The sequence below is a fragment of the Erpetoichthys calabaricus genome, chromosome 13 (assembly GCF_900747795.2).
Source record: "Erpetoichthys calabaricus chromosome 13, fErpCal1.3, whole genome shotgun sequence".
In the NCBI taxonomy this organism is placed as follows: domain Eukaryota; kingdom Metazoa; phylum Chordata; class Cladistia; order Polypteriformes; family Polypteridae; genus Erpetoichthys; species Erpetoichthys calabaricus.
This window is the reverse complement of record NC_041406.2, coordinates 115387978-115460066: the sequence shown is the minus strand read 5'-3', so window position 1 is coordinate 115460066 and position 72089 is coordinate 115387978.

The window sequence follows — 72089 nt, the reverse complement described above, 5'->3', positions numbered from 1 at the left end:
GGCACAGTGAAAACTCACGAGACTCGAGACTCTTAAAAGACATTGGTTGTGAATTACACCTTAGCAGACTCCGGAAAATAACAAAATTTTACAGAATGGTTTAGAATATGTACAATGCGATACACATGTTCACCAACCTGTCATACACATGACGAGCTTGCAAAAGCATTAAACTATAACATGTGATAATCCAATGTCACACACGTGCGAGTAGGAGGCAGCTAAAGGGCTTGAGTAATTGTAATTCTACACCAGACCAGGGGCGGTGGAGTGCACTAACTGTCTCTCTCAGTTCCTTGAAGACCTATCTCGGGAAATCCCGCTGGGTTCAGGAGCATCTGATGATGTTCACTTCCAGTTCCAGCGCCTCTGATGACGTCACTTCCGGCCCCAGCACATGTGATGATGTCATTTCCGGTCTCAAAGATGTTACTTCTGGTTCCGGCATCAATTACATCACTTCCTCCCCCAGCCTTTAAAGCCGCCATCTTACCTCCACATATTCAATTCTGTTTTGGACTCAGTATTGTGAACAAATCTGTTAAATTTCAACCTTTTGCAGCCAGGGCATATTATATGGGTGGCTGCCCCAAACCTTTACGATGTCTGTTGGTCGTTTTTCTGACACCAGCAATTATAACTCAAATAGTACTCCTCAAACTGGTGCACAATAGGAGACACCAACACGGCAAAGTCAAATTAAACAGAACTACAACTGTAGACTTTCACTGCTAAAGACGGGTTTAATTCAAAGTATAAACATCTCTCAACTTGGTTTACATTAAAACTTGCACTACAACTCCAGAAATCTAATCCTCTGTTTTTCTGCCCCATCAATGACTTGATTACTGTACTCTGCCATGATAAAAAAAGACTCTCCACTATCTAGATTAACTTACGCCATGCATTCATTGGATAATAACATTGCATTTTTTTACATTTATTAACCACAATAGAGTAAAGAGGAATCATGGGTAAATGTAAGAAAAAATCATTATACTTCAGTTTCATTGAATATTTGATGATATTGATCATATTAGGGTGGTCAGTTTAGTTCAAGAGCCTAAACATAATTGACATAGTTACAGATTATGGGTTTGCAAAGTTAAAAAAAACAAAAAGATGTATAATAGTGTCATCACAATTATTCTAAGCCGCCTTGCTCTTTTTGGTGGTTAAATACCTGGCAAGTTCAGTCTTTGAACATATTGCCATTTCAGTCTTCCTTAGAACGATTTAAAAAAAAAAAAAGTTTGTCATCCAAATATAGTACATTTTAAAGAAAAATAAGAAACATTTTCTATGTATTTTACACTGTGTCACACCTAAAATATTTAATTTTCACCAGTGATGATTCCATTAAAAGCATGTTTAAGCCCTGAGCATCGTGTTCTGACCAGTCCGCAGATGTCCTGTACTGTAAAGAATTTGAAGCCAGTATGTAGCTGCTGTTCATGTTTATAAGACTGCATCTGTCTGCATTGTGAACTCAATCTCAAATAAGATCGACGAACTGGCTGCGCTGGTGAAAAATGTCAGAACCTACAGAGAATGCAGTTTGTTGTGTTTCTGCGAAACGTGGCTAACTAACACCATCCCAGAGGCTAATGTGGAGCTACCCGGGTTTAGCACAGTTAGAGCGGACAGAGACGCAAGTACCTGTGGGAAGCACAAAGGAGGAGGACTCGCTCTCTATGTTAATACACGGTGGTGTAACTCTGGACATGTTAAAGTCAAAATCTCCACTTGCTGCAGGGACATCGAACTGTTGGCCGTAAGTCTGCGTCCCTATTACTTGCCCAGAGAGTTTGGACATGTCATTGTTGTCATCGTGTATATTCCTCCTCGGGCGGACGTGGAGATAGCGAGTGACATCATCCATTCTGCTGTTGCTAAGTTACAAACGCAGCACCCCGAGGCACTTGTGCTAATCGCTGGAGACTTTAACCATGTGACGCTGGACAAAACATTACCTGCATTCTCCCAGTATGTGGACTGCAACACCCGGGGAAATAAAACTATTGATTTACTGTATGCAAACGTTAAAGACGCATACAGCGCCACCCCGCTGCCTGCGCTTGGGAAAGGAGATCATAACCTGGTTCTGCTTCAGCCTCACTACAAACCAAAAGTGAGAGTCCTACCTGTAACCACACGATCATTCAGGAAGTGGACCCCGGAGGCTGAGAATGCTCTGAGACAATGTTTTGGAACTACAGACTGGGATATCCTGCAGGGATCACATAGTGAGAACATTGAGGAGGTTGTTGACTGCACTACTGACTACATCAACTTCTGTATGGACACTGTAGTTCCAGTAAGAACTGTACGCTGCTATGCTAAGAACAAGCCATGGATTACAAGTGACATCAAGGGCCTTTTGAACCAGAAGAAAAGGGCCTTTAAAGACGGTGATCAGCATGAGCTCAAGCGCGTGCAGAAGGAACTCCGAGTCCAGCTCAGGGCGGCGAAGGAGCAGTACAGGAGAAAGCTGGAGCAGAAGTTGCAGAACAACAGCATGAAGGAAGTGTGGGATGGGATGAAGATCATCACTGGCTGCAGCTCGAAGCGGGGTACCACCATCGAGAGAGACGTGAAGAGAGCAAACCAAATGAACATCTTCTTTAACAGGTTTGACCATCCTAACCCACTCTCACCTCGGAGTACTGCACTCTCTACACATCCTTCTGCTGATACCAACATAGGGAGAGACATCCCCACCCACAATTAAAGCAGCGCAAGTGAGCAGAGAGCTGAGGAAACTTTGTGCCAGCAAAGCAGCAGGTCCAGATGGAGTATCGCCACGACTGCTGAAGGTCTGTGCATCAGAGCTGGGGGGTCCTCTACAGCGCATCTTCATCCTGAGCCTGGAACAGGGGAAAGTCCCGAGGCTTTGGAAAACATCTTGCATCACCCCAGTCCCAACGGTATCACGTCCTGGTGAGCTGAATGACTTCCGGCCTGTCGCTCTAACATCACATGTGATGAAGACCATGGAGCGGCTGCTGCTTCACCACCTGAGGCCACAGGTCCAACACGCCCTCGACCCTCTGCAGTTCGCATACCAGGGGAAGGTGGGAGCGGAAGATGCCATCATCTATATGCTACATCGATCCCTCTCCCACTTGGACAGAGGCAGTGGCGCTGTAAGAATTATGTTTCTAGACTTCTCTAGCGCCTTCAACACCATCCAACCTCTGCTCCTTAGGGACAAGCTGACAGAGATGGGAGTAGATTCATACCTGGTGGCATGGATCGTGGACTATCTTACAAACAGACCTCAGTATGTGCGTCTCGGGAATTGCAGATCTGACATTGTGGTCAGCAACACAGGAGCGCCGCAGGGGACTGTACTTTCTCCGGTCCTGTTCAGCCTATATACATCGGACTTCCAATATAACTCGGAGTCCTGCCACGTGCAAAAGTTTGCTGACGACACTGCTATCGTGGACTGCATCAGGAGTGGGCAGGAGGAGGAGTATAGAAACCTCATCAAGGACTTTGTTAAATGGTGCGACTTAAACCACCTACAACTCAACACCAGCAAAACCAAGGAACTGGTGGTGGATTTTAGGAGACCCAGGCCCCTCATGGACCCCGTGATCATCAGAGGTGACTGTGTGCAGAGGGTGCAGACCTATAAATACCTGGGAGTGCAGCTGGACGATAAATTGGACTGGACTGCCAATACTGATTCTCTGTGCAAGAAAGGACAGAGCCGCCTGTACTTCCTTAGAAGACTGGCATCCTTCAACATCTGCAGTAAGATGCTGCAGATGTTCTATCAGATGGTTGTGGCGAGTGCCCTCTTCTACGCAGTGGTGTGCTGGGGAGGCAGCATTAAGAAGAAGGATGCCTCACGCCTGGACAAACTGGTGAGGAAGGCAGGCTCTATTGTTGGCATAGAGCTGGATGGTTTGACATCCGTAGCAGAGCAACGGGCACTCAGCAGGCTCCTATCAATTATGGAGAATCCACTACATCCATTAAACAGTATCATCTCCAGACAGAGGAGCAGTTTCAGCGACAGACTGCTGTCACTGTCCTGCTCCACTGACAGACTGAGAAGATCATTCCTCCCCCAAACTATGCGACTCTTCAATTCTACCAGAGGGGGTAAATGTTGAACATTATTCAAGTTATTGTCTGTTTTTTTTACCTGCATTTTTTTATTACTCTTTAATTTAATATTTTTTGATGCTGGAGTATGTGAATTTCCCCCTGGGATTAATAAAGTATCTATCTATCTATCTATCTATCTATCTATCTATCTATCTATCTATCTATCTATCTATCTATCTATCTATCTATCTATCTATCTATCTATCTATCTATCTATCTATCTATCTGTCTGTCTGTCTGTCTGTCTGTCTGTCTGTCTGTCTGGTGATATTTTTTTTGTATAATTATTATTATCATGGACTGGCATGTGACTTCAAAATGCATGCATCGTTTTGATTCCAGAACGCTCACGATGTGTTATGGTGCTGCAGACAACTTAATGCTAAATTTGAAACTTTTACAATTAAATATTTTTCACCATTTGTAAGTGGAGTGTATAAAGAAGGAACTGGATGTGTGTGTTTTCTTTAGGCTCATACCTAACATTCAGAAGCTTTTCTATCATTTTATTTTCTTCCTTTTAGTCATTCTGATGTGTGTTCAGACTATAGTGTGTATTTATTTATTTATTTATATAAAGAACTTCTGTAAAAAGCCATATTTCACCCTTGTAACTCTATCTATCTATCTATCTATCTATCTATCTATCTATCTATCTATCTATCTATCTATCTATCTATCTATCTATCTATCTATCTATCTATCTATCTATCTATCTATCTATCTATCTATCTATCTAAAATTTTTGTATTGTTATTTCGTAATATATAAATGGTTACATGAAAATGCCACCTGACTAAAGTGGTGTCTGAGGTAATTGCCTTGTTGCCTAACCATCTACTGTATGCCTTTTGATTATTGTCACTTTATTCTGAACATTGGATATTGTCATTTTATTGTGGGGTTGGGCTTGCAACCCATTACCTCCTATTTAAAGTTAATGTTGAGAACATGCTGTAGGTCTTTGTATTTTTGGATTTTAATTTATGAACTTTTTTGTCTTGTCATTTTGTTATCCACTTAGTTAGTTATCCTTAAACCTGCTTAATCCAATGTGCAGGGTTGTGGTATTGTAGCCTATCCCAGAATAACTTGGTACAGGTTAGGAAACACCACTAGAAAGGTGCCTATTCATCACAGAGCAAAGTTACCCACACTGTGAGTAATTTGGAATTGCAAATCAACCTAACCTTCATGTCATTGGGGATGTGGGAGTTAAACTGGCACACAAAGAGGAAAATTCAGATACATATGGCAAAAAGTGTACAAACTCCACGTGGACAACACCCAGGCATGGAAATCAAACCCAGGATGCTAGAACCACAAAGCAGCAGCACCAGAAACTACTGTGCTACCATTCTGTCCAACATTTCCTGATTAATTTTTATTATTCATGCATGGCCATTTTGGGTTCAGGCTTTTCTTATGCGTGACAACAAAACATGGTGGCTATTTAAAATGGCAGCGCACAATGACGTGGATCCATATCTTTGGATTCAATTTTAAAATATCTATATCTTCATTAGTAAACAGGAAATGACTTTGGACAAGGTTTCGGGCTTTTGCTCCACTTTGCTTATTCAACTACATTCTTTACCTCTCATTTTGTACTTTTTTCACTAGGTTGTCTCATTAGTATTTTAAAATTTACATCTACACCTGGCTTTACTGATTATGGAAAGCACTAAGAAAGACTCTACAATTTGTGTAATCATTTTCATTTTAAACCCTTGAGACTTGTTAATTCTAGCATATGTAACAAATAAAGTACTTAAAACTTGCTGATAATAAAGATTTTTATGTAGCAGACTCATGTCTCAAGGTCCTCACCTTTTGGTTTTAAGAGGATCTTGGGGACATTGAGTATCGAGGGGTAGTGGAACAATAACAGAGGCAGACACAGCAGGTGGAGCAAGCAAAAAGTTGTATTTATTGTGCCAAAGTCAATTACAAACCAGTAATGAAGTATTTATTTAAAAAACACAATATGATGCAGAAAAAAAAACAACTCAATACCTTTTTAAAGGGCTCTCTATATTCCACCAGTTCTAAAGACTGGGGGTGTTGGTTAGCTAAACATTAAAGCAGTGCTGTTCTCATCAGTAAAGTAAAACATGCCTCCTGAAACACTAATATTATATTTGGTTTGTCTTGCTTACAAAGACATACAAAATATTTATCATTTTATATGCTAGCTATAACTCCACCACACCTTTCACCAACACCACTTTTCAAAAACCAAATGGCTGTAGCAGAAAGAACAATGGGATAAAGTCAATAGGTGACAGAGTGGCCACACTGTCCACTCCAACCTTGACAAATTTCCACCCAGAGATCAAGCAGATAAAAGGACATTGTATATTTTACTAATTTAACTGTGCCTTCAATCACACTTTATAAAAAATATAATAAAGTTCTTTCAAATTTTAACTGGTAAGATGTTTCCTCACAAGCAGATAGATGCAAATTCTAGCAGCAAATCTAAATTCTCAGAGCTCAATGTGCACAGCCCAGCTTTCAGAATATTTTTAATGTGATGTAGTTTTTTTAGTGATGTTAGTTGATTTTTCTTGATGAATCCCTGACCAGAGCTTGCTGAACTTGTGAAGTGACATTTGCTGATGTGGAATGTAGGATGTCTACCTCATGGATCTGTCTCCTTGGGTTGAAATCGTGGATCTGCTCAATGCTAGGTGAAGTTTGCACAATGTGCCATTGCCTACATAGGCATTCCTCCTATATCCAAAAATTGAATTTGTGATTCTAAATCAGGCTTTTGTAACTGTTGTTGTGTACTCGAGTGGACCCTATGATGGACTGGTGCTGCTGGCATAGTGTCACCCTGAATTGCATCAAGCTGGTTTAAGAATACTATTTTGTTTTGCTTACCCAGGCAGCAAGCAAAATGGGGTTTTTTTTTGGCCAATTTGTTTACTTTATCAGTATGTAAGAAAAGTGAGAAAGAAATTTAACCAGGCAGCGGGTCCCAATGGCCACATTGCTTCTGTAGTTCGAGCAGCTACTGAATTTGCTTATGTTCTAATAGCTTCTTAAAATAAAGATTAATTTCAAAGTTTAGTACCTAGAGCTTTCTGAAATTGTAAAGTTATGAGGTTCAAAGAATGCAGAAGCATTTTAAATACCACAATAAAAAATGGAAGTAAATGGGACAATGGTGACAATCGGTGTAAGGCAGTGAACAGAACTGCAGCCAAAAGAGAAACAAGAGTTTAAATCAAATCCAGTCAGGGTCTCCAGAATACATGTCCCAGAAAGCATCACTCCAGGGAAAAAGGAATAGAGTAACATTAATGGGTGGCAAGGGATGTTAGAATTTAACAGAAGCCCACAAGCTCTTTGAAAGGCAGGAGGGAGGTTCATAAAAGTATATTCTGGCACTACTAGAATATGTTTTATGACATCCAGGCTACTTAATATGTGTGCTGAGTCTCAAACCTGTAATGACACCTGATTCCACTTGAAGGAGTTATCTCTCTTCTTGGGCAAATCCCAGGTTTTCCTAAACCAGTCGAGAGATATAATCCCTCCAGCTTGTCCTAGATTTATTTAGGGATTCCCCCCAGTGGGTCATGCCCAGAACATCATCAGTAGAGACAACCAGGGGGCATTCCTACAACATGCCCACTCCACATCAATTGGCTCCCCTCAATCTGGACGCACAGTGATTTTACTCTGAGGCTTAGCTCTCTAATATTTTGTCTTTTTCCATATTTTGATGATTTTCTTGGTTCTCTCAGTAGGAAACAGTATCACCACATGTAGGGATTTTCAAAAATAATACTTGATGTTATTTTAGAAGAGATGAGAGGATAGGACTGGCAGTCTTTGTTGGGATGAATGGCCTGTTCTCTTCTAGATTGTTCTAATGTCCTGAAAAGTAAAAAATGTTATACCTTGACCCCACCATAAGGTGTATTATACTTCAGGATTCAGAGTGAAGGGGGTTATGACCTATGGGTGAAGGGCCCCACTTTCAAACACTTGCCATTACGTAGTTTATTAACTGAAGACCATCAGAATTGATCATTTTCTGGCAGGTCATTCAAAATTACACCCTTGCCTCCTGTATTGATTCATAGAGAATACTTTATAATGAAGGAGCCACCAAGGAATGGCCTTACATTTCTTTGAGAATGACATCATTATGTATATCCAATAACATCATCAAGCACCACTACATGGATTATAATTAGCAATCCATATCTTATAGTACAGACAGCCTTGCACAGCATTCATTAGGAAGAGAGCCCAGATATCCAAGTAGTGAAACTGTAGGCCTTTCCATTTAATACTTTGAGATGGATAAGGCCTTGCATCAAGTTGGTGATACCAGTGAGAAACCTGTGATAGCCTACTAAAATGGCAGATGGGATGCCTTAAGTGGGTTACTTTCTATTATCTGAACATATTTTTCTGTATCCTCTTAAAGTCAATGGGACTTTTGGAAGATGACCATAGATTGATTATTGTATTATAGAGATGCTTGAGCTGAAAGCAGGAATTTCAGGAAGACAAAGCTGTGTAGACTCAAAGAAAGATGTGTTCTGAGGTCCATAGTTGTGAAGGTAAAACAGAAATAATGATAAGTCAATATAAATGGAAAAGCAACTCAAAGGATGCATACAATGACCAGGGAGTCAAGCAGCTGGGACATTTTGGTCTTAATTCATTGGTATTTATTTTTTTGTCTTATAAACTTTCCTCTTGCTTGGCATCACTTGTCCAGGATCCTAGTTGGAGTTGAGAGGTGCTCATGTCACAAACAGTTACATCCAATTTGTAATCAATTATTGACCGCAGTACTGCTTAGATAGCTTAATGAAAACTTGTTGGCTCCAGGCTCCTCGTTTCATGTCCCTCAAATCAAATGTCAGTGACTCTCACAAATTCATTCCTCCTTGACTTAAAGAAGAGTGGAACTGCCCTGACACTGGCAATGGACTGAATCATCAGGAAGCAGAAGCTAACAGCTGACAGGAGCAGCATGAGCTCTCAATCAGAGTGAAATTAGCATACTTAATGAACGCAAAGAAAATTTGACACATTTTCTCAGGCTGAAATTAAATAAAACCACTTTGACATTCCTAGTAATGGCTCTTAAGATGTATATGCTTTTTCAGTGATTCTGAAATGATTTCTTTATACCAGATTTATAGTGGTTCTGTTGTAGTAGGATAGAACTGCCAATTAGACAATCAAATAGCAACATGGTGAGAAAGAATATTGGAAGAAAAACATGGAGAATGTCTACTGTGCAGTGTAGATACATTTTGTGGGTACTAACTTTCATAAGTAAAAGACTGAATGGATTTAATTTGCTAATGCAACTACCACTATGGTCAAACATGCAATGTGAAATTTGTGCTCACACACGATTTAGCTGCTTTTGGAGGTCCAGCCTCTTTGAAGAGAACTGGATGGTACCAAACATTCTGTTTAATTTCATGTATTTCACATGAGAATGAAAATCAGTCGGCCTCTGAAACATTTGTACTGTTTATGCCTAAAATTAAATCAATCAATCAACATAGGTTGATATTTAGATTGGGACACAGGTCTGCTTTTTTCTGAAAATGATCCGATGCTTTCACAGAACAAAGTAGCTCCCACATAAATGACCCAGACTGCCAACCATGAGTGTGAAAAGTTGGTCCATTCTTCTTGAATTTGTCTTTTCTCAGCCAAATCAGAAAGGCAAAAGGAAAGATTTGAAACTTTTGATCTTCGTCCATCCACTACATTCATGTTCACATCTGCTTAGCCAGTTTGAGGTATGAGGCAAATTACTTCTTATCTCACTAGCACGAGGCTCTCTGCTATTCATATGAGGAGGAAATTCACCCCGGGCAGACATTTGTTTATTTTTTCTAAATGTAGATGTCTACATTGAAGCCTCCCACAGACCTCTACAGTATGTTTGTTTGACTGTAGTTACCCCATTATTCCCATTAAGATCCCTTCAATACAGTGGACATGTCATCATCACCTCCTCAAATTTCCTGTGTTGTGTCAATATAAGGCTTCAAGTGGGGCATTCCACAGAGATGGCTCAACTGACTTGTTGAAATGCTATGACGGACTAGGACTTCCCCAATGTTACCGTTCCTCATTGTCAGTGATCTTTCCTTTGCCTTTGACACAATTAACCACCAGATTCTCCTTGTCACCCTCTCTGGCCTAGGCATCACTGGGGCTGCTCTCAAATGGTTTGAACCCTAAGTCTCAGGCATACTCTACCATTTTGGAGAGATGTCTAACTTTCATTAGGCAGGCAGAAGGGTGCCCCAAGGACTGGTGCTGGGTCCTCGTCTTCTCCCCTCTTATACCACCTCACCTCGGATTGTCCTATGGTTTCTCATATCAGTGCTATGCCAATGTGGCTCAGGTGTAGCTGTCATTCCCTTCTGAGCCCTATGTTTTCATACTGTACCTTTGTCCTTGGTAGCTAGTGGCTGACCAGTTCCTAATATAAATCCACAATAACATTGATGATAGAATGAGTTACATCATTCACAATGTCAGCAGTCTCAGTGTATTATTGATATCTTTTAACTCAGACTTTTGCTGCATCACCGTCCACTCTTAGGAATTAGAATTAAAAGCAATAAAATAATATCAAAATGACTTGTTACATTCTGTAGATGAAGTCCATCCAACCATTCCATGATCTTAACTCACATTTTCCACTTCAGAGTCATTGAGTTTAACCAGTTCTGTCATACTTCAATAAAGATGCAATCAATGCACTAGACCACTAAAGACATTTAGAAACAGCTGAGATGTTTTATGTAACTTTTTAGGAGTCTAAAGGGTATTCTAATTAATTACATGTCAGTCCCAACTCTTAAAGTGAAATGATAGGTGTTAGAGGTCATTTAATGATGTTGAGGTGGTGTACATTAAGCTAATTCAAGCATTCAAGGTATGGAGGCCATCACAGTGCAGTATGCACCTCAGCATGAAAGGAAATTTGGAAATTAAATGTGACAAACATATCCGCCTCCAGTCACTTAACAGATTAAAAAAACATGTCAGAGAGAGCTAAAAATAACGGTGCTTTAAGACCAGCATTATGGCCATCTGGATTCCAAATAAAAGTGTAAAGAACACCATGCGAAGTTATAGAAATGAACACTCATGGAACACAACATCTGCTATTCACAAAAAAATATTAATCCTTCATGCAACACAGTGTTTTCTAGACATTTAGCTCTCATGTCATCCCTGGTGGTGTTAGACTCCATAAACAGAGAGTCTTCACTTTCCATCCCCTATCAGGGTCGTGGAAGTCTAACTTCTCATCACTTGATGCAAAACAGGAATTAACCATTGGGCAGGTTGTCAGTCTAGCCCAAGACACATTGTTCCATGCATCCATACTCAGCCACTAGAGACCACTTTAGTCAAGTCAAGTCAACTTTATTTATAAAGCACTTTACATACAACAGCCACTGACCAAAGTGCTGAACATAGGCTAAAATAAATTTTAAACAAAAACAAAATAATAAATAAGTAAAATAAAATACAATAAATGAAACTAATTAAAACATAGTAAACACAACTAAACAGAGTTAATACAGAGTAAAATCTACTGCTCACACAGGATCAAACGCCAAACCAAAGAGGCAAGTCTTAAGAGCAGAAAGTGTCTCAAGTTAACCTTTTAGATATAGGAGGAGTAGCAGAGTGAACGGAGAAAAGTGCATGAAGGTACAGGAAGAATTTGCAAATTCCACACAGACAATGAACAGGGGATTTGAACCCATTCTCGTGGGCATATGAGGAATCTGCAATAATGCTTCATTGCCATCCAGTCTGATTCTGATTTTATGGCTTCAAGTTTCTGCATTGCATTGCAAATGTATTCACATTTGAAAAGTTTTTGAAAGTTGCTCAATTTCAATACTTACCTATTCAGTACTAACCGGCAGTACTTACCTACTCTTTTAATCTTCACTCATCACTCATGTCTCAAACACCACAGTAGCCATGAGCCTGTCTTGCCCCTGCTGGGTTACAGATCAAATACAGAATGAGAATACCTTAACAGAGGCCAAGGTTCCAATTGCTGCCCCTGCTGAGATACAGATATGGCAATTCTGTACCCAGGTCAGAAGTTTTTTGTGATTCAAAATACTGTAGCAATAGCCAAGAACTGAACTCCGGCTGGGAGTCATGGATGTGGTGCTTTCAACCGAGACAGCTACTTTTGAAATGGCTGTACAAATACTCTGCTTGTTATATTAACACTCATCAGTCATTCTTAAATGTTAGTACAGCAACAAGGCAACCTTATCAAGGTAATACCTTATATTTAATGCAATCATTACTTATGTTTATTTGCAGAAAAACATAAATGTTAGATATGAAAATCATACAACCTAAACAATTCAAATCAGGGTTATGCAACAAGAGTCATTATCAGGTTACTAGCGCTTTAGTGGTTGCAGTCTTTGGGTTTTTAAGCCAGGTGTGATGCTAGGGAGCGGAGGGACAGTAGATGGCCAATCTGACAGAGTCTTTGACAGTCTCAAAATACATTTTAAAATCCCGCCCTTTACAGGGTGCCTTTGAAAGCTTATGTGAGGTGTTGTATCAGCTAAAGCTGAACAACTCATGGTCAGGGTGCTTGTTAGTTAGCTAACCATGTAACACGTTAATCTGAAAGTCCCAGGCTGCCATTTCACATCTTCTTACAAGTACATACACACTGGTTAGGTTATCCAAGCTTAAACAGATGCATTCTAATGGTAATAATACCTCTTCTTATATTTTCTTTTACATTTGCTCGCAGAAAACAACACTTTAAAAAAAAAAACGTTTTTGTCATTCAACTATCTCGTTTTTCTTGAAAAACATATCAATCACTGGTAATGTGGCTCCTTATGATAAAATGCTCATTTGCACCTTCTTGTTGTTTTAGTTACACACAATGCAGACAACATCTGCTTTCCCTTATGAGCTCTGGGCACACAGTTTACTCACTTAAAAACACATCTAAATAATCCTAAAATTAAACACCCAAACTAAACATTATGAGTTGTATTTAGCAAACTGTATTTTTTTTCATTTTTATTACAATTAATATAAATGATGGATGAGAAACTTGCATTTCAGCCAGACGATAACAAAATACACATATTTTGTTTTGTTTCCTTAACCCATTCATTTTATTGTGGAAGGGTTTTGGGGTGATCTTTTCCAAAAACATTTTATACTTTAATTCCTAGAAGCTGTGACAACAGCTCCAAACTAAACCCAGGACTAATTGCTACTCTACTTCATTTCTTCTATTAGAGGATGTTGTCTCAATTGGAATACCTAGTACATCAAGTGGACCTGTTGGAAAAAATATTAAGGGTTCTGCCATATAATATTAAGGAAAAGAAATATAAAGACTTCAAGAATTGAACTGAATTGAATTCCTTTATTGTCATTGTACCCTGTACAATGAGATTCAATGTGCAACTCCTCCATAAAGTAATTTTCCTATAAAATGTTAAAAATAATAAGATAAAACAATAAAAATATACAATATGAAAATAAGTACAATATACATATACATATTGTGCAAATAGTGCAAAAGGTTCATAGTGGCTCAGACTATGCAATGTTACAGTTGCATTGCAGGTTTGCAGTGAAGTAATTAAAACTGTAAATACAAACAGTTCTACCGGGAGCACTTGATGCACTGATTGAGTGCATTTATAGCTCGTGGGATAAAACTGTCTCTGAGTCTTGAGGTCCATGTATGAAAGGCTCTGAAGCGTTTGCTCTATGGGTGAAGGTCAAATAGACTATAGTATGGGGGGTGTGTGGGATACATGCAGATGCTGGTGGCTTTCCTGAGGCAGCATGTGCTATAAATGTCCTCCAGGACTGGAAGCTGTACCCCGACAATCCTCTGCAATAAACATTTTACTGTAATATCACAAAAATTAACTAGAAAATCTATGTTAGTCATATCCTCGCGTTATTGTTCACAAATGAACACTTGAATATCACAACCAAAACTAGAAAGCTGTTCTCATAAATGCTAGTCATATAGGAAAACCAATTATACAATTACATTAGATAACTTTTTTTTGAAGAATTCTTTTTGGAAAGTTGTTTGATGAAGCTTCTTATATTTATTTCTGGCTCTTTCATTTCAATAGAGAGAATTGCCAAGCTCGATAGTCTCACTTGTGACATAGTTGATCTCAAATAGTTTTTTTTTTTTTTATCTATCTCAATTTCTTGAAAGATGTTAAATTTGTTGCTACTATTACAGGAATTGTATAAAAAAATAATAATGCAGTATAAATTTCATGCAAGCTTAAAGCTGGTGCAAATACACAAAAAGAATGTACTGTATGTACCTTGCGTATACAGTTTCAATTACTAGAAAAAGAATGTACAGTACATGTGAACTTACAGACAGATGCAATCGAAAAGATGTTGGTTGCTGTTCTGCTTCACATAATTTCAGTGCAGGACATGTGCATATTCATCAGTTCATGATGGCAAGGAAGATAATCAAGAAACAAAAGATCAGAGATACAGTAATCCCTCACCTATCGCGGGGGTTACGTTCCAGAGCCCCCCGCGATAGGTGAAAATCGCGAAGTAGCGACCTATATTTATTTTATTATTTATACATATTTTAAGGCTTTATGAACCCTTCCCACACTCTTATAAACCTTTCTCACTCTCTTGTTAACCTTTCCCACACTCTTATAAACACTTCCTATGCTCTTAAACACTTTCTACATTCTTAAACACCGCAGACCAACACTGCACACTGCACGCAGCGTTCAGACGTCAATGTGTCTGCACTCGCTTTGTGAAGGGGGGCAGCTGAACTCACGCTGAGCAGAAATGGACTTTGTGCTGCTTCTGCCAAAATGCCTGCTTGTAGCTCTGCGCGTTCGGAAGGAAGAGGAGTGTGTGTGTGGGGAGGGGGGTGGTGGGGGTTAGGGGGGGTGGGTGTGCGGGCTGAACGCACGTTCGCTCAAACACCCCTCCCCTGAGGCGCAGTTCGCATTTTCAAGGGGGTGGGGAGCTGAATGAACGCTAAGGAGAAGTGGACTTTGTGCTGGCTTTGTGCTGCTTGTCGCTCTGCCTGTCAATAATTTAAAAGCCTGTACATCACCAATTTTCCTGTCTCAGTGTCATGACTTGCGTGAAGTTAAAATGTTTTATAATAGTGAGATGTTACTCATATCCTTAGCCCGACATCCACATATCATATGTGTTAACAAAGTGTGTTTTATAAGTTTACAAGTGTTTAAAGCATATGGGATGGGTATTTTAAGGCTTAAACTATAAAAATGTTTATTTATATGGTCTTTCTATATCGCGGATTTTCTCCTGTTGCTAATGGGTCTGGAACATAACTTCCGCGATAGGCAGGCAATCGCTTGTATTTAAAAACCCGCGAAGTCGTGAATCCGCGAAAAGTGAACCGCGAAGTAGCGAGGGATTACTGTATTGGCTTGAGCACATATATGCCAGCAGATGTTTTGTACACAGAAACAAGTGGCCCAAAGGACAAGAGACAGGACTGGTGAGAGAGATATTGATGGTTTGAATGCAGTCATTACAAGAGTAGTGAAAATACTTTCTGAAAAGTTTTGATTCCATGAAGTTTTTGCTAACGATACTTTTCTAAAAATTCAGATTGACTATTTTTTCCTACATAAACACTACATGGTGGTCTCCTGTGTTTCAAATTCCTTTGCCTTACCACTAAAGTCAGAAACTATTCAAACAAATGTTTAAAGTCTAAATTAAACCTGCACTGTGCCTGACCAATTTACTGGAATTTGGAGGAAACCTGCTGTGGTTTTATCATATATTACTAAGACATTTTAAGATGGGTGGCAAGGTACAATAGCACAGTGGTAGCACTGCTGCTTCACAGTAAGGAGACCAGGTTTCACAGCATGTGTCCTCCTTGCGTGGAATTTGTATGTTCTCCGTGTGTCTATGTGGATTTCCTCCCACAGTCCAAAGACATGCAGGTTAGGTGAATTGGCACCACTAAATTGGCTCTAGTGTGTGTTTGGTGTGTGTGTTTTCCCTGTGATGGACTGGCCCCCTGTTCAAGTTTTGTTCCTGCCTGTGCTAGCTGGGATAGGCTTCTGCAACTCTGATATGGATTAAGCAGGTTAGAAAGTCACATGACATTTTGAGACCCCAATGTTATTTTTTACTTATTTCTGATCAAATAGCTGTAACGTTGGTCTGCACATCTTTATAAATAAGCTTGTAGTCTCCTCTGCAATGGAAAGAGAAAGGCAAGGAGGACAAGCAGAAGAAGCCTTTTCTGTTTCATATGCCATGGTGCTCGATTTGCCTGATGCACAGTAATCTGCTCGGTTTATGACATGGGCAGCATTAAGCTTTAAGCATGGATGTTATCTTCGGTAGTTTGGTTAATGGTCTGCTGTGCCAGTTGCTTGATTTGGGCAGCACTTATTTTCATTTCTTATCATGGATCTCTTTGTTGTCTTACTAGGTAACTTGTGCACATTATCTCATGTTTGCCTCTCTGTTGCTTGTAACATAATGTGATGCGACAGACCAGTTTTTCACTATTTCATTTTGCTTAGAAATGCAAAAAATATTTATTTTTTTCTTTTTACAAAAATTTGATTTATTTTTTGTAGTGAAACTGTGGATGGGTCATACACGCCAGTGCAAAGTGTATTACTGCTCAGCTCACTGCCCATTCACTCTGGCTGCTATGGTTTTAAATCATATGACCAATGAGCAGTGCTGTTAGAACTTGAAACAGGAGCAAAGCAAAGCAAACTTGTTTATATGCACATTCTGTACCATTAGGCCATTCAAAGTGCTTTACATAATAAGAATAAAATACAATAACAAAGATACAACCAAATGATATTCAGAAAAACAGTAAAATGATAGAAAGTTGAAACAATACATACAATTAAGAAAATAAAATAATGACACAGCAGCATTACCATTCAGTAATATAATCAATCAAAGACACAGAAAAATAAAAATATTTTTAATTTTTATTTGAAAGTTTCTACTTTTGGGGCATCTCTAACATGTTTTGACAGATTATTCCATTTTTGTGTTGCATGATGGCTAAAAGCCATTTCACCCTGTTGTTCCCACTCCTGGTATAACCAGTTGATGAAAGACGTCTATTGGCTTTGTAAACGGTTAGCATCTCTGTGATGTATTCTGGGCTTAAGCTGTTTAGTGACTTCTATACTAAAACCAGTATCTTAAAATCAATCCTGTAGCTAACTAGAAGCCAATGTAATGTTCTTAGTACTGGAGTAATGTACAGTATTCTCTTTTCTTAATTTTGTAAGCATTCTGGCAGCAGCATTCTGAACATATTGTAGTTTTTTAAGTCTTTTTTGGGTACACCTGAGAAAAGGGTGTTACATTAATCTAATATGCTGAAAATAAAGGCCTGGATAAGTTTCTCCAAATCTGTTTTCGACATCTAACCTCTAATTTTAGAAATGTTTTTCAGATGATAGAATGCACATTTATTTACTGCTTTAATATATTTGCTGAAACTAATATCTGCATCCAGAAGTACCCCAAGATTTTTGACTTGGTTTTTAGCCTTTAGTGCCTTAGACTATAATAGTATACTGCTCAAAAAAATTAAAAGAACACTTTTTAATCCGAGTACAGCATCACGTCAATGACACGTCTGGGCTATTGATCAGGTCAGTTAAGTAGTACAGGGGGTTGTTAATCAGTTTCAGCTGCTTTGGTGTTAATGAAATTAACAGGTGTGCTAGAGGGACAACAATGAGACAAACCCCAAAACAGGAATGGTTTAACAGGTGGAGGCCACTGACATTTTTCCCTCCTCATCTGTTTTATCACTAGTTTTGCATTTGGCTACGATCAGTGTCACTACTTGTAGCACGAGTCGATACCTGAACCCTACAGAGGTTGCACAGGTAGTCCAACTTCTCCAGGATGGCACATCAATACATGGCATTGCTAGAAGGTTTGCTGTGTCTCCCAGCACATTCTCAAGGGCATGGAGGACATTCCAGGAGACAGGCAGTTACTCTAGGAGATCTGGACAGGGCTGTAGAAGGTCCTTCACCCATCAGCAGGACCGGTATCTGCTCCTTTGGACAAGGAGGAACAGGATGAGCACTACCAGAGCCCTACAAAATGACATCTAGCAGGCCACTGGTGTGAATGTCTCTGACCAAACAATCAGAAACAGAATCAGAAACTGACATCCTCTAGTGGGCCCTGTGCTCACTGCCCGGCACCATGGAGCTCAATCTGGGAGGAGATCCCCCAGGACATCATCCGTCGTCTAATTAGGAGCATGCCCCCCCCCCCCCCCCCCGACGTTGTCAGGCATGCATACAAGCATGTTGGGGGCCATACAAACTATGGAGTTGCTGCAATGAAATTTTGGCAAAATGGACATTCTGTCGCATCATTCTTTCACTTTGATTTTTGGGGTGTCTTTGAATTCAGCCCTAAAATGGGTTGATAATTTTCATTTCCATCAAACAATGTGGCATCCTTTCATTCCTAACACATTACCCAGTCCATATCAGTATAGATATCCAGCAAAATTTTTTTTCCCATTGAGATCTGATGTGTTTTTAAAGTGTTTCTTTAATTTTTTGAGCAGTTTATGACTTAATTTTTATCTTTTTTTAGTTGAAGGAAATTTTGCTGAATCCACATGATAATCAGCTGTAGGCAATCACAAAGTGAATCAACAGAACTGAAATCATTTGGAGAAACAGGCAAATAAATCTGGGTATCGTCAGCATAGCTGTGGTAATTAGGCTTACAGTCTTGTAACAATCTACCAAATGGGAGCATGTAAAGATTAATTCGAAGAGGACACAAAATAGATCGTTCTGGTATTCCACATGTTATTTTTGCCTGCTCAGACTGATAATTACCAATTTTAACAATTATCCCCCATCTTTTAAGTATGACCTAAACCAGCTACTCCCTATAATCCTACCCAGTTTTCAAGTCTTTCTAAAAGTTGTGAAGACAGAAAAACATAAGGTTTGGGACGCCGTCCCATATACTGTAGGTCATTTGAATAGTCTTACTGCACCGTAACCCAAGTACATAAACAGAATTTTTGTGAGACATGGATGAGTGGAACAAGGGGGGACTTTTATATCAGACGGACAGGAAATGACATTGGCAGTGGGAGAAATAGACCGGAGATGATGATACAGAGGCAAGGCGGACGTGAGGTCATCAGAAGTAGACCAGAAGTGAAGTCATCTAGTGGCATCAGATCTTTGGAACCGGTGCCCGAATTCCAAAAGGTAAACTGTTTATTCATTTTCTTTTTTCCTGGAGGATAAGAGAAAGAGGCATAAGCATTCTGTATCAGTTCCCCTTGGTTGTTATTTTCACGCTGCGTTGTGCCTTTTGGCTGCTCCCTATTCGCGCATGTGCGACAAAGTATTCCATGGTCGACAGTATCAAAGGCAGGACTGAGGTCTAGCAATACCAGAACTGTCATTTTTCCAGAGTCTGTGTGTTAACGAATATCATTTAGAACTTTAATAAGGGCTGGCTCAGTGCAATGATGTTGGCGGAAGGCAGACTGTAAATCATCAAGGCAGCTGTTGAAGTTTAAAAATTTGTTGAGTTGTAAGAAGACAGCTTTTTCAATAATCTTACCTATAAAAGGAAGATTTGAAATGGGCCTATAGTTATTAAGTACTGTAACATCCAGGCTGCTCCAATCAATCAATAAATGCTTGGCTAATTAATCAATAAATGAATGCTGTATCATACTGCCTAGGAAAGGACATTGTACAGTAAGCCAACAGTCACCTTGAGAGACCTATTGCATTCGGTGGCTGAGGGGGGAGTAAAGCTGCATTTGTCCACCATATTAAAAGCCCTATGTATTAATGGCCTCTATGGTAGAGTGGATAGAATGGACTCATTACTTGAAACAAATCACCCTAAAAACTGTCTGGATTTGATCTGAAAGTAAAAGAGCTAAACATTTCTCCCAGTATGATTATAGACCTCAAACATATATCTTTTCTTAGCAGGAATTTTTTTTCTGGACTTAGAACACTCTCTTTGCATATTTGCTCCAATGCAAATGTGAAGATACTCTCATCCCAACCTAGTTAGATTAATGAAACTTTCTCCCAGATAGACTTCCTGCATGAAGTCTCATCAGACTTTAACTAGTTCAAAACTCCTATTCTGACTAAGCACAAAGGGCTACATTACACCATCAATTATTTAAATTATGAAAAGTCCATTATCGATTCCAGTACCACCACAAGAAAATCTGTCATTGGTGTTTGCATGGCATAAATGTGTACAGATATCTGAGATCTCCACCCCATCGCCTCTTACTTTTCAAAAACACCAAGTCATTCTCAGACACTTACCACTTGGAATGTCTTCAGAAAGACCGAACATTTGTGCTTTTCCTAAACATGAATACCTAAAAACTTTAGAAAGTTGTTTCTGATGACCTTAATTTTAGGGACAACGTAACCTTCATAAGCAGTACATATTCTCTCAAATGTGGGGTTTGAGTGCTTAGAGTAGGTCTACTAAGCTGCTCTGCTGGACATCTGTGTTATTTTTTCTTCTCTAGTTAATGATTTAGTAAAATTTCCTTACTTAAACCACTCTTAATGATTTAATGTTTCCTATAAATCAAGCAATTAGCCTTGTGTTGTAACAGATGACAAGGCTGAATGAACACCCATTTCTCTTCAGCTTCTTTTTGATATTCTTCTTGCTATTCTTTCAGAGAGCTTCAGTGCAAGATTCTGTTGTCAGAAGACCTTATAGACTCAGAATATGTGACTCAGTCCTTGAGCATCAGGTCGAATTCCTTAGTGCAGCATGGTATCCACCACTGCATTTGTACTATGCACTAGCAAAGTCCTTCGGCCACTTGAAAGTTCCAGCCAACTGAGAATTGGTTTCAGTGAAAAGGAAATGATCACTGAGTTTGGTGCCTGTGGAGGCTCCACTAATCCATGTCCATGCAGCATATGGCAGACAGTGGGGTTTCCCATAAATTCTGGTCTCATTGGCACAGTTCTCAGAATTCACTGTAGGGTGCTGTTGCCCTGCCTCCTGGCAAACCAGAACCCAAGAAGCGTTTCACATTTCCGTAACTATTAATGGCCTCATTTTACATGATCCAAAAAAGAAGAAATTACACAAGAGTTCCAATGCATGCAGATGTGAACAACTTTACACTGAGTTTCAAAATGTCTTTTTTTTCCTATTTAAAATGATGGGTTGATTCTTCTTTTTTTTTTTTTTTTTTTTTTTTTAATCTTAATATCTTAACTTAAAAGCGCTGAAGATTATTTCAAGCTTAAATACTGTCAATGATAATATTTTCGGCAGATAGTATTAAGAATTTAGCTGCAAAAGATATCTCTGTTTTAATTCTCTAACGCCGCTGGAGGGTGGGGTTTGTTCTGTTTTGGACGTGCTCTGTCTCTTCGTATGTCAGAGGACTGGGACATCGCGAAGTGGGATCTACCCTCATGTGGGGAGGCAAAATGGGGGGGTGGGGGGATAAAGGGGGGAGAGAAGGAGAGCAGGTTATATCTAATCTATTCTTGTAATCCTTATAATTATAAATATCAATGCAACAATAGGCTAAAATGCAATAACTCATGGGGAATCTTGAAACTAAGATTAAAACTGCCATATTACCAATTAAAACTATAAAATGACATTAAAAACTCAGAATCAATGTCTCCATGATGGGACAGTTAACTTTGTCAGCTAGAATGTTAAAGGCCTGAATCACGAATTAACACTAGAATTACCAGAGCCTACGAAAAAACTCGTAAATCCGTCCCACCTTAAATCGCGTCTTAAAGCCGTTTGCACATCTCCGCCAGAGTCTTTTGTCATCTAAATGTGATGATAAACAAAAGCTACTAGCAGCCAGCTATTCCATCCCCCCACCGACTTAGAATGAACTCCTAGCTCATGCCTTGCCTTGATTTGATTATTTGGGATTGAAGTGGAGTTTTACAGTGGAAATAATTCGAGCGTTATTTGGAATACACGCATTTCATGTGTGTTCCGTATCTACAGTATAGTAGGCTGTGCAAACACATTTTTAAAACAGAAACGTTTTTCATATTCTAATAGTAAATGACAAAATGTAGGCATAAACTATATAACGTATGAAACCTGAAGTCCATATATCAAAGAAACACTTTCACAAAAGGTACAAATAAGAGAACACGTGCGCTTTTCTTCAAAAATATAACTGCACAAAAAAAAAAAGCCGCGTTAGCATGCCATATTGACACTCTTACTACAACCGCCGCGGTGATGTAATGGTATCAGCTCCTGACTGGGAATCAGAGGGTGGTGAGTTCGATCCCGCACGGCTCCACTTCGAGAAGTAACCTGCTCTTATTCTTACAATTTTAGAATAACAACATAAATTTCATTTCAGTCTGTAACAGCCGGTGTAACTTATGATACTGGTAAAGGTTAGCTTTTTTTTTTTTTTTTTTAATTCACTTTTCATTCTCGCAGTCGATGCATACTAACTACTATTCTCATACATAGAACAGTTCCATTTGTAGCATCAGATGTAGTATCGGACCCTGAAGGGAGATATGTGATGGTCATGGGCAACTTATATAACAGTAAAATGATTTTGATAAATGTTTATGCACCCAATGTTGATGATAAGGAATTCATGCAAAATCTATTTGCATCCATTCCCAATGTGAACACTCATAAAATTATAATGGCTGGGGACTTTAATTGTGTTTTAAATCCACTCTTAGATAGGACTCCTGTGACAGGGGGGACGACATCTAATACTGCAAAGATAATTACACAGTTTTTAAATGATCACAACTTATCAGACCCCTGGAGGTTTCTTAACCCAAACTCAAGAACATATTCGTTCTACTCACCAGTACATTATAGCTACTCAAGAATTGATTATTTTTTTATAGATAATAATTTCCTGCCTACAATTAAATCATGCAAATACGACACAATTGTTATCTCTGACCATGCCCCTCTAGTCTTGGAGCTAAAATCATTAAGCCCCTCACACTCACCTCGCAGATGGCGTCTTAACCCTCTTTTATTGGCAGACGAGAACTGCACAGAATTTATATCCAAACAAATCAGCTTCTTCCTAGAGACAAACACGTCCACAGAGGTTTCTGCAGGAACACTCTGGGAAACTCTAAAGGCCTTCTTAAGAGGACAGATTATTTCATATCTTTCCCACAGAAATAAATTAGAAACCAAGAAAGTGTCAGAGCTAAGAAGTGAAATTACTAGAATAGATGAAGAACAAGCCAGGCATCAAAATGAAGTTCTCCACAGGAAAAGGCAGGCTCTGCATACAGAACTTAACATCTTAACAACTAAAGAAACTGAACAACTTATTTATAAGTCTAGACAGCATTACTATGAACACGGAGAAAAAGCTAATAAGCTTTTAGCTCAACAAATTCACAAACAAGAAGTTCACAATGCAATACCAGTAATCACCAACAAGAATGGAGAAGAAATCATTGACCATAATAAAATAATGCACACATTTAGAGATTATTATAAGTCTTTATATTCTGCTGAGCCCAAAGAAGACAACACACAATCTAATGCATTTCTGGATACATCACAGATACCACAAATAGATGCTTTAAGTGCTGAGGAACTGGATAAACCTCTAACGCTAACAGAATTACTAGACGCTATAAAGTCACTACAAAGTGGGAAATCATCAGGCCCTGATGGTTACCTCATAGAATTTTATAAGAAATTCTCCACTCAGCTAGCTCCCCTCTTATTGGCAACATTTACAGAAGCTAGAGACAACCAAATACTACCTCAAACATTTCGACAAGCATTAATCACCGTCTTTCCTAAACAAAATAAGGACTTGTTACAATGTGCATCATACAGACCAATTTCACTCCTGAATAATGATGTTAAGATACTCTCAAAAATCCTAGCTAGAAGGATGGAGAAAGTGCTGCCCTCGGTAATATTACAAGATCAAACTGGATTTATTAACACTAGAATTACCAGAGCCTACGAAAAAACTCGTAAATCCGTCCCACCTTAAATCGCGTCTTAAATCCGTTTGCACCTCTCCGCCAGAGTCCTTTGTCATCTAAATGTGCTGATAAACAAAAGCTACTAGCAGCCAGCTATTCCATCCCCCCACCAACTTAGAATGAACTTCTCCTAGCTCAAGCCTTGCCTTGATTTGATTACCTGGGATTGAAGTGGAGTTTTAGAGTGGAAATAATTCTAGCGTTATTTGGAATACACGCATTTCATGTGTGTTCTGTTCCGTTCAGTAGTCTGTGCAAACACATTTTTAAAACAGAAACGTTTTTCATATTCTAATAGTAAATGACAAAATGTAGGCATAAACTATATAACGTATGAAGCCTGAAGTCCATATATCAAAGAAACACTTTCACAAAAGGTACAAATAAGAGAACACGTGCGCTTTCATTCAAAAATATTAAAAAAAAAAAAGCCGCGTTAGCATGCCGCATTGACAGTCTTACTACAACTGCTGCGGTGGTGTAATGGTATCAGCTCCGGACTGGGGATCAGAGGGTGGTGAGTTTGATCCCGCACGGCTCCACTTCGAGAAGTGAACTGCTCTTATTCTTCCAATTTTAGAATAACAACATAAATTTGATTTCAGTCTGTAACAGCCGGTGTAACTTATGATACTGGTAAAGGTTAGCTTTTTTTTTTTTTTTTTTAATTCACTTTTCATTCTCGCAGTCGCATTCAGAATCAATCCATACAACCCCATCTGACACAGCTGGTTTCACATAAATAAAAGTGCACTTTTATTCAAGACTATAACCGAAGAATAAAGAAAGCAAGTTACAGTTGGTGGTTGATACGACAGCTTGCGTGGTGCAATGTTAAGAACTGCTGATTTCCGATCCGTGCTATATAAAATCATCACATTCAAATATTAACAGTTCCCACACACCCAAGGTCCGCCATTCCTACATTTATGACATGTGTACTTGTTGCAGTGTACACACCTCTCTGTGCTATGGTTCCTATTACAGTGAATGAGCACCTGACACTGTACTTTCTTCCCTGGGGGAAGCTGAGGTCTTAGAATGGAAGTTTGTTGATGCTGTATCATCTTTTCTTTTTCCATCGCCTTTTCCTGTAAGAAGCGACGACGAAGTTCCTCTGCAAGGTGAGCCATGAACACTCTTCTTTTCTCAGTGGACCCCGTGCATGCCTTATACAGTACGTGTGCGTTCATCGCTGCTAGGTCAAGGATGTTGTAGAACACAGCAACCGGCCACCTGCGTGTTCCTGTTCGCACTGAATAAGCACGCGCCTTCTGGTCCATGATGTCAACGCCACGCTGGGGAAAAAAGAAAGACAAATATATATAACATTTTGAAGAAATCATTTTATCACCAGAATAGCACCAGATTACTTCGTCACACTAATATTTTTTTCATTAGCATACCTTCATGTGGTTGTAGTCTGTGACCGTGTTTGGTTGTTTTTTTTTTTATCTTGCCCAATCTCCACATCATGGTGCATTGTGCTGAGAATGCAGACAGACTTCATCTTTTTGGGCACATACACTGTCAGCATGGCACTGGGAGATCTAAACACCAGCGTGGAGAATTGTTCGTGTACTGAACTGACTTTAGCTGCAGGTGGAAGTTCCCGTCGCACTTTATTCATGGTGCCAAGCAGAGTTGTATTGCGGTGCAGCAGTCTATTAGCCAGCGAAAGTGACGTGAAGAAGTTGTCTGTTGTTACGGTTCTGCCTTTGTCCAGAAATGGCTCCATAAGCTTTATGACCACAGACTCGGAAAGTCTTTCTCCTGTGGGACGACTGGGATCTTTTCCTAAATAAGGAGTGGTATTGCACATGTACTTTGTCTCCAAATCTGCCGCAATCCAAAAAGGCAGAACCATAACAACAGACAACTTCTTCACGTCACTTTCGCTGGCTAATAGACTGCTGCACCGCAATACAACTCTGCTTGGCACCATGAATAAAGTGCGACGGGAACTTCCACCTGCAGCTAAAGTCAGTTCAGTACACGAACAATTCTCCACGCTGGTGTTTAGATCTCCCAGTGCCATGCTGACAGTGTATGTGCCCAAAAAGATGAAGTCTGTCTGCATTCTCAGCACAATGCACCATGATGTGGAGATTGGGCAAGATAAAAAAAAAAACAACCAACACGGTCACAGACTACAACCACATGAAGGTATGCTAATGAAAAAAATATTAGTGTGACGAAGTATTCTGGTGCTATTCTGGTGATAAAATGATTTCTTCAAAATGTCACATATATTTGTCTTTCTTTTTTCCCCAGCGTGGCGTTGACATCATGGACCAGAAGGCGCATGCTTATTCAGTGCGAACAGGAACACGCAGGTGGCCGGTTGCTGTGTTCTACAACATCCTTGACCTAGCAGCGATGAATGCACATGTACTGTATAAGGCATGCACGGGGTCCACTGAGAAAAGAAGAGTGTTCATGGCTCACCTTGTAGAGGAACTTCGTCGTCGCTTCTTACAGGAAAAGGTGATGGAAAAAGAAAAGATGATACAGCATCAACAAACTTCCGTTCTAAGACCTCAGCTTCCCCCAGGGAAGAAAGTACAGTGTTAGGTGCTCATTCACTGTAATAGGAACCATAGCACAGAGAGGTGTGTACACTGCAACAAGTACACATGTCGTAAATGTAGGAATGGCAGACCTTGGGTGTGTGGGAACTGTTAATATTTGAATGTGATGATTTTATATAGCACGGATCAGAAATCAGCAGTTCTTAACATTGCACCACGCAAGCTGTCGTATCAACCACCAACTGTAACTTGCTTTCTTTATTCTTCGGTTATAGTCTTGAATAAAAGTGCACTTTTATTTATGTGAAACCAGCTGTGTCAGATGGGGTTGTATGGATTGATTCTGAATGCGACTGCGAGAATGAAAAGTGAATTAAAAAAAAAAAAAAAAAGCTAACCTTTACCAGTATCATAAGTTACACCGGCTGTTACAGACTGAAATCAAATTTATGTTGTTATTCTAAAATTGTAAGAACAAGAGCAGTTCACTTCTCGAAGTGGAGCCATGCGGGATCGAACTCGCCACTCTCTGATCCCCAGTCAGGAGCTGATACCATTACGCCACCGCGGCGGTTGTAGTAAGAATGTCAATGTGGCATGCTAACGCGGCTTTTTTTTTTTAATATTTTTGAATGAAAGCGCACGTGTTCTCTTATTTGTACCTTTTGTGAAAGTGTTTCTTTGATATATGGACTTCAGGCTTCATACGTTATATAGTTTATGCCTACATTTTGTCATTTACTATTAGAATATGAAAAACGTTTCTGTTTTAAAAATGTGTTTGCACAGCCTACTATAGAAATGGAACACACATGAAATGCGTGTATTCCAAATAACGCTAGAATTATTTCCACTCTAAAACTCCACTTCAATCCCAGGTAATCAAATCAAGGCAAGGCTTAAGCTAGGAGAAGTTCATTCTAAGTCGGTGGGGGGATGGAATAGCTGGCTGCTAGTAGCTTTTGTTTATCAGCACATTTAGATGACAAAGGACTCTGGCGGAGAGGTGCAAACGGATTTAAGACGCGATTTAAGGTGGGACGGATTTACAAGTTTTTTCGTAGGCTCTGGTAATTCCAGTGTTAAAGGCAGACACCTATCTTCAAATCTCCGACGCTTGTTTAATGTTATATATTCACCAGCAAAATCAAACACCCCAGAGAAATTACTATCATTAGACGCAGAAAAAGCTTTTGATATGATTGAATGGAATTACCTTTTCACTGCATTGGAGAAATTTGGGTTTGGCCCGAATATTTGTGCATGGATCAAACTACTGTATACCAATCCAGAAGCTTCAGTTTGAATTAATAACATTTGCTCAGACTACTTTAAACTAGAACGTGGTACCAGACAAGGATGTCCCTTGTCACCACTGCTGTTTGCAATCGCTATTGAACCACTGGCGGTTCACTGCCGAAATTCTTATCAGATAAAGGGGATTGTCAGAGAAGGACTGGAACAGAAAATTTCTCTATATGCAGATGATATGGTCTTATATATATCGGACCCAGAAAACACTGTCCCTGCTGTTTTAACAGCACTAACAGAATTTCAAAAGATATCTGGTCTTAGAATTAATCTGAATAAAAGTATACTCTTTCCAGTGAATTCACAAGCATATAATATTAGATTAGACACCCTACCTTTTACCATAGCAGATCAGTTTAAATACCTAGGGGTAAATATCACAAGTAAACATAAAGCTCTTTATCAACAAAATTTTGGCGTCTGTATGGAAAAAATTAAGCAAGACTTGCATAGATGGTAAACCCTTCATCTCACTCTAGCCAGAAGAATTAACATTGTTAAGATGAATATCCTCCCTAAACTTCTCTTTTTATTTCAAAACATTCCAATATATATATCAATAAATCGTTTTTTAAACAGTTAGATTCAACAATAACCTCATTCATTTGGAACTCAAAACACCCACGTATCTGAAGAGCGACCCTACAAAGACCTCAGGCAGAAGGTGGCATGGCTTTACCTAATTTTCAGTTTTATTACTGGGCAGCAAACATACAAGCCATAAAAACCTGGACACAAATAAATGAACATACACAGGCTTGGTCCGCAATAGAAGTAAAATCCTGTAGTACTTCTTTATATTCCCTGCTCTGCTCTCCAATAAATGAAAGTTATCGCAAATATACTAATAACTCAATTGTGCTTTACTCACTCAGAATATGGAACCAAATTAGAAAGCATTTTAAGATGGAAAATCTTTTATCAGTGGCACCTCTGCAAGAGAACCACCTCTTTCAACCTTCGCAAGTATATCCAGTTTTTAATACCTGGAAAAGTTTTGGGATTAAAATGCTCAGAGATCTTTATATAGACAACATATTTACATCGTTTGAACAATTACGTTCAAAATTCAACCTCCCAGCTACACATTTCTTTAACTATCTTCAAATTAGAAATTTTGTTAAACAGAAATTGCCCGATTTCCCCCACCTTGCACCCTCCACATTGCTGGAAAAAATACTGCTCAATTTCGAGGAAATAAACACTATTTCCGCAATATATAAAATCTTATTAGAGTCCCTACCTTTCAAAGACCCAAGAGGACATTGGGAAGAAGATCTCTTAATCAATATATCAGAAAAGGAGTGGAAGGTAGCAAAGCAGAGAATTCACTCGAGTTCTATATGAGCAAAGCATAGAATTATTCAACTAAAAATTATATATCGAGCTCATCTGTCTCGCTTAAAACTGTCCAAAATGTTTCCAGGGCAGGATCCAACCTGCGAACGCTGCAACCAAGCTGCTGCCTCACTGGGTCACATGTTCTGGGCCTGCACCAAACTAACATCATTTTGGACAAAAATTTTTAAGTGCCTTTCAGACAGCCTTGGTATCACAATCCCTCCTAACCCACTAACAGCTGTGTTTGGTGTCCTTCCAGATGGACTTGAATTGGAGAAGGACAAGCAAACGGTGATTGCATTCACTACACTTTTGGCACGCAGACTTATTTTGTTAAATTGGAAGAATCCTAATTCTCCTCTTATAAGTCAGTGGGAAACCGATGTTTTATATTATTTGAAATTGGAAAAAATCAAATTCTCAGTTAGAGGATCTGTACAAAATTTTTTCAAAACCTGGCAGGATTTAATCAATACTATTTTAGAATAAGAGAAATAACTATTATTGCATTTAACTCCCTTCTCCATCTCTTATTTACATATATATTTACTTGTCCCTTTCTTTTGTTTAATGTTGCCTTATTAAAAAGCCTTAAGCAATTTTCCTTTAGCTAAGCTCTCCTTCTCAGGGGTGGGGTTTGATTTGTCTTCAATTTTTTTATAAATTGATCTGTTTGTATGGAATGATTACAATGAAAATTAATAAAATAAAAATATTAAAAAAAAAAAAAAAAAAAATGATGTATGAGAAAAAATAAACTGTAAAAACTTTGGTAGTTTTATTTTTTTGTTTTTCAACTTCTCATGGGAGCTGCTGTTTTGTTGGTATGATATTGCATGTTACTCTAGATCAGTGACTCCCAACCTTTACTATGCCCTGCTCCCCTAGAAAATGTTGGACTTATGTTCACACCGCATACAAAAGTAATATCATATGTGAAGATGAAGAAGTCCAATTTCTCATTTTTGAACCACAAGTTAAACCACATGCAGTACTGTAAGTGAACAAATTGTACTAAAAAAATCTTTTAACTCACTACAAAATATTTAAATAAGAAACTGAGCAATTTACTTTTTTTAAATCTCAATAAAGTTGTAAACGTGTCCCCTGTGAAGTTTAGATGCTTGATTGATGGTCCTAGGGTTGGGGTATCCCACAAAGCATCATGCACCATGAGGGAATGACACACAATCAACAACCAAGGGTTTTGGGGGATTGACGACCCCCGTGAAACAATGGGTGCTGGTGCGCCACCAAGCAGTGAAACACAGTTGATGAGCTTTGTGCCTTGATAACACCTGCACTGAACACTTTGATTCACCAATCTCTTGTTATTGCCCAGTCCATCCTAAGTACATGACTATCAATGTCCTGGGTTCAAGGGAGTAATGACAGCTTTGGGCAACATGGGCATCAAAACACCATCCCAGCTGTTAAGCATGGTGGTGAGAGCATCATGCTGTGAGGATGTTAGTCTGCAGCAAAGAAGGATAAAATGTGAGGGTAACATGAATGCATCAAAATGCAAGGAAATCCTAGAGGAAAAACCTGGTGCAGTCTGCAAGAAACCTGCACATTGGGAGAAAATGTGTTTTCCAGCAAATCAATGACCCCAAGCATAAAGCCAAAGTTACACAGGAAAGGCTTACAAACAACAATGTTAATGTGCCCTGGAGAGTTAGAGTCCAGATCTTAATCCAAATGAGAATTTGTGGTTAGACTTGAAAAGGCTGCTACCCATGCAACCTAGCAGAGCATATGCAGTTTTTTAAAGAAGAATGGGAGAAAAAGTGCAGTGTCCAGACAAGCAAAGCTGATAGAGATCTGTGCACAGCCTCAGTGCTCTCATGACTGCCTGAAGTGCATTTAATAAATACTGATTTAAAGATGGCTGAATACTTAGGCAAATGCAATTAGTTTAGATCACATTCTATTTTAAATTTGACATTGTCACACACGTGCAGCTAAAGGGTCTAAATGAGAGTAATTCCACGCCAGACCAGGGGGTGGCGGAGGGTGCTGACCTTTTTTCTTGCATTCCTGCAGACCATTCATGGGAAAATCTGCTTGGCCCCGATGACATCACTTCCGGTCCCGGCCCTTCTGATGACATCACTTCCAGTGTAGAACCTATGAACGAAGAGCCTTCCGGTTCTGGCCCTTTTGACGGCTCACGTCCGAGTCTGAGCCTATGCAAGAGGACCCTTCCACTTCTGTCCTGGATGTCCTCACTTCCCTTGCTGGCCTTTAAAGCCGCCATATTTACCCCAACTGATCAGTTCTGTTTTGAACACAATTCTGAGCACATCAGTATGAACAATTTATTTTACAGCCAGGGAATATTATACAGGTGGCTGCCCTAAACCTTTTTATGACTCTTGCATCTGTTTTTTGTGACAAAATGTGAAAACTTCCACGTGAGTAAATACTTTTTATGGAGCCTATATGTTTTGGTTGACTGGTCTATTGTGTACTACAGGTTAAGGTATCACAACTTACTAGTGATATAAAATAGGATATCACTTGCTAGAATCCAATATATAGTGGAACCTCGGTTCACGAACGTCTCTGAACACGTACAAATCAGGTTACGACCAAAAAGTTTGCCAAACTTTTGCATCTGTTAATGACCACACACTCAGTATACGAACAAGCCAGTTTCACTTTCGGTTTGTGTGCGCCAATGATTTCCGCATGTGTTCAGTCTCTCCCTGTGCATTCCCTGTGCAGCAAGCGAGAGAGAGAGAGAAACACATGCGTGAGAGAGACACACACACGAGAGAGACACACACACACACACGCAAGAGAGAGGCACACACAACATCCCGGTTCCTCCCTGTGTGGATAGCGCTTTGAGTACTGAGGAAAGCGCTATATAAATGTAATGAATTATTATTATTATTATTAACACACACACACACACACACACACACACACACAGAGAGAGAGAGAGGGAGGCACATGCGTGAGAGAGACACACACACACACACACACACACACAGAGAGAGAGAGAGGGAGGCACATGCGGGAGAGAGAGACACACACACACACGCAAGAGAGAGGCACACACAACACACACACACACAGAGAGAGAGAGAGAGAGAGCTGGCCTCATAAGGCTGAGAAGACAGTTAAAGAATGCACTGGGCTTATTTATAAAGAGACTGATTCCAGCATTGTTTTAACCTCGTTGTATTTAATGAAGACTTTTTTCTATTGGATTTTAACCTCCACTTCACTTCTGTTTACAGCGATCGGTTCGTAGCATGCATTGTTGCAATGTTACTTTTCTTGGTTGTTTATTAAATTACGGAGTTTTCAAATGTTCACTTTTATTCCCTGTGCTTAAAACTCATAAAAAAAATGTTTTTAGTGAGTGGTTCATAACGCTATAGCGTGAACTCTTGCAATGTTAGTTTTCTGTGTTGTTCAAGGTTTTCTCAGTGTTATTCAATGTTTTTACATTTAGTTTACCATTACGCTGTGCATTCTATGGTATACTTAACTATATTTGTGCTTAAAAATCTCTAAAAAAAATATATCGACATACAGTTCGTACGGTCTGGAATGGGTTAATTGTATTTACATACAATCCGATGGGGGAAATTACTTTGGGTACTACCCGAGGTTCCACTGTATATGAATTTTCCAAGTGTGCAGTACATATATGTATCTAAGGATTTCTGTACAGTATGTACTTACTAAATTCGAAAATCACCAAAGTGGTTTTCACAGTGAATATGTTGTGTTTACCAGAGATCTTGTTCATCAGATATTTTCCTGAAAATTCATTGTGTAGCCAGCTTTGGTGGACATTTTTTCTCCAAGTATTACATGATGCTTTGTGAGACCGGCATGATCTCACAGAACTGTAGAAACCATGCGCACAACTTTACACATGCCTACTGTAAGAACATTGATGACGTGGCTAATTGCAAGCGCACAAGGAAAAAACAAAATACTGTTTAAGCTACAGATGTTCTGAATTTGACAGTGCTCTGCAATATTGTTCCCTGTCTCTAACCCCACTTGTTTCTTGATCTCACAGTCGCTTCAAACCACAGGGCTCTTTGATTGCTGTATGTGAGTTGTCAGTGAACTTAAAAAGGTAAAAATGTGTCCCAAAGCCACAAAGGTTGAGAAACCTGCTAGATTTCCATCCTGCATGTGATTAAATAAATAAAAAATTTGCATTATTACAAGTATTACCGCTGAATATATAATACTGATCGTTGTTCACTGACAGTACAGCACCACATAGTTAATTATACAGGCAAATTAGCCTTGTGCCCAGTAAAGATTTCAAAATCAGCCTTAAATTTGCCTGCCCCCCATCAGAGAACACATGACAAACTGTGAAATAATAAAAACAAAAAATTTATTACTATTTATTAGGGGTGTCTTTCTACTTGATGCAAGAAGAAAGTGCAAAGCATCTGAACAGATACATAGGAAACAAAAAAAGACATTCCCACTGTACCCAGAGCTACGACTTGAAACACTGAAACGAGGCAGTCCCACGCAACTCCTTCATTGCAATGTATGCACCAAGTTTGAAACTCGGTGAACATAATCATCTATATATCATTTACTTATTGTGAGGTTCTGGCTGTTTGTTGCATTTTGTTTGTGGTATTCATTCTGTCTGTATCTTTGTTGTTTGAGGCACATAAGCGAAGTGCTTAGTTAGCATTGCTGCCTCACAGCTCATATGACATATTTGGCAACAATAATCTGTCCAGCATAGATGGTAGGCTTTTCCCTAACCCCCAGAGACACTTAAAAGACAATTGCACCATTACAGTCCACGCAAAGCTAGTTCAGTTCCTCCTTCCCTTATGAATTCAATGCATTTTGGGGAGTTCAGCGAATTCTGAAAACATTTTCAGTATTTTCACTGAACTTGAGGTGAAGCGAATTCAGCAGGGTTCACTCATCATTGTTCGCTAACTTCCTTAAACACTCTAGGGTAAGTATTATCAGATTCCAGAGATTTGATTTCAGCCTGTGTAATCTAAGTAGCACTTCTTCCTCTACTATTCCCAAATCTCTGAGCACCTCCTTAATAGTTTATGTAAATACTAGGAGGTTGCTGACCTGTTTTTATGTGAAAACTTCAGAAAAAATGTGAATTTAGGGAATTTGTTATCTCGTTATTTGTACATTTCTGTTCACCCTTAACATTTCCAGTACAGTTGACCATTCTTTTAGTCCAAAAATACTGAAAGAATGAAACTACTAAAAGAGCATTCAGTTTATTTTGGTTCAAGAGAGAATGTGAGTTGCATGTCATGCTTGTTGTTTTTGTGATGTACTTTCTGTTTCTGTGCCAGATGCAATACATAAAACACTGGGAGAAAATGTTGTATAGCATGGATGAAAATATCTTCTCTGTCATAACAGGACACTCCTTTGACATCTTTCTAATTGTGGGGCAAAAAATACCTTACCCGCACTATTGTATGTCTGCTCATGGTCAGAGTTTACAGATGCCATGGATGTCCTGTGCAGGGAACATTGGGCAATAGCAAGAACTCATTTGAAGGGGATACACATTTGCAGTTCTTGGAGGTGAGGACGGAGGCCCCATTTTCAATCTCTTTGGTCTGTGCAAATAATCAGACCTTGGCGCTCAAATTATATCCACCAATCTAAGATAGAAAGGGGCTTCCCTTTTCAATGCATTTAAAATGAGAGCCAGGGAGGCTGCTCCGACTTCCAATGAGAGTGCAGCCATTTAAAAGTCATCAGTCACACTCAACTAGGCTTGAACTCCTATCACAGTGGCGTTCATTACATCCCCCTGACTTAAACATGAAACAGAAAGCTAATTAGTAGAGCCTCTGAGGTGAAGAGACAGCATCTCATGCAAGGGGGAGTTTGGAGGCGTTGAAGTGCCACTCAAGGTGAAGGTTAATTTGGTCAGTAAGAAAGTCTGAGTGGAAAACATGAAAGAAATGAGGGAATGACTGTAGAAAACTATGTTAAACTTATTAAAGGGGCTTAAGGGACTTGTTAGATAGTTATTTAAATGAAAGATGATGTGCAGATGGAAGCCAGAATGCCAATCTGGCACTTTGGATCCTTATGACTCCAGCCATATTGGCGTACAGAGTAAAAGGTTAGGGTTTCATTATAAGTGAAAAAACTGAACTAAAGCTGTTCACTGTTTAATGTGCTTCCCACTGAACAAATGAAATCATTGTCTCATAATCAATCTAACAAAACTCTTTATTGACACTCACAGTAAAGACAATGTCATCTAATCCTGGAAAAATGTGCTCTTAGATTCATCAGCTTTTCAAGGTGGACAATATTGCATTTAAAAAAAGCCCATCCTTAAATTTTCTGGAATAATCACTAATGGTTAGTGTACTTCAAGATCAAGTTTTTCTCCAAAGTCTGAACACCATACTCTTATTCCTCATATTCCTGTCCACAGCTGACATGTTGTCCATCAGGTTTCGCTACTGAGTGTAATGAAATGACACGATGACTCTCTGAATCAGACCCTAGTAACAATAATCCTTTTGAGAAATCCTAAAAGGAAAGAGTTATATCTCTCTGCCACTTTCATAATCAAAACCCTTTTTGGTTTAACTGCCATTCTGTCCAATCCCGAGTGCATTTTAAAGTTCCCGAGTGGTTCTGTCTTTTCTGTTGTTATTTAAATGCATTAAGTTGTTAAAAAAAAAACAATAAAATACTGTAAAGTAGCACCTAGCAAACCGATAGCACTGTCAGGGTAAAGTCTGTACTATAAAGTTTAGGGTTTAAGTTTAAATGCACTGAACCAATGTTTTAAAAGATTTTCCCTCCCACTGCCACCTTCTTCCAATGACCAGTCTCCCCACACCATTTCTACTGAATCTACCATGTCATCTGGAATGACCAGTGATGAGTCCAGCTCTAATCATCAGTGTGGGCTTTACATAACTGAAGACCAAGTAAGGAGACAATTGAGGAAGTGAAAAACAGGTAAAGCTGTGGGACCAGATGGAGTCAGTCCTTGAGTTCTTAAGGCAGACCCAGAAGCAGACAATGGCCGACAGTGAGATGAATCGCGTTGCCGTTGTCGTAGAAGAACTTCAGGCACTCAACAAACAGATTCAGAAACACCTGTCCAGATGAAGGTACCTTAGGGATTTGAAGGCTAGGCTGCTGGATAAACCGTCCTCACCATCTGAAATCGACGTAACATCAACCCCGCATTATGCTGCTCAAGTAAGCTTCACCCCCGTGCCTCGTAGGAGCGACAACAAAACTGACGAAGACCTCGGCGTGTTTCAGCTATGCAGACGGGGGTTCAAGGCTAGAACACCTACATCGGCATAGGCGAGTATCTTGACCCAGAACCGGTTCGACCCTCTCCGCATCCCCAGTTTGCCTTCAACCCTGGGTGATGTAATCGTGGTAGGTGATTCAATTGTTAGAAACCTCAATATCGCATTCCCTAATCGGAAATCTTTTGTTTCTTGTTTTCCCAGTGCTCGTGTCCAAGATGTGATGAGACGTGCGCCGACAATCTACGAGAAGCACAAGAAGAGGGCAGTTGGATCCGTTGTATTACACACCGGCATGAACAACGTAAGGCACCGACAGTCGGAAATTCTCAAGGCTGACTTTGCAGCACTAATTAAAGACACGAAGGAGAGGACCCCATCGGCAAAGATCTTCATTTCGGGTCCAATACTTCTCGTCAGATGATCAAATGAATACTACAGTCGTCTGCTAGGATTAAACAACTGGCTGAAAGGCTTCTGCGAGGACCAAGACATCGGGTTCATCGACAACTGGGACCTCTTTTGGGAAAGGCCGGGTTTCTTCAAGTGGGATGGCCTGCATCCGAATAGATTTGGCGCCCGGGTCCTCTCCGAAAACATCGCTAAGGTAATTCGTTTATCTTGACTATCTATTTCTATGCTTAACCCCTTCCGTAATGCTAGTTCTGTGCTAGGACATGATAATTGCTTAACAAAGTCTTCTGTAAAAGTGCACAACATTAATACTCTAGTAACCAATCTCAATGCATGTAGAAAATCTAGGCATTACGGCATAAACACCAATAATTTCATTACAATTACTACTTTAGATGAACAATGTATTAAAACTATAAAAACAGACTATAGATTAAATAGAAAATACACACAGAGCGGTGCTAACAAAAATAACTTAGTTCCTGTTCCAAATATCGCACATAGTATTCATCTCTACCCCTCCGAAACATTAAATATGGCACTATTAAATGTTAGAGCTTTAACTAACAAGACGTTTTTTATCAACGATCTTATTAGTGATAGAAAAATTTATGTTATTGCACTAAGTGAAACGTGGCTTAGCTCAGATGGCGCGGCTGTTCTAATCGAATCTGCGCCTCCGAATTACAGTTTTACTCATGCGGATCGCCAAGGAAAGAGAGGTGGCTGACTAGCAAACATTTACTCAAGCCGGTTAAAGTGTAAAGATGTCAGTTTTGGTAAATTCAAGTCCTTTGAGTATCTCGCCGTTGTTATTCATGGAGATTCTCACGTTCTAGTATTATCCATGTATAGACCTCCTAAATTTTACGCGTCTTTCTTTGAGGAATTCTCTGACTTAATGTCAATTTTAATTATGAACTATGACACACTCTTAATAGTCGGCGACTTTAACTTTCATATAGATAATCAGTGTGACAAAAAGTAAAAGAATTCATGAACCTCCTGGACTCTTTTGATTTGAGACAGCTCATTAATCTGTCTACACATAAAGCAGGTCATACGTTAGACTTAGTAATTACTAAAGGACTAAAAGTTGATGTAAGGCAGGTCATTGATATTGGTCTATCAGACCATTTTCTTCTACTATTTAATGTGGAAATATTAATAGAAAACATTCATGAGAAGCATATTGTTAAAAAACGCTTCTTTGACTCATCAGCAGGTTTAAAACTTACAAACATTCTAAGCAATCAGTCCGTTTATAGTGCCAACTATAAGAGCGAGGATAATGTAAATAGTAAGGTGGAAAGATTTAATACTAAAGTGAAAGCTGTTGTTGACATAGTTGCACCTGAAAAGACAGTTAAAAAATCTTCTAGCATTGTTATACCATGGAAGATCCAAAGAGTGTCTGATCTAAAGAGAACATGCCGTAGAGCTGAGCGTAAATGGAGGAAAACTAAACTAACTATCCACTATGAAATATTAAAAGTTAAAATAACAGAATACAATAACACAGTCCGTCTTGAGAGGCGCTGCTATTTCTCTAAGATTATAAATAACAATGCTAGTAATCCCAGAGTCTTATTTTCAACAATTGATCATCTGTTAAACCCAGGTAACTCAAAGGAATGCCTCCAAAGTACTTCCAGTAAAACCTGTGAGGCTATTGCTGTATTTTTCAATCAAAAAATTAATGATGTTAGAAATAACATAGTATATCTCCCCAACACTGAGGATCCTCCTAAACCCCAGTGCTCCGTTACAAACAAATTAAATTCTTTCACCAGGATAGATTTACCTGACTTACATAAAATAATTTCTCAACTGAAACCCTCCACCTGCGTCCTTGACCCAATACCAACAAGTTTTTGCAAAGAAGTATCGGGCGTGCTAATTGATAATATTCTTGACATAGTAAATACGTCATTAGATACGGGGGTCTTCCCATACTGTCTTAAGACTGCTGTAGTTAAACCCCTACTTAAGAAAAATAATCTTGACCCCTCTGCTCTTGAAAATGTGATGTTCCAACATTGATGGATTAAAAGCAAGAAGTCTGCATGACCATCATAATCAAGTCCTTCCGTGAAAACCTTAAATACAAAGAGGACTATTTCATTTATGTTAGGCAGAATGCCCAGAGGGGACTGGGCGATCTCGTGGCCTGAAACCCCTGCAGATTTTATTTTTTTCTCCAGCCATCTGGAGTTTTTTTTTTGTTTTTTTCTGTCCTCCCTGGCCATCGGACCTTACTCTTATTCTATGTTAAATAATGTCTTATTTTAATTTCTTGCTTTGTCTTTTATTTTTCTTTTCTTCATTATGTAAAGTACTTTGAGCTACTTTTTTTGTATGAAAATGTGCTATATAAATAAATGTTGTTGTTGTTGATGCTGACCAACTATGTGGTGTCCTCTGTCACCTCTTCAGTCTGTCCCTAAGGCTTCAGAAAGTGCTACTTTGAAAAACATCCTGCATAGTTCCTGTTCCAAAGAAGGCAGACACCTCTTCATCTAATATCTACAAACGAGTGGCACTTACAACTCAAATCATGAAGATCTTTGAGAGCCTGGTCCTGGACTGTATGAACCCTCTGGTAGTAGACCACCTGGACCCACTGCAGTTTGCCTATCGGACAAAGATTGAAGTGGATGATACAATTATCTATAGAATCAACAAAGCTTATTCTCACCTGGACAAAGCTGGCAGCACTATGAGGGCCTTCAGTACCATCCAGCCATCCCTATTAAGGGGTAAGCTCAGAGATATGCAGTTGGATGAGCCTATGGTGTCATGGATATTGGACTATCTGTCAGGCAGATCGTAGTTTGTGAGACTCAAGGACTGTGTTTCTGATGCGGATGTGAGCAAAAATAGAGCACCACAAGGAACAGGTCTCTCTTCTTTTCTCTTTACTCTGTAAACTATAAATATAACACCAGGGCATGTCACTTGCAGAAATTCTCGGATTATTCTGTACTTAGGGGGTATATTAATAAAAGGAATGAGAGAACATATTGAAGTTAGTTGAAGAACTTTATTTCTTGGTGTAAAGTGAACTGTCTGCATCGTAACCTTAGTAACATCAAGGAACTGGATATTGACTGTCACCACACAAAACAGCCTCTGTGTCAATGTGTTAAAGGTTAATTTCACAGAACTGTGAGGAAATTCCTAATTACTTGATCTACACGTTGTGTTGTATAACCTAAAATTCTGTTTGCCTTTTTAATGGCTTCTGAACACTGTCTTGAGGTTGATAGTGACAAATCCACTTCAACTCCTAAGTCTTTCTCATAAGGTGAAATTTCTAGTTTCAGACTCCCATTGCGTATTTAAACGAATGTTTTTACTTCCTACGTGTAATACCTTATGTTTACTTACAATAAAATTATGTCTTAACAGATCTGCTCAAGTCTTTGGTATTATACTGTATCCAAGTCCCTCTGTAATGATTCAACAAAGTCTGGATTATTGCAGTCCAGCTAGCTTGATATCTTCTGCAAACTTACACAGCTTGTTGTTTGTATTCCTGTCCAGATCATTTAATATCTAATATATAAAGCTCAAAGTCTCTGCATGTGTGTGTGAAAAAATATATTTATACACATATATATGTGTATGTCCAATATTCAAATCCACACCGTTGGACCAATCTGTCAAAATTTGCACACCTCTCTCATTTGACCAGTGGAAAACCACAGATTATGTCTGAACCTATAGCTACTGTTTAGTAAAACACATGCTCTTGCCACATGCTGCTTAATCTTCTCCTTAATAACTCCTTCTACTAATGTATCCGTGATGCACATTCAGCTTACTGTTCTATAGTTACATGGATCTTCCCAATCACCCTTTTTACGTAACATAATCTTATATGCTATTTTCCAGTCCTTAGGAATTTTCCCAGTGTGCAGTGACTTTCAAAAAATATGTGTCAAGGGTTTAAATATGCACTTGCTAACCTCCTTTAGCACTCAGTATTATCTAGTCCTGGTGATTTGTTAAATTTTGCTCTACTTAATCTAAGGTGTACTTCTCCCTATACAATCAGTATCTGCTAAATATTTTTTGTTACTGCTGGGAGGTTCTCCACTTCCTCACATGTGAAAACATCAGGGAAATGCAAATTTTGAGCATCTGCCATTTTGCTCTTTGTATATTTTAACTCCCCCTTTATGTTCTTGATACACTTCACCTCCTCCTTGGCTATTTGTTTTTAATGGCTAAAATACTGAAAGAATCTCTTTGGGTCACCTTTCATTTTTTCTGCAGTATTTCTCTCTAACTGTCTTTTAGCTTTCCTAATACCCTTCTGAATGGCCACACTCATACACTGATATGCTCTACGATTAGCATTATAGTCATTAGCCATAGGCACCTTATACAGCTGTTTTTTCATTTTGCAGTTTCTCCTCACCTACTCATAGGAGAGTTTATTTTTTAATTTCCTACTAATTCCATATCTTGGGATCTAGATGTCAAGCATTATATGTACAATGTTTTAAACATGTTCTACTGCTCCTCAACTGTTTCGACAATTAAAAGCTTATTCTACAGTAGTTTATCCCTTTTAGACTTTAGCACATCTGTCCAATATTTGCCTTTCCAAAGTTAAACTTTATCATTTTAGGGTTTGCATTTATGCTCTTCCAAAAAACAGAGAATACTATTATATTATATTATCCATCCATCCATCCATTTTCCAACCCGCTGAATCCGAACACAGAGTCACGGGGGTCTGCTGGAGCCAATCCCAGCCAACACAGGGCACAAGGCAGGAAACAATCCTGGGCAGGGTGCCAACCCACCACAGGACACACACAAACACACCCACACACCAAGCACACAATAGGGCCAATTTAGAATCACCAAACCACCTAACCTGCATGTCTTTGGACAGTGGGAGGAAACCCACGCAGACACGGGGAGAACATGCAAACTCCACGCAGGGTGGACCCGGGAAGCGAACCCAGGTCTCTTAACTGCGAGGCAGCAGCGCTACCACTGCGCCACCGTGCCGCCCTATATTATATTATATTATATTATATTATATTATATTATATTATATTATATTATATTATATTATATTATATTATATTATATTATATTATATTAATGCAGGGGTCCTCAATCAAAGTTCTGGAGGGCCGCAATGGCTGCAGGTTTTTGCTCTAGCCCTGTTGCTTAAATAAAAAGCAATTCTTGCCAATAATTTAATTTCATGGCTTGTTAGTGCTTTAACTCTGCTATGTCAGGTCATTCTCATATCCTAGTTTTTCTTCTTTTCTAAGGATATCATCCAAATGATTTGAAGGCTAAAATGGATGAGTAATTCTCAGTCCTTCACTTTTTTCTCTTCACTTTCCTTCCAATTATGTAATTAAACTCAACAGTGCATGATAAATACACACATGTGTAAATGGTAAAAAGCTAAATGGAGAAATGCTGGGGGGTATTTTTCGTACATCGCTTAAATCATCCGAGATCAGGTACCTCATCTTGGATAAGTTAATGCCGGTGACACTCATCCGGGATAGGTCGGTTTTTCAAACGCAGCCGTGTATTAGATTAGTCGAGCTGGATCTAATCACACAAGATGAATGTGCGCGCCCGCGCTGAGTGAAAAGCCCATACATATTGAAAACATGATCAGCAAGTCTTTGATAGGCTGTAACAAAATGACGAAAGAACAGGCGCATTTTTTTTTTCACATACGCGGCGCAAGACCTTTTATATTCGAAGGACATGAAGAATTTCAAGATTTAATATGCACAAGGGGTAACACTGCAAAAGCAGCCCAGACCAGAAAAGCCAGCTGGCAAAAAGTGGCCGACAAATTAAACGCTAAGTAGTGTGCATTGTACTTACTGAATGCAGCATTTCATTTCCTATGTGTCAGATTAATTATTATTTAATATGTCATAATTCCAGATCAAACGTGAGCACAAGGAGAACATGGGAACAGGTTAAAGTGAAGTACAAGAATATACTTCAAACTGGTAAATATTGGTATATAACTATTTAAAGAATTGTTGACATAAATAATCATATATAATATAAAAAACGTTAATTTTAAAGCTAATAAGAAGGCAGACAAGCAAAAAATACGTGGAGGTCCATGCGGTCCAGACCTAACCCCTGCAGAAGAGTTGGCTCTCCAGCAAAATGCCCATCGCCCTGTTTCTGAGGGCATTCCAGGGGGAAGCTCCTCCTCAGAACCAGTGGCAGGATGCAGTGGTCACTTCATTTCAGGTAAAGGATGGTCACTGCATATATTTGTCATCAATGTGTGCCCATAGGTATGTTCCATATAGCCCTCTTTTTTTGTTGGGTCAGTTGCAGGGAATGTCATATCCCTAGAACCTGTGTCTGACCAACGAGATATTGACAAAGGTCAAATATTTGATGAAGACACTGTGTCTGATTATTCATCAGGAGGAGAGGTACATTTTCCAAATAATGTTTGATCAAACTCCACTGTGATCAGTCCCATGTGCCCCAATCACATTTGGAATTCCTGGTAATGAGAATGTTAGGCTGATTGAGATTCTTTATGGAACTGTGGGTGTTTTTGCCTGTGTATTACCTACCTGCAATGGCGTGAAACGCCTCTTTTATTGTCTGCACACGCAGGTGTCCAGGAAACACTATGAAAACCCGAAGGAAATATTTCAGAGCCAAACAGACTTTATGAATTGCCTGGCAAACTGCACTTTTAGTTAGATTTTCCGCATCGCCTACAGTATATAAAAAATTGCCACTTGTAAAAAACCTCAAAGCAATGCATGCTGTCTGTGTGGTTGTGAGAGCCCGACTTCACCGAGTTTGACTTCGAATATAAGGTGCTAATAAATCTTTGAGGTACAATATTCCCCCTCGGCTAAAGCGGTATCTTTCAAAAAGAATTTCCTCCAGGAGCAATAAAGGATCTTGCCGATCGCGCAAAACCCTCTCTATATGAAATTCTCCTCGTATAATTTGCGCACCAATATCAATTGGTCGCTCATTCATGAACGGCGAAGCCATGACTGGATGAATTCCATGCACCGTCACTGATTACGTGTGTAAACTAATCCTTGTTTTTGTAGAACAAACCTGCTCCAAGCAGGTTTGAGGATTAGGATGTGTTGCTATGACAACACTTCCAGCAAGAGTTTCGAAAAACCGGCAGATCCAGGATCAGGCCAAATCGTCAACAATTACAGCCGGCTAAAAAACTAATCCACGTACGAAAAATACCCCCCTGGTCTCTTTTGTTGTTATTCCATGTTATTGCTAATTAGGGGCAATTAAAAACTAAGAATATAGCTGTTTAAGACTAAAATAACCAAGAAGGGTTCAAAATCTTAACCAGCGAGGCACCTAAATTGAAGCAGTAGTGTTACTTGAGAATTAAGAGCTTCTTATTAAGCAATTGGGTTGGAGCAAAAATCTGCAGCCACTCCGGCCCTCCAGGACCGTGATTGAAGACCCCTGCCTTAATGGTTCAATTACCGCTAAACCCTCAATTCTATCCTGGTTATTAAAAAATATTAAATCTAGACAGGCTTCCCCCCATGTTGGAGCTTTAACATAACTATGTTATAATTAAAAACTCTGTTTCCAAGGTTAGCCAAGTTAATATTTGGGTATTTAAAGTCTGTCATGAATATAATATACCCCTCTAAACTTGACTTTTTAATATTATTAAATTGCTGCCTGCATTGGGCCTGTTTTAGCCTATTCTTTTTGCTATGATTCTAAAAAGTTCAGGTTCGAGTAAGTCTGCACCTTCTAATCTCCTGGGATTTTCACACACAAATTTCTCTAGGATTTACCCAGAATGGTGGAAAAAACAAAAAATGGCCGATAAGCGGCCATTCCGCTGACAGAAATGCCTTATTAATGAGAGAGTTCAGAGGGAAATGGCCAGACTGGTTTGAGATGACAGACAGGCTACGGTAACTCAGATAACCAATTTGTGCAACTGTGGTCAGCAGAAAACACTTCAAACTCTGAGGCAGATGGGCTACCACTTTAGAAGACCAAACCAGGTTCCTCTCTTTCTTATCAGCCAAGAACAGAAAGCTGAGGATGCACTACATACAGGCTCACAAAAATTGGACTGCAAAAGACTGGAAAAACAGCCTAGTCTGATAAATATCAATTTCTGCTGAGGCACACATATGGTATGCTCAAAATTTGGCACCAACAGCATGAACTAATGTACCCAACCCACCTTGTACCAAAAGAAAAGGCTGCTGATTGTAGTGTAATGAAGTGGGGAATGTTTTCTTTGTACCTTGGGTCTATTAATACTAATCAATTACCACTTTAGTGCCACAGTTTGTTGAGTATTGTTGCTGACCTTGTGCATTCCTTGATGGCCACAAATTCACCCATCTTCTAATAGCTACTTTCAGCATGATAAGGCATCACATCACACAGCAAAATTAGTCTCAAACTGGTTTCATGAACATGACAATGAGTTTGGTGTTCTTTAGCAGCCTTCCCAGTCACTGGATGTGAATCCAATAAATCACCTTTGGGATGTGGTAGAACGTGAGATTCACAGCATGAATGTGCTGCTGACAAATCTGTAGAAACTGTGTGATGCAGTCATGTCAACTTGGTCCAATATCTTGAGGAATTCATGCCACAGAGAACTAAGGATGTTTTAACAGTAAAAGTATTAGTATTTAGTATTTTCTTAAAAAGGCGTATAAACAGTTCAATTAGCTAACACTTGATTCTAAACATAAAATAATAATTAATTGTTCATCCATTTTCAAATGTGCTGAATTAGATACAGGGTATGCTTCAGAATATCAGACACAGAGCATAAAGCAAACTTAGAGGTGGTGCTAATCCATAACAGGGCACACTCAAACACAACCCCACACCCATTGTTACAGGCTTAATTTACATTTGACAGTTAACCTAAAAGACACATCCTTGCGACGTGGGAGAAATTCCAATGCCTTCATAGGGAAACGTGCAAACTCATCAAATGCAATGACCAGGCTGGGTCTACAGACACTTAACATCTCTGACTACTCTCATTATTTATTCTTGGTTAGAAATGCATTCTCACTCTCTGACACTGGCAGAACATTATCTTTTGGCATGTGTTTAGACTCCTTTGTGCATTAGTTGTGTAATATTTCGTTACTTTGTATGTGCTAGAGAGGATGGACAGGCATCCTGCTGGGATAAATGATGGATTCATGCCTGCCCAGTAGGCCGTAATGGAAGAAGCAGGCGAATGGGCTCAATGGGAGCAGATCATTCTCCCACATGACAAGTGGCAGTATCCATTGGAGCTAAATACAATTAGGACACCCGCAGGGTGGCATGGGACTTGAACTATGGAAATGCAGCCCTGTCGGGATCTTTGGGCACCATCAGAGGGAGCTGCCACGTGAGGACTACCAATGTTTCCAAACAACCTGGAAATGCTCTGGATGACTTAGACAGAAAACCAGAAGCAGTAACCAGGACTGGTTTAAAAGGAAACCCACTGATTCACTTTGAACTGAGTCAGAGTCAGGAGGCAGCGGGCAGCACTCAGTGAGAAGTGGAGAGTAGGGAGAATTCAATTGTGTAGTATAATTGTGGCTTATTTTGGAGAGGTGATTAATGGAAAGGTGCTCGGTGTAAATAAATACCTGTTTTTTTGTTCATTTCATTCCTCGTGTTATAACTGTGTCTTGGGTTTTGGGGCTCTCTGGCACTCCCTGGTGACCACAACTTATAAGACACCTTTACTTCCAATGGTACTTGGGGTAAAGTTTTCATTTCATGTTAATGGCACAAATTCTTGTTACGCTTTTTGCAGATCACTAAATCCCCAGCATTTATATATATATATATATATAGTTTTTTTTATTATTTTGTAAGTGACTTGTGTGAAGCATGCAACTACCTTGTCTCTGTTGCTCATGCATTGTAGTTTTTTTGGCCAGGTACTCACAGAGCTCTAAATGTTTCCACCTCAGTTTTTTTGTGAATTAGTAGGTGGTCTGGTCTCGTTGTGGGGTACAGCTTTTCTTATTAAACAAGATGAATTTCCATACATAATAATTCCTTGCAGTATAAGTTGCTCTCCGTCTTTGCTCCACAAGCCTAGTGTGGCCTGTTTTCTTTTATATTCCTGGAAAACATTTTTTTTACAATGCACTCAATTCATCTGCCACTTTCCCAAGGAATGCCATGAAGGATTTTCAAGTCACTCTGCAAAACATGCAAGTCAAATCAATCACTTCAGGCATTGTGAACAGTTGGTGGAGAGGACTCAAAACTGGCAGTGGGGAGGAGGAAAGAAAGTCAAGATAGTAACTGAGACAGACAAAGGGGAGGCGAGAAGAGGAGGTTTTTTAGGTACTTGATAAATAAGCAAGTGGACAAGCCACCCCAGAAGAAAGGCTAGAGTTCAAGTTCTGTTTCACAAAAACCAGAGAGATAAGTTCCTCTTTTCTGTCTGCTCTGCACTTAGTTTTGTCCCTGTGATCATTCCTGCTCTTCGATTGTACATACAGGTATGCATTTGCATGACACACCAAAGTGCCCCCTCCCCCACTCTGATTTTATATACATGTAAGAACACACATAACACCTCAAGATGGACACCCTACACCTCGCTCCTAGTTCTTAGGGGTCCCGGTACTATATGTGTCACTTTCAGTGCATTTCTTGTGGGCCCTGAAATGGCCATCCTGATGGCACTGCTGAAGCACCACCCTCAGTCTATATATTGTAAGGCTGAAGAATGGATCATTCAGTGGATCATTAACTCTCATAAAGTGCATTGTAAATATTTGATTTTTATGATTTCTTGGATTTATTTTCTTCTGTTCTTTGTTTTGATTGTTGAATTAAGTTTTCAGATTTGTTTGCTCTGGATTGCCTTTTTAGGTAATTCCTTTGCCTTATTTTTCACCTTTTGTGTGTTTCAAATAAATGTATTTATTAACAAAGATTCTGCATTGGCCTTGTCCTTCTGTTTTTTTTCTAATAGTTTCTCTCTCCTGAGTGGCATTTTAGATTTATTTAAGTTACTGTATTTTTGAACTTGTGGAGGTTAGAGACTGATTGCCTGACAGCCTGGTGAATGTTCTTTTAGAGGTCTCGCACCCTTTTGTTATCTTGCGTGCAATTAATACCAGAATGAACTACACACAAACCAATAAATATCTGCTTAAAACCTGTTTAGTTCAAAGAGTTGGATAAATTGTTAGGGGAGGTAATGTAGATACATTTTATCAAAAGTGTCTTGTAGGCCTCAAGGGTCACCTGCTTCCCAACATAATTTTAACAAACATTTTTTTTTTTATTGCAACTTCCTTTATTGCCTGTATCCCTGAAGTCATGAATGATATTTTTTTTATTAATTTGGAGAATTGTGTGTCAGTAAGTCTAGGCCATATTCAGTAACTTCTAATTTGTTATGTTAAGAAAGTAAGAGAAATTGCTTTTCCGCCCCCAAGGCTAAGACTCCAACTTCTGAACTCAAGTCAGCCAGGTATACTGCCTCTTCCACTGTGCCAGATACTTCAGTGTTTTGTGATATTTCTTTAAAATCACCTAAAATCAGACATGTTGCTTCTGCAGTTGAGACAACAGCCATACCAACTCCACTTCCAAACAGGTAATCCACATGAAGTTAATCATGTTTGGACCCGATCAGTACTTGGATGGGAACACAACAAGGAAAAGCTTGGGTTGCTGCCGGAAGAGGTGGATCCCAATGTGTGGAATAACAATGCTTCAGTGCAGTGACAGAGACATTGTGTTGAAAAATGGTACCATTCTTTAGAATAGGCATAAGTCTGCGGTCTTAACTCTGTGTGGTCATTAAAGATCCCCGGGCATCTTTCAAAAACAGTATGGTGTTCCTTGATATCCTGATTAAATTACCCATCGTGGCCTTCTGGCCTCCTAATCTTTCTCTGTAACTAATTGGTTGTCTTTCACATCCCTTCACAACCTAATTACTAAGGTGTGGTGAGCATACTGCCACAAAATGGCTGCTGTGACAATAACCAGGTAGATGCTCAACACTGGTGGTAGTTGAGGTGGATCCACATTGTCTATGTAAAGCACTTTGTGTAGCAACATATAAATGTTATAAATAAATTATTAATCAAGTTTTTTGTTACCACCTCAAATGAGTTACCTATTTCTTTTTGTACTGCCAACATTATTTTTAAACCATCTGCTCCATATTATGCTTCTGTCCTGTATGAGCCACCCATTCCTTTATGGGCTAAAATAATTAAGGGTCTACCTACTTCTACTCCTGTGGTCTTATCTTTTAGTCTCCCATGTCCAGTTTTCTTCTGCCCACTATTGACTGAAAACATTAAGGCCTGCTTCTGTTGCACAGCCTGGATTTCGAACTTTTCCTTCTGTTACTTAGCCAGTTTTGGCCTCTGATGCACACCATGGGTCTCCAGTTTTTGGGCCTACAGTTCCTGCTTTTAATAAATCCCTTGCATCTCAGGGGGTGCTATTGAATTGCTCCTTGTGTCCCCAAGAGGTTGACTATATTTTCTCAAAGCAAGAGGATGCCAAGCTGAAGTCAGAGTGTCATAAGTTTGCAGACACATTATTCATAGCAACACATGCATATCAGTACTGTACACATTAAATTTATTCATCCATCCATTTATGTTTCCAGTTTCTGAACCAGCATTTTCCAATCTCGATATCATTTGAAAGCACGTCTCATATTTACCATGCTGGATCAACACCATGAAAGTAGAAACTCAACCAGCAATCATTGACTTTTTAAAGTAGTCCATGGATTGACCATTATGTTATACATGTAACAAAATAAGCATGAAACAAATGTGGTAAATATTGAATAGAATAACTAATTGTGCCAGAAAAGAAAATAGAAAGACAGCATATCATGTCTGCAATGGGTATATTGTGATTTACAGCAATTTTTCAACTAGACTTTACTTTCTGAAATTATGTCACTCTTGATAAGTTATACCACAAAGTCCAATTTTGTCAGATTCCCAAGAGGCCAAAGAATCAAACTGAATTCGATTCTTACAGTTTCGCTTTCATAACAAAAAATAAATAAAAACATTCACACAGAAAATATGAATCACTCAGTGGTTTCTAACAAATCACAAGTTGTGACTTAAGACTCATTTTATTTAATGATTAACTTACTTTTACATCATTTGGCCCATCTTTTGTAGTTATCTAATATGCCATTCACAGTTTTGCCTTTTCACACTCTAAGATTTAGTCATTCATGTTTTTTAAGTAGTTTTGCTATACAGTATAGGTGCACTGATCATGATTTTAATAGATTCCAGTTTTTGATTTATTTTAAAATAAGTCATTCAACTTTAAATTCACTTCTTAACTTCAAGGCATTATTATATATGTGAGTGTCAAATGGGCAATTCACAGATTGAAGGCAAAATAATGATTAAAATGGATTTAGAAATCCTTGAGAGCCCCTTAATTAACACTAAAATTGTTAATGACAATCATTCATTCATGATATTCACTTATAGATTGTAGAAAACAAGAGCTAATCTCAGCAGCATATGGAGCAGGGTAGGGACCTTTCTAAAACACTTTTGTCAAATTAGTATGAGATACATTGTTCTTTTTACTGGTGTTCATTGAATTCCATGCCAATAGCAACTCATTATTTGAACTAAAATAAGGCTGCAGTGTTCCCATTGCTTAATTCCCCTTCAACCTGTACTTGAAAGCATTATTTTTTTCCTACTTGTATGTGATGCTAAAAAGGCCAATGCAGAAAAACTCATTTGAAAAAGTAGGTGTTTTTATTATCTAGTTTGATTTCTTTGCTTCAAATTCTTCTGTATTTATGAATATGCACCTTCTACTTTTTGGATACACATTTTCAAATCAACTTATCTTAAGAAAACAACTTGCATTCCTTCCATCATATATGTATTGCCACAACAGTTTGAACATTCACTCTACCTAAAACAATGGAAGTAGGATGAAGCACCAGGCAACGAAGAGATGTTCCTATTTTGAATACCTAATTAACAGTAATTAAACATTAGATACCAACTTTCTCTGCTAGAAGAACACCAACTAGTAGGAAACTTAACAAAGTGCAAGAAACCTTATCATCTCACCAAGGTGAAATGAAGATGAATCAAAAGTACAGAAAACTGAAAAAATCACAAAACATAAATCAATGCTCTAGCCCTATTGTTCTTATGCCAAAACCAGACTGAGGACACTGTCAGGAAAAGAGAAACAGTGCCCACATTTATCAAGCATCTCAGAGTTACTCCTAAGACTTGCACTAGAAGTCTGACTAGTCCTACTCTATAGTAGGACATGAGAAATTATGAAGCGTCCTTCACCCACTCTCAGGAGTACAAGTTCAAATTTCAGAATGAATGAAATCACAAGTTTACGGCACTCTGAGACACAAAATGGCATTCATGACGATGATTTGTAGTTTAATAATACTAATGCTAATGCTTCACCACAAAGATGATGTTAATAGTAATAACAATAACAATAATAATAATAATATTCAATGTAGTAGAAATAGAAGGAGAAGGAAACTTGAAAAGGTAGAATATTGCATGAAAGTGCACGTAATTGTTACCACTTCGCAACAACATCAAGAATAATGCTGTAGCCAGCATCCAAATGGAAAGATTGAGACACACACACACACTGAATAAGAAGAAATCCTAATAACATGCATTCTTATTCTCAGGCAAAAAATGATCCACAGCCATAATTTTAGAAGCATCAGCTTTGCTTCTTGCTATGGCCACAGGAAATGTCTCATAAAGCAAGTTACTGGAACAAGCCAAGGCTATTCTTGTGTTATTTCTGAGGTCACATTCAGTCCTCCTTATCTACCATGAGGCTGCATTTATTTAATGACCTGAGAGTCTTTGTCTGAATCTCCCTGGGCTTGTAATATGATTTTTTTTCAGCTGTGGCTGGTGGTTGCTTGTGAAATGCCCCAATCATTACTATTGCAAAGCTGCATTTTATCTGCTGCCAAGAAAAAATAAGGTTACCAAAACTTTAATTTTGGCTGACAATGCATGGCTTCTTCACATAGATGGAGCAATTATATGACATACAAGATTTGTTGAAAATATTGTTTCATTTCAGTCAAGTCAATATCCTTTCATGGGTGTCCTTCATTTCCAAAACATCCCACCTTTACTGCATTGCGTTTGCCAATCTCTGCCTCAATGCCATCTTCTGGCAGCTCCTAGCAAGTTATGACAGCTCATAATCTCTCCTAAATCCTGTTGATGTTAGGAGTATTTTTCAAAATTAGGAACATTGATAAAATGCTTTTACTCCTACTCCTAAGAGTAGGAGCAAATCTGTGACACGCTGAGACCTTTGAGCCAGTTAATACATTTTTCCTACTCTAAGATGCTCAATAAATACAGGTGCAGGTCTCAAAATTATGCTTAACCTATACACAAAATTGACCATTTTACTGGCTCCATCAGATGTATTTCCTCATTAAGTACATGGGTAAAAAAGTAAAATGTCCTGCAGTCAAATATAAAACAAGATGAGAAGGCAAAATAAAGAGATGGGGGGGGTCTCCAGAACAAAACTCATTTAATGAATGGAAAAATCAAAAAGGTCATAAGTACTGGAAAACAAATAAGCATGGATTACCTGGCTCTGTTTTTCAATATAGTTGCTTCTTTAGGTTCTCAAATGAATGCCAACTTTCAGGCTAGATTGTATTTGCATGTCAGCAGATGCGGAAGAGGGAGAGCTTCTAGGCTTGGTTCTTCATCTTGTCTACGGGCAAAAGGAGTCTCAGTCAGGACTATACATAACCCTCTCTGAAAACGCCACTTAGACACACAGTGTCTGACACAGCTAACAAACACGCACCAACCAACCCAAAACCCCATGAAAATGTTCAGGCCGTTCATTTCATCCGCCATTCTGCAGTCCCTCTGGAATAAAAAGCCAGCAACAACAACTTGAAGTCTTCTTTAGACCTGCAACAGCTGGAGAGAACATCAGTCTTCAGAACAATTTCTAGCATGATAAAAAGCTTTGTACTCGTGACATCACATGACTAAACTTTTGGGAAGTGTTGCTATGGCAATGAGAACCATTGACCTAAGAATCAAATGGTGATGCTCATAAAAATTTAAATTGGTGGCATGTAATAACAAATACATAACATTAAAATATATTTAATAGGCTATATGCACACAGTAGTGGTGAAGTACTTCCGATGAAATCTCAGCCAGCTCAGTCACTTCCGTTGTTCACAATGCAGTTGTGATTTTTGTGTAGTGAATGTCCGATAAAAAGAAGTTTAAGTTTAAGGGTACATGCAGCTGTACAGCTGAACACTGTTGTGTACTTTTATTTCGAGCTTCCAGGAAGTACAACAGGGTACTCAGTTTTCACACATTTCCCTCCAATGCGGAAACCCAATCTAAGTGGATTGAGAAAGAGCTTTACATCTCGTTCCTATACCTGAGTTTGTTGCCGGCATTTTAAAAAAGAGGATTTTTGTGACCCAGGCTCTGAGACAGGGTGATGACTGTTGAAGAAGGGAGCGTTTCCTGCATTGTCTGAGTGGTACAATTTCTCCATTCCACTTTCAAGACTTGGGGTTTGGGAGAGGAGAAAGTGATTGATAGAGGATGACACACCGGGTGTGGAAGAGGATGATAAAATCCTTGATGTCCATGACTACACTTCGGCAATTGTCACCCTAGCGTTTGATGAAAACATGTGTTTAAGAGAGGAGATCCTCCAGCTGTGGAAACAAATTGAGATCCTTACAATGAAGCAGCAGTTTTTGGCATTCACAGTTTTGCTGGGTCAGACAAAGACATTCACTTTTTAACAAGGTAGGATGTCCATCAGAGTCCTGTTATTATGTATTATAGCATTGGCACTGAGCGCAACAATGGATGTTTTCTTTGCTTTTTAAATGGCTTTTTGAGGTGGCTCGCTATCCTTAAAAGGACTGCTTGCCTTTTGCCGCACTAGTTGGAAAAAGCATGTGTGACTGTGCAGAGTTGCTATTTTTATAGACGCTCCTGCTCATTCTTTTGGTGACTTATACCTGGCAGGTATAACTTGTCCAGTACAGTTACGGTATTAAGTTTACATACATATTTACCTGTCCCTGAATAAAGCTTAATGACTGATTATTGAAATTCTGCTTTTTTAAAAAAAGCCTAATGCAATCACATATTTGTCCCATGCAAGTTCATCATAGACACAAGTTTTTAATATGTTCGAATCTTACCTTCATAATTGTGGATGTAGCTTGAAACATATGGTTTGAAGCCGTTCTCCTTATTGCTCCTTTTTGATGGAACAATGTGACTTACATTGTTTACCATAAGTCTGGGCATGTCTTGAAGGGACAGGGTGAAAAATGCCATAGATAGTCCTTTTTGATATCAGTGCAGCATCTTGCTGACACAAAATCGGGAAGAGAGTGTGCATATAGCCTATTATAGCTGTGTAAGCCCATGCTGTAAAAAGCACAGGGTCCTAAAAACTATTGAAATTGTCAGAAAAAAAATGAAATGTAGAGATGTCAGGTAATTGACAGGAACTACTCTGGGCATCTCTCTCCTAGGAGGTTTCATTTTGCCGACATGCTCGCATCGCTTGTGCATTAAGCGGCTAAGTGACTATCTTTCTTCAGAGGTTTCATTTTGCCAATGTGCTGGCCTTGCTTGTGTATTCTGATCTAGATTAGGTCCCCACAAAGTCTTCTCTGATTGAGACTAAACAGGTGTATTTCTCTGAGCCCACCAGAGCACAACATGTCCTTAAGACCTGGGATGCACCTGTTTGCTTTCTTCTGTACAGTTTCAAGTGCAGCTTTGTCTTTCTTGTACCATGGTGACCAACTCTGCACATTATACTCCACATGAGGTTTTACTAGTGTGTGGTACTCTATAGTCTAAGCATAGTGTCCCTTGATTTATATTGAAGTTTTTACAATAAAACCTAGCATTTTATTTGCCTTTTTAATAGCTTTTGCACATTGCTTAGATGTCAACATAAGCACCCAAATCTTTTTCAGTGGTTGCTTTCTTTAGGACAATGTCTCCCATCTTGTATTTATAATTGATACTTCTGTTGCCTACATGTAGCATGTTGCACTTTTTTACATTAAGCTGCATTTTCCAAGTGTTTGCCCAGTTCTGAAGCATGCCCAGGTCTTTTTGAATTGTTGTTGAACTCTCTACTGTTCTTCCAGTTTTAGTATCATCTGCAAATTTCACATATTTACTAATGTAGAGAAAAGCCAAGTAAAATTATACCTTTTATTGGCTAACTAAAAAGATTACAGTATGCAAGCTTTGGAGGCAAAGATGTTTACATCTTGCCCGAAGAAGGGGCCTGAGTTGCCTCGAAAGCTTGCATGTCTCCCAAACAGCTTATTGGCATGGAGATAGCGTCTTATGGTTGTCATGGAGACTTTGTGACCCCAAGATACCACTCTTTGATGCAGTTCTCTAACAGTGAGCTTTGGAGAATGTTTTACTTCTCTTACCATCCTCCTCACTGTGCGTGGTGGCAAGATAAACTTGGGTCCTCGTCCAGCCTTGTTTGTCACTGTTCCCGTTTTTTTTACTCTTCTTTATTATTCCTCTGACTGTAGATACAGGCATGTTGAAGAGTGGCTAAGAGCAATAGGACTCTGTGTCACGTCATATTTATACCCCAGGGACACAGGGTGTCATTAATTACTAATTAAAAGTTCCAATTTAATCTGATCAATTTTAAAAACTAAACTAGAAATTACAAAAATGCTTCAATTACATTTATTTTATAGGAATTTTTAGGGGTGCCAATAATTGTGGCACACATGATTTCATGTAAAAAAATGATTTCTTAATGTGGGATTTTGTTCCTAAATGAATAAATGCTCTTCAATTAAAGGTTGGATTTTTCTTTTTTTTGTGTTGTGAGCCTATATTTTTTGGGAAAAAAAAAAATTTTATTAGAAGCTTAAGAACACATCTTAACCAGGGGTGCCAATAATTGTGGCGGGCGTTTTATATATATATATATATATATATATATATATATATATATATATATATATATATATATATATATATATATATTTGCAGTTGGAGAGCCACAAAGGGAGAAAAAACGAATCACGTATCATAAAATTGTTTTATTCCTGAGCTTTCAACCCCTGTCAGGTGTCTTCATCAGAGGATAATGCTTAGACTTACAAGAATCAAAGGCAATATATAGCAACACATTCAGTGGGGGGTGGGTGGAGGTGACTAAGTCCATATGATCAAAGAGGGGGGGGGGGGTGTATCGTTAAATTAAAGTGCATATGTCCTTCTTAAGTTGGCATATGCTGGGTTTATGTCCAAGTGTCTGTTGATGGCATTTTCATCTGATAGCCAAGACTCGGCCAACTCTCTGGCGCTTTTTGTACTGGCCTTAAATTTTACTTTTACGTTGTCCCAGTTGAATGTGTGTCCTGTCGATTTAGTATGTGCATATATCAAAGATAGTGCGTCTTTTCTTCTGACGGCATTGCGATGTTCCTGTACACGTGTTGAGATTTTTTTTGACGTTTGTCCTATGTATACCGCTGAGCAAGAATTGCATGGAATACTATAAACTGCGTTTCGTGTTTCGGCTGTTGATTTCTTGTTTTTAGCATTAAACAGGACCATGCGCAGATTGTTGGTGGGTTTATGTGCTATTTTGATGCCCCACTTGGTCAGGGTGCGTGCCGTGCCTTCTGACACATTATGGTGGTACGGGAGTGAATGCCAGGTGGGGTGGGGGTTCTGATTTACGTCGCTTGTATGCTGATTCCTTTGGCGCCTGCTGTGTAGACTCCGATTAATGAATGATTTTGAGTATCCGTTCGAGGTGAAAAGTTGAAACAGATAGCGTCTCTCATTAATTTTTGTTTCCTTGGTATTACAATGCGTGTGGACTCGTTTAAATAGGGTTTTCACGCAGCTCCGTTTATGAGATACCGGGTGATTGCTGGCGAAGTGTAGAATCTTGTCTGCGTGGCATTGTTTGCGGTAAACACTTGTGGTCAGGGTGGCGTCACTATTTCTTTTGATGTAAATGTCCAGGAAATTGATGTGTCGATTATTTTCTTTTTCCATTGTGAACTGGATTGCAGGGAATATTGTGTTAATATGATTGAAGAATTCATTCAGCTGATTCTTTCTTAATATGACCCCCCCACTGAATGTGTTGCTATATATTGCCTTTGATTCTTGTAAGTCTAAGCATTATCCTCTGATGAAGACCCCTGATAGGGGTTGAAAGCTCAGGAATAAAACTATTTTATGATACGTGATTCGTTTTTTCTCCCTTTGTGGATCTCCAACTGCAAATATGCAAACCGTATCACAGACCTTCTCTTCCATATATATATATATATATATATATATATATATATATATATATATGCTGTATATGTATATATATGCTGTATATGTATATGTATATGTATATATATATATATATATATATATATATATATGCTGTATATGTATATATATGCTGTATATGTATATGTATATATATATATATATGCTGTATATGTATATGTATATGTATATATATATATATATGCTGTATATGTATATATATGCTGTATATGTATATGTATATGTATATATATATATATATATATGCTGTATATGTATATGTATATGCCATGGACACCAAGGATGGGCTGATATTCTGGCCGGGGTGGGTTAAAGTATAACGGAAGAACATTAGGCTACAATTCACATGGAATATTTGCTCCCTCGATACAAAAGGTGGCAATTTCCCTGTGCAATGGAGTCTGCCTAGATACCCGCGGAGAATGCTGGGAATTGCCATCCCATAAGACATCCCTGCTGCTGGGTTCCATTTGTGCCACCAGGGGGAGCTGCAGAGACAGACTACCCCTACTTTAAGGAACTTCTGTCTCAGCTGGAAGGGCAGCACTGTAACACCTCACTTCAGGGAGTCAAAGACAGGAGGTGGAAGACAAAGTTCAACTGGAGGAGTGGATACATTTTGCCACTGTAAAAGAAAAATGAAACATCAAAGAGCATCAAAATGTCAGGGTACCAAGGGATAACATATTTTATTAGTCTCCAGTTGGCAAAAGAAGCTATTTTCAAGAATTGCAGAAGCAAATTTGTACTGCAGGCCCTCCAAATGAAAACCACTATCTGCTGGGGTGGTCATTTATGTTGTCTGAGCTGGACAGATACAGACACACAGGATTAAAGTTCTTCTGGGTTGTCTTATTGTCTGTATCTAAATAAGAAGATGGATAAGCCATTGTGTCACCACCAAATCCTTCCCTGGTACACACCTGAAATTCGTCCCTGTAAGAGAAAGACTTTTTCTGATTGTCTAACACTTTATATATGACAAATGATTTAGTTTTTGTTTGAATATTCACGTCATGTACCTTTCTTTCTAACTTCTTTTTTAATATAGTTATCTTCTTTCATGAGATTATTTTTATAACAAGAAATATCTGATTAAATAAATGAATGATTAGACTAGATTATTTGTTTTCCAGACTTCCTTACCACATTACATATCTATGGCCATACAAAACATCATTTGAACGAGCAACACCATTCCTCATGCTGCAGCTCTGGGGGTCTTTTATTTTGATACATATTAATCAAGACCATAAAGGAGCCTGTGATTTTCATTTGCTTAAATGTCATTACCATTCATAATTATTCTTTGTGCATTTTAATGTGATTTTTATTTTGCATTGTTTCATCTAAACATACACTTTATGAAGAAAGCATTATTGGCACTTTGCACACAATTATATTTTGTTAATGTTGTTCTGAACAATTAATGAGCCAAGTAAATCTCTGCAATTTGTGTACTTCAAGATATGATTATTAGTTGTGTTCCATAATGTGAAAGAAAATGTGTCTCCTTAACTATAACCATTATCATTATGAAAGAGAAAAACAAGAGGCCTCAGTTGAAAGATTTACGCTTTATTCATGACCTTTTTCATGTGTCACTCTATGGCTGATATTTAATTACAATTTTTTAAACTCAATCTCCTCCCACAGTGGCATCTTATCCACATGCTCTTGAACAGTATTTAACTTTCTAACATTGCTTATCTTTATTAATACAATCATAGCCTGCCAACATTTACATTTCCAGCAACAGTGCCTTCTTTGTGAATGGTTTCTGATTTTCTTAAGTGTATTCCTCTGGGGCTGGAATTTTCTTTTGTAGTACAAAGCTGTTTTTATTCTTTAAATCAGGATGGTTTGAGAGGGCATTTGTGCTCTGTAATGGCTTACAGTGTCTTTTGGGGATGTTTGATGCCTTATGCTTACTATTGCAGTGATAAACTGCGCATATCTATAATTAAGGATGTGACCATTTGCTTCAGTTTTCCAAAGACCAGGCACAGATGGGCATGGTTTCAAAGGTGCCAGAGGTAACATGTCTGCCTGTTCGCTCCACAGTCCAGAAGTTGTTGACCTGAAAGAAGAACATTGATGCCAACTGTTCTACACCCACTGTATCAGTGGGTTTGGGGAGGTCCTAAAAACTAAATAGTGGGATAAACTGCAAATAAAATCATAGTACAGTAATAAATAGATAAAATTAATAAAAACTGGTTAAGGACCTAAAGCACAGTACCATTTGCAACCTTAAGTTATGAAACACTGTTCAGAAATGCTTGTTTATTTTTGCTCTAAAAAATACATTTTGTTCTGGAGTGTTCCATACAACTTCTCTGTGTGTGTCTGTGATGCCCCGGTGCCAAAGCTAGGGGCACCTACACATGTTGGGACATCCTGAAGTTCATGACCAAGATGGACTGGTAGCAAGTGAGGAAGCAAATAAGACTTTGCAGTGCAAAAACGTGAACAGTGTTTATTACAAAACCAAAGATTAAGAGTGTCACATTGCATTCAAAACATCTATCTATTATAAAAAGAAATCTCCTGTCCTGGATAGCAAAAAGCAAGTCTACGATACGTGATCTTCTCGTAAGACATTTTAAAGACCCGCGAGACCAAAGACACGCCCTACTTACAATCTATCAAAAAGGACAATAGGCAGCAAAACATTCAGTCTTGTGAAGGATTTGAGCACACACAGATCCAGGTGTCTCAGTGCATTTAAAGTGTATAAGGACAGTACGTTATAAATTAAATGTCGACATATAAGCGAAGAAGAAAGCAGCGCGGAAAAAAGAGACTCAAATGCGTTGGACAGAAAAAAGAGCAAATTCAGAAAATAAGGAAAGTAATTATCAGCCCGGAATAAGTGGAATTGGAAAAAAAGCACGTCTAATCTGGCTCAGAATTAAAAGACAATGAGTAAAAGAAAGTAGAACTTCATAAAGACATTTACAAACGTTGACACCAAACCCATGCAGAGCAGGTTAGAAACTATGAAACCAGTGAAATTAGAAAGGCTCAAAAAAAAAAATATTCGCTGTACACATGTGGAGAAAGTTAAAGGATATGAAAGTAGGAAAATTAGAAAATATAAAAAAAGAAAGTAAAGATCACAGTAGCGCAAACAAACAAACTGCCTCATTTAACTATGCACCAGTCTAAGTTTGGTTTTGCACAATAATTACTACACTATTGCACCTTAACACTTACCGGTAATTCTACTTTATTCACATAATTTTACTTATTTCTTTTGTTCTACTATACTGTTACCTTTCAATCTATGACTTTTTGTTAATCTAACTGATATTCATCTAACTTTGCACAGTTTTTGATAAGAGGATCAGGATGCATTTCACTGCGTGTTGTCCTGTATAACTATGCATGTGACAAATAAAGAATCTTGAGAATTTCAAAAACGAGGTTTATCGCACATGAATTTATTGTTACTTTGTTCATGTATATATAATCTGTCTGCTTATTTAAAAAGCTACATTTACCCCAGGAGTCAAAAACATTCTGTCTATCCCTTGTACAAAAACCTAGACAAAAGCTGGGGTATCACCTTGGTAACCCCATGTACTTTTGGAACTGTGAGAGGAAAATAGCACAACTTTACAGACAGGAGTCCAATGCAGAACTCTACTTACTTTTTTACTTTGTGAAAAAAAAATTATTAACTGCTGATGATGTGGATCGTTTTGTCTGTGCTGAAATTCCAAACAGAGAAACCTATCCTGACCTCAATAAAAAAGATTCAACATATTAAGTGAAACTAATGAAATAGCAACAATTCAAAGAAAAAAAATTTTTAAAGTGTGTATCCGGAAAAGCAAACACAGGGGTTGGCGAGCGAAGAGAGCAGGGGGCAAAGCCCCCTAGTCTTCTATAAAATCGTGTCTGTCCAATCCCTTTGTGTCTTCAGGAGTTCTATCATAAATATTATTTAAGGTTCAAATAACATCAAACACAAGGTTTCTCTTTCCCGCTTACAAATCCCCTTTAACAACTGCACAGTCGGGGCACTGTTGCAGCATCGCCTCTTGCAATGAAGACCTCAACAACTTCTCTACCTTTAGCTCTCACAGTTCAATTGCTGCAATGACCCACATTTCTCCATCTCAAGTTCTTCCTTCCTGCAGTGACTTAACGCCATTCTCATCTGCTCTTTGAAAGTAAATCACCAGACTTAAATAACACCATTTTACAGAACTCACCAAAAGCCATCGGTCCTGCTCCCTGGACAAATAATCGGCAGAGCTGGTTTCGTCCATCCTGTTCTCTCTGGTAAGGTCCACACCCCCAAACTGATCTCTCTTGTTTGTCCCCCTCTGCAGACTTACCCCTCCGCTAAATATTTGCTTAACCTCAGCTGATACCCTTTAACTATTGCTCCTCATCCACTATAATTAACTCAAGTGATCACACACAAAAACCTGCATGATGCTTTTCAATGATGGTTAAGCCATTGGGAAGTGCACTAAAACCAATGAAAAAATTAAGCCATTAAAATACTCCTGGATACAACATGTCCACTAGTTCTGAAGTTTTAAAAAGTTGTTCACAAACTGTGGTTCAAATTGCCTGGTTCTAAGAACCACATGCCACAGTTCTTCGGACTAGAGGAGGTAAGCAAACTGTCCGCCTGCTAACTGGTTGCACTGCCATAAAAGAGGAGAGCTCCTACCTACCTGGCATTAATGCAGTCACTGCACTTTCTAGGCTGTAGAGGATAAGGAAGCATTAATCTCTTTGGGAATCACGTTTTCAGCAAACTAAACAAAACATCTTTTGTCTCCATGTGGGGTCTGTCACTTTCTGAAAGGACGATGCTGACTAGTTGTGAAAGAGCGATATGTGTTCTGCTTCCAGGAATATCAATAATTCAGCATTCACCTGTCAAAAATATGACAGCATTTTACACAGCACAGAAGACTTTCAATGAAGAAGCCATCAAGCAGTCTTTTATTCAAGTACACTGGTCTTAGCATTGTGGTGACACAATATAGAGACTGGCCTGATCCTCTCTGCGATACTTACCTAGATGTATTCCTATTAACCACATAGTAAAGAAATGACAAAAATAATGTACTCAAGGGGCTTCAATTTCAAATGATGTAACTACAGCAATAATACAGAGACATCTATATTAGTCATACAACAAAAATCTTTCAAATTAGAAAACTGAAGTTTTGACACTAATTTCCTTAGTCAGTTTTTAAATTTATAGAGCACCTCACAATTCTTCATACAATCTGAAGGTTATACAAACAGGAAGGCACAGTGAAATACCAAACAATGTATACAATATGTTGTGAGAGCCATCAATTGGTACCTCCCTAGGAGAGATTGTCAAGCTCTCTACCCTTTTGGCTTTATACAGGCACTGCTGTTTGGTAGTTGATGAAATGACCATAGACAGAGTACTGACCACTTGAAACTGATACAAGGAACACAAAACCAGGAACACTTCAGGAATCCCATAAACACCTCACCACCCTCCCCTAATTGTGTTGGAAGTGTTCAAGTTTTACAAATGTGAAAACATACAGCCTGACACGCAACAGGTACCGGAAGACACACTTGCAGTGAAGCCACATAGAATGTTCTGTTTTATTTATTCCTTGAATTTTTCCCATAGAACTATCTATTGTCACAAGAATGACACAAAGTCATTACAAAGGTTTGGGGCAGCCACCCATATAGCTTTCCTTGGCTGCAAAATTGGTTAGATTTGAACAGAGATGTTTACAGATATGAGTCCAAAACAGAACTGATGGTATGGAGGCAAGATGGTGGCTTTAAAGGCAAGTACAGGAAGTGACGTCACCGGGGCCAGAACCAGAAGTGATGTTGTCGGGACCGGAAGTGACACCATCAATTGTACCGGACCCAGAAGTGATATCTTTCGGGACCAGAGGTGATGTCATCAGTGTCACTGGAAAATGGAAGTGACGTCATCAGTGGAGCTGGAACCTTGCAGGATTTCCCATGGATGGTCTGCAAGAGATTGAGAGAGACAATCAACGCACCCTGCTGCCCACTTGTCTGGCATGGAATTACTATCATTTAGGCCCTTCAGGTGTCTCCCAATCGCACGTGTGTGACACTATATATATATATAATATATATATATATATATATATATATATATATAGTGGTACTCGGATGGGGGTGGTGCCCAGCCGGGACGCCCGAAAAGATCGGAGGAGAGCCCGTGGTCACCGCCAGGGGGACCCCAATACCTGGAGGACCCTGGACCACAGCACTTCTGCCACACCAGGAAGTGCTGGGGGGAAGAGGAACAGGGACACCCGGAGTGCTTCCGGGGAGACAGCCGGCACTTCCGCCACACTGGGGTGTGTCGGTGGGAGATTGCCGGGAACACACCTGGAGCACATCCGGGTGCTTACTTAAAGGGGCCGCCTCCCTTCAGAGAGGGACTTGAGTCGGGTGGAAGAGGAGAGAAGGAGGCGGTCTGGAAGAAAAGAGAGAGAAGGCATTGTGTTGGCCTGGACTGAGGGGTATTGGGGTTGTGAGTAGTGATTGATTGTATTATGGAGCACCAAAATAAATGTGTGTGGGGTGATTTAAACGTGTCTCCCTGCCTGTGTCCGGGTCATATTCCACTATATATATATATATATATATATATATATATATATATTTATTTAAAATGTGTAATGTGGGGGCGGCACAGTGGCGCAGTGGTAGCGCTGCTGCCTCGCAGTTAGGAGAACCAAGTTCGCTTCCTGGGTCCTCCCTGCGTGGAGTTTGCATGTTCTCCCCATGTCTGTGTGGGTTTCCTCCGGGTGCTCCGGTTTCCTCCATAGTCCAAAGACAAGCAGGTTAGGTGGATTGGTGATTCTAAATTGGCCCTAGTGTGTGGGTGTGTTTATGTGTGTCCTGCTGTGGGTTGGCACCCTGCCCGGGATTGGTTCCTGCCTTGTGCCCTGTGTTGGCTGGGATTAGCTCCAGCAGACCCCTGTGACCCTGTATTCGGATTCAGTGGGTTGGAAAATGGATGGATGTGTAATGTGCCCAGCTGAATGAAATGCTAAAGTTGACAGACAAGAAATAACTTGATTAGCCTGCGGTGATGCAGCAAGAAATGTAAATCAATTTTATAAGAAGGTGAGAATATATTGCAGCCTTTCACACTATATACTGACAAAAACTGGGAGAGTTGGAGCAATGACAGAAACAGAATTCATCAGAATACTCCTTTGTTTGATTTTTGGATGTAAGCTTTTATTATGCTTACCAAGTGCATTGTACTTTAATGCAGGCCTGAACAGGTAGGTGAATACCTTCAAAGAACAGTAAATAACTCTTACGTAGAAAGAGTGACAATTTTTTCCTTGCATCAATGGACCTACAGACAACGGAACTCGGACGGCTGTTTTATTAATAACTTTTTTATCATTCTTTAAGTAACAGATATGATTTAAGAACATTATGCTATTGTTGTTATGAGTAATTTTTGGTTTGTAAATATATGGTGTGATGTGTGTTTTAATTACTCCAAAAGAAGCAACACAAATTGATAAAGATAAAGAACAAAAAAGATTTCCGAAGACATACAATCTTTAGGTTAAATAATGTTACACAATTAACTTCCAGCATGGACATGCAGTATCATCATCCTTTATGATGCTAATATATCATAAATGGACAAAACTATGTACGATTGCTACAAACTACGCAAACACATTAAAAGAAAGAAAGCTGTAAACTTAAAAGTTGAAAATACTATATAATTATAAAAAACATACTTCACCATGATGCAAGACATGTCAATATGCTTGGGAGGTTGGCTGGCTGGTGTATTCCTGACGTTAAGGCAGGCAAAGGAAAAGAAATTGGGGTAACCAGGGGAAAGGATAGTTGAGAAAACTAAAAGAGCCATTCAGACTTTCATCAAATCAGAAAGCTAACCAAAACTCAAAGTCTTTTGTCAGAAATAATTGGTTTTGACTGAAAAGTAAATCCTAACCGCTAAGAGTATACTTTGTTAATTTCTGCCAACTCAGATGACCAGGCAGGCCACAATGCAGACCTTTTATCCCATCGCAACAATGATGTCAACAGTGCTCACCTCCGGGTGACGTTGCATGGCAATGCTGTGACAACTGCTTTTAAAAATGGGGGCGTGCACGACAAACCAGATGGCATCAGAAAAATATACTAAATATTTGTAATTATCTGAAAATGAACTCCTAGCTAAAAATAAAATCAGAAATCAATTGTGTGACCCAAAAAGCCATATTAGGAAATAAAAAGAGTTACAGAAAATGTGCAAAGAATTTATAATGAACACAGACATTAACACTATTTCAAATCTTCAGAAATCAGTAGTTGTTAATAATATTAAATAAACAGTTTTGAAAAGAACCATATTATTTTTTTTCCATTGAGAATATACCCTATGATGCAATAAAAGTTCAAAGTTTTGATTTAGAAAGTGTTCAGGCAGTGGGGCTCTGAAATGGTTAGATAGAAGGGCTGTTAAGCAGACAGTAGCAGATTTGCTCTTGTCTACTGATTCACTATGTTATTCAGAACTTAAGCAGGAAACAATATTCCAGTTATCTGTAAACGTATGGTGTTTGCAACAAAAGAACACACTACTCCAAGCAACCACTTTATTTGGTTCTTCTGTCCTTCAGATTTATTTTGTGACACCATCATGGAAAGACAATGCCTCTTAAAGTAGCAAGTAATACGCTAAACGATTGTATGTGCGATCCGTATATGCAACACACAAGACTAAAGATTTAGGGAGTGTGAAGTTAGCGCTATTTAGCGCCCAACCCGGCACAGACTCACTCCAGAGGCACGTGTAAAATGGCACAAGACTTTTATTTTTCTTCAGCTGGAGGGCATGTCTTCTCCGTAATCCCTCCAGCCACAACACAGTCCCATAAGCACTTAAAGATAAGCACCAAACACACAAAAGCACTCTCTTCTCAAACCAACACTCCTGCCTAGCAACCTCGTCCTCTTCCTCCCGATTCAGGTCTCCGAGTATTGGCTGCAGGCTCTTCTCATAGTCCTCCCAGAAGTGCTCCAGGTGGTAATTGGCCTAATTAGGCTGCACTTCCAGGTGTGGCTGCATTCTAGGACACACGGGCTCGTTAAGCCATGCAGCTCCTCCGGGTGGTGGCTACGGAGCCCCACATGTCTGAGCTCCGAAGTCCCACGCCTGTGGCCCAGATGTAACCCAGGAGGGCTGTCACCAAGCGTCCCAGGGGAGGTATTGTGTTGCTCATGGTTGAACATATGTAGTAGATTTGAATAAAATATTCTTGTGAGTACCAGATGTGTCTCCATAAGGTGCTTCTGAGATTTTTGTACATGACAGCATCGTGGATATGTTAAGAATTATCTAAAAAAGATGCCAAAGGATGCCCTGTGCCACGAAGGGAGCTGTTCTTAACAGGACTCGACTCACGTTGATCTGACTTTTGTGTATTAACAGATGGGCTGTGGTCAGTCTCCTAACAATAAAGATGATGTACCTGCATCAGACCTGGATTCAGTTCACAGTATAGTCGCTGTCTCTGTAGAGCTTCCTCATTGTGCCCATGTGTATTTCCACTCACTTGGCAAATACGTTCATGTTAGATAGATAGATAGATAGATAGATAGATAGATAGATAGATAGATAGATAGATAGATAGATAGATAGATAGATAGATAGATAGATAGATAGATAGATAGATAGATAGATAGATAGATAGATAGATAGATAGATAGTGTAAAGAAAGCAAAAAACGCACATAAAGGTTTGGGGTTTTCCGGCCCCGTATACTGTAGAAAAGTGCAGAAAGTAATTGCAAAATACAATAGTTTTCATAACACCCTCCGCCATCATGGCGGATGGGGGGAACATTTATGAAGGGGGACCGGAAATGGACGAATGGGCTGATGGGAAGGAACTGAGATGGATGCTGGGACTGCTGACATCATTGGGGTGAGACAGAGGGAAGGCAGAAGTGGCGTGTTGATAAACCGTGTTCAGGAGGATTCATGGCGGTGTTGCGTCTTTCTTTCTGCAGAGACAAAGAGAGAGAGGTTAGTACCCTGCCATTCCCGTCTGGCATATGCTGTCGCGTTACATTTTGGATCGTTCCGCGGCTCCCTAATCGCGTGTGCATGACATGACCCCCCCCCTCAGCCCAGACCCATCGGGTCGGGCGGACCGAACTGAGAGGTTGTGAACCCGGGAGAGGGCATCAGCATTGGCTTGAAGGGGGCCCCGGCGATAAGTAACGGTAAACTTATAGAGCTGCATGTCCAAGAACCACCTGGTGACTCGGGGGTTCGACACCTTGGTCCATTACTAGGGTGAACTCTCAACCCAGCAGGTAGTACCGCAGGTGAGTCACCGCCCACTTAATGGCCAATGCCTCCCTCTCCTCCACCGCGTACCTGGTCTCTTGGTCCAACAATTTCCGGCTCAGGTATATCACAGGATGTTCGGCACCGTCGATGCTTTGGCTCAGCACGGCACCCAGGCCTGTGTCTGAAGCATCGGTCTGGAGAATAAAAGGTAAAGAGAAGTCAGGGGTGTGTAATAAAGGTGCCGATGTTAGGGCCTTCTTTAAGTCACTGAATGCTTGTTCAGCTTTATTGTTCCATACCACATACACAGGAGCCCCTTTCTTTGTGAGATCAGTCAAGGGTGCTGCCCTTTCGGAGAAACGGGGAACAAACCGGCGGTAGTACCCCGCTAACCCCAAGAAGACTTGCACCTGTTTCTTGGTTATTGGACGGGGCCATTCCAGGATGTCTTTTATTTTGGAGCATTGCGGTTTCACCTGTCCCCGTCCCACTAGGTAGCCTAAATACTTGACCTCCCTCAAGCCAAAGAAACACTTACGGGGATTGATGCGGAGGCCGGCCTTCGCTAGTGTGGCAAGAACAGCATACACCAGCAGTATATGTTCCTCCCAGGGGCCGGAATAAATGACTACATCATCCAAGTAGGCGGCACAATAGGACTGATGGGGCCGGAGCGCTCTGTCTACCAGATGTTGGAAGGTCGCTGGTGCCCCGTGCAGTCCAAATGGGAGGACTTTATACTGCCAATGTCCACTAGGGGTACTGAACGCTGTTTTCTCTCTGATGGATGCCGTTAAGGGAATTTGCCAGTACCCTTTAGTCATATCCAAGGTAGTCAAGTATTGTGCCTTACCCAGGTGTTCTAATAGGTCATACACTCTGGGCATGGGGTAGGCATCGAATTTGGAAACCTGGTTCAGACATCGGAAGTCATTGCAAAACCTCCAGGAACCGTCTGGCTTAGAAACAAGGACGATAGGACTGGACCAGGAACTATAGCTCTCTTCAATAATATTCATGTCTAACATCCTCTGGATTTCAAGTTCCACTTCCATCCGTTTTGCCTCCGGGAGGCGATAGGGTCTCTCCCTGACTACCACCCCCTGGTCGTTAATGATATCGTGCTCAATCAGCGAAGTCCGGCCAGGTAACTTGCTAACCACTTCGGGGACGGCTTGGATCGCTTGTTCTAGCTCCTGCCGTTGTGATGGAGTTAAGTCCGGCCTGAGGTTAAGGGCGGCTTTTGCTGCAAAAAGGGAGAGGGCTGTACCGGAGGGTGGAGCCGCGTCCCTGTCTCTCCATGGCTTTAACAAGTTCACGTGGTACACCCTCTCGCTCAGTGTACAATTTGGTTGTTTCACCAAATAATCTACCAGCCCCTTTCACTCCTTTACCTCATAAGGGCCCTGCCAATGGGCCAGTAATTTGGAGTGGGACGTGGGTACAAGTACCATCATGCGGTCCCCGGGGTGGAATTCCCTGAGGACAGCGTTCCGATTATAACACCGGGCTTGCGCTGCTTGAGCACGAGTCATGTGGTCTTTTAGGATAGGCCGGATCTTGTTCATTCTATCACGCATTTGCGCGATATATTCCAAAATATTATTGCCGGGTCGAGCCTCCTCTTCCCAGCCTTCTTTTAGAATATCTAAAAGTCCCCGGAGTTGGCGTCCATATAGGAGTTCAAAGGGGGGAAAACCTGTGGAGGCCTGTGGCACCTCCCAGTGAGCAAAGAGCACGAAAGTTAAAAGCTCATCCCAGTTCCTACCATCTGCGCTGACTACCTTGCGTAACATCTGTTTAAGAGTCTGATTGAAGCGCTCCACTAAACCATCAGTCTGTGGGTGTTAAACAGACGTTTTCAGATGTTTAATTCTGAGTAACTTAGCCACCTCCCTGAACGTATCCGAAGTAAAGGGAGTACCTTGGTCCGTGAGGACTTCTTTAAGTATTCCCACTCTGGAAAAGAGTTTGACTAATTCCCGTGCGATATTCTTTGAAGTAGCGGTACGTAAGGGCACCGCCTCTGGATATCGAGTCGCGTAATCTACCATGACTAATATATATTTCTGGCCACGGTTCGAAGGTTCAAGGGGGCCGACAAGATCAATACCGATCCTTTCAAAGGGAACGTCAATGAGGGGAATAGGAACCAGAGGAACGCGGTCCTTCCTAGGAATCTGACGGGTCTGACACTCCGGGCAGGACTGACAGAAACGTCGAACCTCCTCGTTTATTCCTGGCCAATAAAACCGCAATTTGATTCTCTCCAGCATTTTTTCGGTTCCCAGATGGGCACCTAGGAGATGGGAGTGTGCTAGCTCACAGACCTCCCACCGGAAAGTTCGCGGCACTAACAACAGCTTCCGTACTCCACCTTCGTGATTCGCGACCTGATATAACAGATCATTCTCTAATACAAAGTAGGGCTCCAGTGGCAAGGAACTGTCTGACAACTGGCCATCTACTGAAACAATTGCATTCTGGGCGAACTTCAGAGAATCATCATTCCACTGTTCCCTTTTAAATGACGCTGGGGTAGACCGGAACTGATTGGCCATAGAGTCTAGTGCGTCTGCATGTGCAGGAGCCCTGCTGGTACCCTGGCTCGTGCCCTCACCTGGATCATCTTCCGGGTAAGGGTCTGACGCCATAGAACCTTCCCCCCGGCCACTATTGTCTTCGTGATTCGCCCGTGTGCACGGCGTGGGAGCCGCGGGGATGGCGCTTCGCCCACCCATAACAAGACCCAACTTAGCCCCAGGAGTGGTTTTTCGTATACCACTGTTATTATTTGACCTTTCGTGTCCCAAAATGACTGGAAAAGGTGGCTCGGGTAACACCGCGACCGTCAACTGAGTCAGGCCACTTTTCCATGATATAAAGCACTTCGCGGACCTATAAGACTTGGTCTCCCTGTGTACACAAGTTACACTGACATGCTGACATAGCCACTGTTGCAGTAAAACATAACGGCGAGCCACAATGGTTATGTTGCTGCCGGAATCAAACAATGCAAGCACAGAATGACCATTCACTAAAACCACTCCCGTATTAGGTATAGCCAGAGAGTTTGACAGAGCACAATACCTCTCCGTGGTGGCCCAAGTGCAGTCCATTGGCTCCTGTTGCAGTTGGTACATAGAGCAGGCAGGCAGCAGGTGACCGAGATCCCCACACTTGAAACAGCGCGGTGGTCCCGGTCTGTCTTTGGGTTTTGCCGGAGCTTCTGCCACGCGATGGGTGGGCTCGGGGTGACTGGCCCGCCCCTGTTGTGTACCACGAGCCGATTTTTCTGACCCCCCGGTTCGGTGGACCGCAAGTTGATGCTCCAGGACCTCCAGGAGTCCTTTCATGTCTTTGTAGGGGTGTCTACGGACCTGCTGGGTGAGATAACCTGGCAGAGCGTTCACTAAACCCTCACATGCCACCTGTTCCACTACTCTACGCGCCTGGGGTCCTTCTGGCCTTAACCAGCGACCCATTTTGCCCCAGAACTCGAAAGCCTGGGCTCGGGCAGGTTAGTCGGGGTTGAACTGCCAGGTTCGCCACTCACTCGCCTGCTGGTCCGTAGTGATGCCGTAGCGACTCAGGATATCTGGTTTAAGGAGGTCATGGCCTCCTGCTCGGGGGGGTCATAGTAGGCCCGCTGCGCAGCGCCCTTCAGGTACGGAGCCAAAATGGACGCCCAGTCCGCCCGCGGCCACTTGTTGAGAGAGGCGGCCCTCTCAAATATGCCAAGATAAGACTCTATATCATCAGCATCTGTCAGCGGTACCATTGGAGGAGGCGGAGGTCGAGCGGGCTCCGGTCTTACCGATTCTGCCGCTGTCAGCCTTGCCTTGGTCTCTTCTAGTTCCCGCGTTGTCGCAGCGTGCGCTATCTGGAGGTTCTGGATCTGGGAAGCCATCCCGGTCAGAACGTCGTTCAGGTCCTGTCTTTCCGACATGTTCGGACACTTCTTCTATCCTGCCGACTACGCCACTGTAAAGAAAGCACAAAACGCACATAAAGGTTTGGGGTTTTCCGGCCCCGTATACTGTAGAAAAGTGCAGAAAGTAATTGCAAAATACAATAGTTTTCATAACACCCTCCGCCATCATGGCGGATGGGGGGAACATTTATGAAGGGGGACCGGAAATGGACGAATGGGCTGATGGGAAGGAAATGAGATGGATGCTGGGA